Below are 68,268 nucleotides of genomic sequence, written 5' to 3' on the forward strand. Positions count from 1 at the left end.
ATATTAGCGATAGCATTGAAAAAACGTATAAAGCGAAAGAAATGGGCGAAACATTGGTTTCAAGATAGAGAAAAATATACACATCTGAATTTATTAAATCAAATTCGGGAATACCAAGAAATGGACGACTATGAAAATTATTTTCGCATGCCCGATGCTCGCTTTGAACATCTGCTGGAATTGATTAAAAAAATATACTAATGAGAAAGGCTATTACTGTGAGGGAAAAGCTAGCTCTTACTTTACATTATCTATCAACAGGGAGATATTTTAAAAATATGAGATTTGCAGGAATAATGTCATCTGAATCTGTGAGTCAAGCAATCATAAGTACTTGTGAAGCACTTACATATGTCCTACGGGAATATATAAAGGTAAGAAAAAACTACATGATACAATTTTAATGTTTATAATTATTTATTGGAACGAATCACAAAAACTAAAAAAAAATACCTATAACTAATTTTGAACTTATTCACCTTGGTAAGAAGAGAATAGCGTCCCTAAATTATACTCGAAATCTGAAGTGCTTGATGTATTCGGAATATGTAACGTATAACTTGTCTCACTGTGTCTACGTACATTGTTCGTATTTGTAAGGATCAAATTAGAAGGCACGCCAGCGATTACATTGCTATGAGTAAAACTTGGAACATCATTTGTTTGGGGCGTGGCTGCAACACAATTTTCCGGAGATGTAACAGATTGTAGTGATTGTACAGATACAGAATTCGAGTAAATCGGTGACGGCGTCGGATGAGGTACACTATTCGGTGATGGTGATGGCGATGGATGACTATTCGAAGTCTGAGATACAAAGCGGTTAAATACTTGAGGGCTAGTGTTAATTTGTACTGAGTCCCTGTTTAGTGTCCCAAGTTCAGCTTCGAAAAGAATTTCGTTGATTGCCTTTTCGGCGAGCAGTCTTTGAGTTGGCATCAATTTATTTAGCTTCTGAGCCCAATAAACAGCAGTAGGATCTATATTTGGGAATGATACACTTGGAAACTCCATGTAGGATAATTATCACGGCCCGCCAAACGATCAATTTGAGCAAAGCTATGCGACCGGGGGTCCGCCATTGTAAGCTGAAAAATTAATATGACGACGCGACGTATCACGCAATCAATTTGCATCAACCTGATGCCTTTCACTTTATTAATCCTACTTCCCTACTTCTATCCGGGCGTCTGTTCCCATAACCTGTTACAAACTATTTTTGAGTTGGAATTTAGAAATAAAATAAAACTGCGTTGAGATAGTTCTCGTTCCGATATGGTGAAAACCGCGCGATTGTCAGATCGTGCGGTTTGAAACGCAAAAATGTCGAATGTTCAAACATTGGCGGTTAGTTAGCGATCAGTTTCAAGATGGAAGTCGAAGAGGAACTAGCGTGTCTGTGGTTGATACAGAAAAGAAAAGGCAGTATTGGATGCATCCAATATTAAGGGATCGACTGACACATGGCCAATTTGTAACACTATGTTTGAGAGAATTTTTTTGACTATTTGAGAATGTCAATAAAATCTTTTGATGAACTCATTGAACTAATTGTGGTATTATTATGTACTGATGGAGGGTAATTTGAAAATAAATCAGTGTTAAACCAACTAGCGTGTGTTTCACTAATAACTGAACGTATCGCAATTCTTAACATTAATCTTAATTTAGAAAAAGAAGAAGATTGGTCCATTATCCAGGCGTATTCACCAACGGAATCTAGCAAAAAGGAAGGGCTAAGAGATGGGAGGATGACGTTAAGAAAATAGCGGGTTTAACATGGACTCGCACTGCAAAAATGAGAAAAGACTGGAGAGCTTTAGAGGAGGCCTTTGTCGGAAGACAAGTTGTAACCGAACTACCGTTTGCCGATAATCAATAGATATTAAAATTTTTAGTATATTAGTTAAACTCTAGTTAATAGTCGAAATGTGTTTTTTAGATAGTAGTCACAAGTAAATTAATTTTAGGCACACGAAACTACTTTGTGTAAAACTTGTTAACAACAATAAAGGCTTTTTATTTTATTTATATTGATGCAAACAGGGGGCCTACCATGAACTTTTTTAAAACAATCCAGTTGAGATGCAGTGGAGTTTAGGTACCTAAAGTCAATAGCATTTTTTAGTACCATGACCGCCTATAAGCTGAAACGTATGAGCATCGCAAGACTTTCGATAGAGACCGTGTCAAAAGCCTTAGCTAGGTCCAGGAATATAGCTATACACTTCATGCCCCTTCCTAGGTTCCTAATAACGTAGTCGGTGAGGGCATGAACCGCATCCCCGGTGGATCTCCCAGAGCGAAAACCGTACTGGGAAGTAGATAGAAGGTTATTCATCTCTAGGAATTTCATTATTTTTTCCAAAACCTTAAAAATAGCAGGTAGGATGGATATCGGTCTATAACTGTTAACACGTTCCCTAGCCAGACCTCCTTTATGAACTGGTTAAGGCTTCTTTAAAAGCAGATGGAAAAGTACCATTGCTGAGAGCCAAATTACATATATATGTGAGAGGGAGCACAATAATTGATTTATACGACCTTAGGATCTTAGCGCCAATACCGACACGTCCTGTAGCATCGCTCTTGAGGGCTATAACGTGTTTTTCCACCTCACACTCATCAGTGGCTAACAATACTAGAGAATTATGACTAGTATTACCTCCAAAACTGCATTCAATAACAGTAGAACAGTTCTTTTGTATTATATTTTCCGCCAGATTCTTGCCAACTCCCACGAAAAATTGATTGATACCATTGACCGCTGCCAAATTATTAATATTTAGCAACTCATTTGGAGTTTCTTGCGATTTTTGTCTATTTGTTATGGTGTCAATTGTTTTCCAAAGTAATTTTGGATTGTGTTTACCTGCATTAAGTTGATTACTTTCATAGTTCCGTTTTAGTTTTTTTAATAAATTGTTGCAGAAATTACGGTAACGTTTATATGTGGTAATTATAATCTCATTATCGGGATATTTTTTTGCCTTTTTGTACAAGTTATCCCTGTTGCGCATGCACTTCAAAAGACCGGGGGTAATCCAGGGCTTAATAATCATTCTTCTTTTCGAGGGACTAATCTGCCTCGAGTTCGGCTTGATGGCTTCAGTAATAGATGCCATCAAAAAGCTCGCAGCAAAATTGACATCACACTAATTGAAGAGAGGACTTAGATCCATATTATAAAGGCTAAATGCGAGGCCATCGTGGTCTATTTTAGTTAACGCTCTATTCACAATACAATCATGGTTTAATTTAGACTTAAGAAATAGTACAACGGTTTTATGATCAGTCAGTGATGTTTGGGCAACCAATGTGTGTGTTTGGACCTTAGTTTTCAAAAGGACATGTTCGAGGCAGTTATCTACTCGTGTTGCAAATGTGTGGGTGGGGAGCAACCCGTGATAGGCTGCTAGGTTTAAATAGTCTCTGACATCATATTTTACTATTTCTCTATTAATTATAATATTTATATAACCTGTTAATATTATTGTTTTATAGCTCGTGTAGCTTGTCAGTAAAATATTTAGTGATGATATAAAATTTGATTTATTGATATATGATGGAGAACGGTATATGCCAATGATAATTATATTTGAGCCAATTTTAGCTACCAAGCAATTAGCTTATTCCTCTATATGGGTAGGGATATAGTCCTTGATATACATTACCACGCCATCGTTTTGTAGTAAGTTTAATGTAGTATGGAAACAGTTATAGCCGTGTAGTGTTGGTAAGTTATTGTTGTCCCTAATCCGACATTCAGTCAGTATAATGACATCCCAAGTTGTGCGTGACCTATCAAAGTTTGCTGATATTAGTTGTGAATTAAACTATGAAAGTCCTCAATATTACATTCGTAAGAGTCAGAATTAGAAAAAGAATCAATACTGATTTGTAATTGCAAACTATCGAATTTTAATTAAAGTTTTAGGGCGCGGTGCAATGTCTTTTGTTTTTTTTTATTTGACAAAAATATTTGATACTTATAGACTTAAATAGGCATAGAACTAGTAACATTACGGTATTTATCATGTAAAAACAAAAACCATTTAGAACAATGAATGAGTAACTGTGTATGTGCGTATGTAAGTTTGCATGACGAAGTAAATTGAAATCACGATAAGTGCCAGGGCTAGATATATATTGTGAATGCGTGAAACCCATACAGGGTTGTAGGATAAATATTTGTGCTAAGTAACTAAATTTTTGATTAGATATAAAAAGTAAAAGATATTATAACTTTCAGTTAGTCACGCCTCCTGTTCTTCCTTCTTCAGGCTGAGGAGATCTAGAACAAAAGTTTTTGAGTTTTCTTGGAGAAGACTTTGGTTCTGGGTTACTCCGAATTAGAGTTGAACCATTTATAGCAGTAAGTTTATATGTATACGTAAAATTTAAATAATAACTAACAACTAACAGTGGAACTTCACCCTGACTGCCCTTGGGGCTTCAGCATCTCTGTCTCTCTTACATCTGTTTCTTTGATAATTTTTAACAATTTAAAAACCCAAAGAGGGATTTAACATTATAGATACACCTTCACCTTACATGCAAATGTTAAGAATGAATAGAAAAGTAAATAACAATAATATGTATCAATATCAGATGTTTACATTTATTTTAAATATTTTTTTCCAACTTGCAGACACAAAGCCTGCCTGACACAAATACAGACTTTACAGATAGTATTTTAGGTGTGTCTGACTGGGTGATTTCACATACCAACTGTATAGAACCTCAGTCTTCAGAGATAACTAACCATCCACCACCATCAACGTCCACACTACTACCAGAACCATCAACGTCCACACTACTACAACAACCATCAACGTCCACACTACTACCACAACCATCAATGTCCACACTACTACCACAACCATCAACGTCCACACTACTACCACAACCTGTCAGCTCATACCAATGGCAACAGTCAACAACCAATATAGGATCCCAAAGACCACCTCGCGCTGAAAACAGCCATCGTCGTCGAGCTACACGAGATAGGCAGATATCGGCTCAAGCGGCTCGTCAAGCTCTAATTGAAGAAGCTCGAAAACAAACTAAGCTAAAAGAAGAAAAAATAGAGCTGTGGAGATGGCTTGTTAAAGATATTAATGGAATTAAAGACATACTAAAAGCAGGTTATTTTAAATTGAAAATGTAAATAAACAAAAAACCATTGTTTAATCAGAAATATATATTTATTTTCTCACAACAATGAACACAAAATAATATAACCAGTTTAAAAGTCCTTATATTACTTTGAAAAGCTTAATTAAAATAAAAAAATATTTTTTGCTCCTTGCTTATTATTAAATGAAAATTTTAAAATAATTTCTTTCGTTTGAATGTATCTATCTATTTTTATTATATTAATTTTACAATTGATTTTCAGGTGATTGCCACAATCGCTGAACGAGGTTGTTCCTTGTAAGCATACCGCGCGGTTCCCGTGTGATTTTCAAACCGCGTGGTTCCCGCCGTGTCTGAACTAGGCCCTAGGCAAATGATGCGAACCGATTCCGAGCACAGACATGAGACAGGGACGATATATACATAACATGACAGATTACGCTGACAAATGACAATCTGTATAATCATAGATACTAGACTACGTAGGTAGGTTAAGGGTATGTTCCGATATACACTGCGACCACTGTACAGAGTACCGTCAATTTAGTATACTGTGAAACCGTTTCTCTATAGCCAGCTATACTGGTTACAATTTAAAACGGAACGCGGTCCAGTATACTAGTCAGCTTCGTTTTTCGACACAGTTTTCAAATGAATGCATCAAAGTTTTTCAATTCAACAAGAAAAACTATTATTGGAGTATTATCGCATTAAAAAAATCTATATTAATATTAACTGTCAATTGAATTAATACTACAAAGAAAGTAAGTTAGAATTTTAAATGTTTGTTATTAAACTGTAAGTTATATCAGCCGTTAGGCATTCAAGTGGTTTTGATTGATCACGTGATCAAAGCACTGCGAGTACCTTACCTCGAAAACGCCAGTGCTCGCAGTAGAAGTATAGCGGGGATTTGTGACGTCATATATTTCCCTAGGACGCTGCGGCTGTATACTGGCAGTCCATAGCGGAACGAATTTTTGAACAGTGGGAGCACTATACAGTACTCTCAGTGTATATCGGAACATACCAAGTGTTTGTGTTCAGTTTAATAATGACTTAGCCATAAATGTGGACCAACCATTGTCGTTTTAATGGGTTTATATATCAATGTTGCCCTTACTGGTGGCGCCTGGCGTAAATCACCAAATAAAATTACGTCAATGCCGCCAAAACAACATTATGATTTGCAGTAAGTAATTTGTTTTAAGCGCAAATAAATTTTGGCTAACAGTTCTGCACTGATCAAGCTGATTTCATCAATACTTTGACGCATCTAAAATGAGATCTGTAAAATATAACCTTTCAGATGATAATGGCAATAGTTTAGAAAGATAAATTTTAAAAGCAGTATGAACCGTAGTACCAATTGCCACAGCAGCTTTACTTATTCGATCAAATACTCAATGAAAAGAATTTAAGCCTATTTTCGCCTAAGAAAGACCAATGCGATTTGATTTGTTCTTATAATGTAGGAAACATCAGCGAAGCCAAATATCGTGAACATATATTAAAGAAGGATAGAGCTAGACAGGAAAAAACTCAAGATAAATTAAGAGCTACCAATAAAGAAGTGCAAGTCTTTACACATGACTTAAATTCGAACAGCTGTGTCCTAAACTTGAAGCCAGTGCAATATATTATAAGACAAAACTATGTATTCACAACTTCTGTCTCAATCTTGAAAACAAAGACGTGCACTGTTATTGGTTTGATGAGTGTTCGACAGGGCTGGTGGCTTCTGTGTATACTTCCTGCATAATAGACTGTTTGAAAAAAACGTTGTCTAAGAAGCTGTCTATAATTCTATATTCCGATGGTTGCACAGCACAAAATAGCAATGCCGTTTTATCCAATGCGTTGCTGGAGTTAGCAATGGACTATAACATCCAGATTGAACAGAATATTCTAGAAAAAGGTCATACCCAGATGGAGGTAGATTCCTGTCACAGTGCAATAGAGTGTCAAATTTAACACAGACATCTACTTGCCTTCGCAGTACGCGTCAATATCGAAGGAAGCCTGTCTTAAGCAGCCTTACAATGTAGGGGAAGGTGGGGACCCTTCGTACGGTTTTCACATTTTATTTTTTTATTTTTTTCTTTTTCCATGAATCAATCACCTGATAGCTTAAATTTATAGTCTTACTATCTGAGATTCAAATAAAAAAATGACAAATGATTTCATCCGATGTTTCAACCACAATTATGATTTAAACTAAATCTGGAATACGTACGAATCTGCCCCATCAACGGGGCACCTTCGTACAGTGTTGGGGGTACCTTCTTACGCTGTGGGGTAGTTCAAAATTCATTTATTAGCAATGAAATTAAACACAAAAATAAAGATTTAACTTCTATTGAACAAAAATAAAATAGTAACTTAAATTTAGAATCACATTTTTTACTCTTTGGTGTGGATTAGCACTTCTTATTTTCGGGTTTGGCAGTATAAATTCGTGGTTTTCCTGGCCGTCATCGTCATTTTGTTTGTTTTATTACTTCTTACAAAATGCGGACAGGGTCGAAATGCCTCTGGTGTAAAAACTGACTTCGAAGGAACTACTATTTGATGGATTGGTAAATTATTCACAGCATCTGGTTCACAAGCATCAAAATCAACCTTAGTCAAGATGCCTTAACTGTAGTGTGATATGTAGAAAGTCGAAAACTTAATTTGTATGAAAATGACAGTTCGCATCGACAAATTTTTATACAAATTTAGTTGTACAATTCGTTTAAATGTGCCCCATCTAGTGCTGTCCGAATGTACCCCACTAACTGAATAACAACAAAATATAACTTATTTTAATATTAATAGGAAAACGTCATAAATTAAGTGTATTGGAGACGTATCTTAAGTATATTTTGCTAGTTACTGATAGAATACTCTACACGAAAACTCATTTTATCTACGGTAACAAGAGATAAAAACATAGATCAAAAAATTACTTTCCGAGCGCGAAAACACGTCCATGCCTGGAACTTCACTCTCATCGATGCGAATTTCACGAAACTTCGTTGATGTATAGTTTGTACCTCGACTCATGCACACATACAAAAGCAAGACTGTACTTTGTTTCGTTCAAGTTTTATTTTGACTGTATGAAAATGCCCCGCGTACGAAGGGTAACGATCTTCCCCTATATTTTCTAAATTATGACTTTTTGTACGACTTTTCAAAATCCCTCAATTCGATTCGACCAGGTAGAGTAGCAAATGACCCAGTAGTTACTGATATCAGAGCATTACTTTATGAACCTGAAGGGCTTATATAATATAAACTAAGCTATGATGACGACAACGTATTATTACCCAAAAGACCCAAACCAAGAAGCACTCTGCCAAAACCAAAGTTGTACCAAAGCAGAATACCAATTTCTCGTTTATGTCTCCTTTTACTTGACAACTGGTGGAAGTAAAATCGAAGACGAAAACATTCGCCGAGACATTTAATACTACATAATTTACTGCACAAAATAAGCTCATTAAGTGCTCCATGTTAATAATAAATCTTAACTTGTAATGTAAACTTACTTTTTATTGTACTTAATAACAACCAAAGCAGTGTTTTAACATTTTGTTCTTGCACTGTTATTTAGCTGCAAACCTTCACACATTCCAGGTCACTAACTTAAAGGAAAATGATGACCCGCAGAGCTACTATCAAGGAGATGGAAACTAAACTGAGAGCTACTTTGAGGGAGCTTGAAGTTTCTAAAGCTTTATGCGAACAGTTGCTCCAGGAGAGGGACGACAGTGAGGTGGAAGTGAAAAATGTTGTTGACAAGAACACCTTCCTCAAAAATGAGTTAGCTAAGCTACCACATTGAGCACATGGACTTAGTTGACCAACACAATCAACTGAAAATCAAAGTGTCTACAATTCAAGAGTGCAGTGACACTCATGAAATGGCTTTGAACCGTATTTAAGAACTTGAACAAGAATTGTGTGATGCCCATAGGGCCCTTTCTCTCTTAGAATCTGTCAAGGTCAGCAAGCAGGTTTCTAAAACCAATAGCCTATTTCATGATTTGGTAGTCAGTACGTCAAAACCAGTGTGAGCCGGCTGTAACAATAATTTGACTGGTGATGACACCTTACCATTGTGTCCTATAGTTATGAGTCACAACAAATTAAAAAATATATTTAAATTAAAAAAACTATTAAACGGTCACAGAGAACAATGAAACAACATAATCTCTTAAAATTAAATCTTTCCCTTAGAAAAGACCGGGTAGTTCTATCAAATAAATTAAATACTTGTATTGTCCAGCTACATGAATGTAGGGAAAAGTATATATATGTATACAAGGACTACTTGCTGAAGAATATTTATGAGAAATATCACAACAACAACTGAGTGAGCGAGTGCTTGAAGCTGGGGAGCTGCTGGACTTGGTGAAATGCAATGCTCAGATGTATGAGTCTCTGACCAACAATCTCTCAAGCACCAGTGCGAGCCATCCACCACCTCCTCAGCTCAATCTTGACTTATATCCTCCGGTGTTGGCTCTTACATGGCTCTTACAGCAAAGGCCGGTGTTGATACACAGAAAAATAAAACCATTTTCTTTTGTGATGAAATAGGTTCAGGCTTTGGAAAAATCCTACATAATTACCTTAGCCATAGTTTTACCAATCATAGTTACCATAACATAAGTTTTAAACAAATAATTAAACAAATAAAAAATTCAAACCTGGTCAATTATTCTGCTTTAGTTTTATTACTAGGTAACAGCATTGGTATTACCAAAAAGGACATAGTGGATGGTGTCAGCACCTTATTAAAATTAAACATAGGAAAGCTGATGTGAAGAACCAGGATCGTGGACGTCGCAACCAAAGGTGGAGTGTTACGAAGACCATCGTCGAGGATCGTGATCTTGGTGCCTGCGAAGTCGCCGTGCAGTAATGACGGTGCTACGCACGAGGGGGAGAATGTTGGCGACTCATAGATATAAATAGTATTAAGTATATAGTATATATGTAAAGAGAACGATCTCTTTAATTTGAATATTCGCGCGCACTGCTAGTTCGTGAGTGAGCCGCGTCGTGTCACGTCAAGCTAGCTGCCATTGTCAAAGATGTAAAGGACAAATATGCTGAGATTGTTGAATTGTATTTTAATCTTATTTGTTAATTAATTTTATACTTAGTTAAGCTATATGCATCGAGAGGTGATAACAATAAACTTTTATTGTCGTTTCTTTACTTACAGGTGAGATTGTGTTAGTCTTGTAAGGATTGTATCAGTGTGTAACCTACTCGATAAATAAAATTGCATTCTTTACTTACAGGGAAACAAATAGAAGTTTTATTTAGCCTCTTGAAATTGAAATACAAACTATTGTCTTATATATATATATAGTATTAAGCTCGTCTCACTTCGTGCCGGCTATGAGATGGATGCGCTTTTTGTTGCGCAGTAACTTACACAGAGATATCTCAAACTCAGTAATGCATGCCTTTGAAGACCATACACATTGTAAAGACACACACACATTGTACACAACTGGAGGCTGTACAAAAGAAATTCTTACGTATTCTAAATTATCGTATGAATGGTGTAGGGCTAGTTATAAGGAACTTTTAAAAAAATATAAATTACTTTCTTTGAGTACCAGGCGTAATTTGACAGACTGTGTCACTATTAGAAAAATATGTGTAAATGAAATAACTTGTTCCCATCTTCTCGAACTGATACCATTTAATGTTCCTGCCAGATCTCTGCGCTCGCACAGAACTTTTAACCTTCCGACTCCCAGAACCAACATTGGGTTCCGTGAGCCTCTTCACAGGATGTGTTCCACCTTGGATTCCATCACTAACATCGACCCTTTTTCGCACTCCTCTACTGCTTCATTTAAGAATAAGTTAAAACTCTTCGTCGTCCTTGTTTTTTTTTTTGTAGCTGCTAGTTTAGTGTCAAATTTTGCTGTCATGTTTTGTCTTGTCTTACTTTGTATTGTATTTTTTATTAGTGAAACTTTTTTCGAGGATATGTCCAATATGTCTATTTATTTTGTGTTTACATTTATTTTTATTTTTTCTGTATAGTGATGTATCTGTTTAGTTTCCAATAAATAAATAAGAGTATTTTTGTGACAAAATTTGCAAAATACAGAGATCAGGCGCTGAACCAATAAAAAACACGCCAATGTGGTTCCCAATTAAAGTCATACTGGGATATTTAGCTTCCAATTCACAAAGCCTTATTGAAGGCTATGTTAGACTACAAATACTGTTGAAAGTTACAGCAGTTTGCTGGCAAAACTAGTTGGTGGGAAGCGAATAAACTTTTCACAGCGGCGTTCGTATCAAAGCAGATGTGCAGCAGCTGTAGTATCATACAACACTGGAAAACCTATCACCACACTGCATAAAAAAATTATGGGATTTAGTCCCAGGTCTCATTATATAAAGCGATTAGAAACTAATCGCGACAAATTAAGAAAAATAAGAAGTCTGTTTCCCAGAAAAAAAAACCGAAGAGCCCACAATATTGGAAGGTTCCAAAACGACTACGGTAAGAATGCCTGTGCGCCAAAGAAAATTTTATATAAAACTTGGAATCTCTTGTGGCAGACAGTTAAGCTGTAGAAAAAATACAGTTCTCCGACGCGATAGCAGTGATTGGCTAGAATTGAGAAAAAATTTACTGACTGCTTCGAATTGTGGTAGAGTGGTTAAAAGAAAAAAAAGACCAGAGAATTTACTAAAAGATGTTTTATACAAAGACAACATATCACATAACGTCTATAGCACACGGGATAATCAATCAGAAAATTGCATTTAAAGCGACTGTATAATAATATTTTCATAGAACCCTGTATGTATTTGTGGATAACAAGTATCCTTTTCTTGGAGGTAGTCCCGATGGACTTGTTGGGACCGATGCAATAGTGGAAGTCAAGTGTCCAGTAGCTCCGGGTAAAGTTGGCATGGACGAAGCCATCAAAACAAAGAATTAAAAATATAATATAAATAATGAAAAATATTTGTATTAAATATATAAACACTATAAAAAAACGAATCAAACTGTAATAAATAAAAACAGCAATTATTATAGTATTTTCGGCATTTGGGGAGTGAGAAGGAACCAATGAGGGTAATCTAAATATTGAAAAGTTAAGTAGAAAAGCTGGAAAATAAAATAGAGCTTCTAGAAAGAGATAAGAAAAGCAATAATATAATAATCCACGGTTTGGCGGAAAGAGAGCAGTCAACGTTGGATTTAATCAAGTGCATAAAAAAATGTCTTTTGGAGGAACTAGGTTATACCTTAGAAAATTATGATATAAATAAAATCTACCGTATTGGCATAAAAATAATAATATAAAACCTAGGCCTACGCTCCTTTCTTTAGTTAGTGGATTAAAAAGATGAGAAATTATCAGGAACAAAAAGAAATTAAAGGAGTTATATATAACAGAAGATTATACTAAGGAAGTGCTGGAGAAAAGGAAAACACTGCAGCCACAACTTAAAGAGGAGAGAAAGAAAGGAAATATCGCATACTTAAAATTCGATAAAATAATAATAAAAGGAAAAAGCAATACAAGCAATGAAAAACGGAAAAGAGAAACATCAACATCGCCAGGAAATAACCAACCAAGGAAACAACAAACCTTCATGCCATCGAACGTCAACAGACTAAATGCTTTTGATTTAATGCGAATTCTCAATCGCAATTCTCTCTCCTCCAACCCAATAGATAATAAGCAATAACAATTAAATATCGGTAAACGAAAAACACAACATACCTATAACATAAAAAACACAAGCACAAAACACCACGCTCCCCCAAGCCGACTGGTCATCGTGGGGTAAAATGACCACGTCCCTCTAAAGGTAAAAAAATAACGTCAACGTCAATTCTCACACTAAAAAGAAAACGAATGATATTCAAATAGCAACAATAGAATAGGCTTCCGGAAAGTGTGATCAGTGCATCATCTGTGAACACCTTTAAAAATAGACTGGATAAGTTTCTCCAAATCCCATAATACACGCGTATCAGCTTATATAAAGCTGCCAGTGTGTTAAGTAAACAAAGTAAATGATTGCCATCGACAAAGTGTGTCAATGGATCATAAATGGTAAAAATCACCCTTCCCAAATCACCATTCACTCTGTCAGTAAGTCCGCACTCCTCGAACTCTCCAATCCTTATAGCCATAATAAAATATCCGTCAGCATATTCCGCTCCCTACACCTTGCTAAGACCCAAAACGTAAATATCCAATTTATGTGGGTCAAAGCCCACATTGGCATCCCTGGGAACGAGTTGGCAGACGTCGCCGCCAAAGCCGCTGCCACTCTGCGTAAACAACCCGACTTCTCATTCACCCCTATGTCCTTCATCAAACTCCACCATAAAAAACTACTCAGCGCTTCATGCCACAACTATTACGACAACACTCCCGGTTCCACCTACACCAAGCTACTCCTTCCCACCTACAATGACATTACTAACTTCTTAGAAGCCACCAAACTTACTTTCCCTATTACACAATTTCTTACTAACCATGCCTTCCACAAATCATACTTACATCGCTTTCACATTACCCCAGACGACCACTGCCCTTGTAACAACGTCGAACCCCAAACTTTCACCCACCTTATTCATCACTGTCCCCGTTTCCAGTCCGCTCGTCTGGACTACTACATAGTATGCTCCAACTACGGGCTTGACCCTGTCGACCCCCTCATCCTCACCAAAATTATCAATTTCCCTGAGGCACTTGAACAACTAAATAAATTAGTTAGCTATATCATTAAACAACTCAAGGGCTTTAATTCAACCTAGCCTACTCTATGCAAGTTGTATACCCGCTTTAACTGTAATTATGGTCAAATTTTATTTAAGTTTACCTTAAAATAATCCATGTTTTTTCTTTTTTATTATTATGTAACCACAAGATAATGATGTTTTCTTAAGTTTATTCAATAAATAGATCAATAAAAAGCCATGAGAGAAGGCGTATTCCGAAAGCGCCACTCTCATGGCTTTCCCTGAATAACTTATTTTAAAAAAAAAATGGAACGAAAGTTGGTAGAGTTTTATATGAATCAAATACTAAGGCCGTGGCCCCATGTCTACGGCACGGCACCGGCTACCGTGCAACGGCACGGCGCCGTCGCCGTGACACGGTACGACGCCGTGCCGCACCGCGGCACCGTGGTGCGCGGGGGGCCAATTCTCAGTCGATATTTCGCAGGTGGCGTGCGTGCATGTGTTTAAGGGTCCGTTCACACAGACCGGCTCGGAGAGGAGAGCAGATTTTTATCACGTTGGAAACAGTGTTTTGAGTGATTGTAGTAAAGTTTATTTTTGCATTTGCACCTTTTTTGTCATTAAGAGCTATTACGCACTGTCGACTTGTCGCCGGCGACTCGGTCACCTCGGCGACCAAAACATAGGCAACTAGGCAGGAGACCAAGCCAAGCGACAGTATTCCAAGTACATTCGTATATATACGTCCGGTCGTTACGACAGTTGCTCGCAGTGTGAATGCTTCCATTTGAAGCCGTGCTCCTATTGGTCGCCAGCGACCGGCAGTCGCTTGTGTGTCGCCACGACGCGGCGAGTCGCCCAGTCGCTTGGGCGACCGACGACCAAGTGCGTAGACATCTATTTAAACTGTAGAAACTCACAGTCGCCAGCGACCGAGTCGCCGGCGACAAGTCGACAGTGCGTAATAGCTCTAAGAGCTAGTTCAGACATGGCGGAATCCGTGCGGATGCAAATCGCGCGGTTAGACCGCGCGGATCTTATTTACATTAGCGCCTATAAGGCCGGGTTCCCACTACGCCGGACCGGCAGATCTGCCGCGCCGGTAAATCTGCCGGAAGAGCTAGTGGCTGTACAATTTATATGAAGCTATTCACATTATCCCGGGTCCGGCATTTTTGCCGAGCCCGGCATTTCTACCGAACGTTTTGTCACTACGAATTGCCGGTAGAACGACCGGGCCCGGAGTAATGTGAACGAGTTTGTGCCGGTATCTGTCCCCCGCTCGCCCTGCTCGTGCTCCCCTCGCCCCGCCCGTGTTCCACTCACGTCATTCGGCTCGCATGTTCTGGTAAAAGTAGACGTTTAGCATGGATATTCAAGCAGAAACTTTAATTACGCTTGTCCAAGAGAGACCTGTTCTGTGGGATAAGACCGAAGACGTTTATAAAGACAAAAACTTAAAGTTAGCAGCATGGCGTGAAGTATGTTTAATACTGAAACCAAACTTCGATGAACTGGATGAAAAAGAAAGAAAACAGTACGGTGAGTTTTTAATGTTTTATTGATAAAATGTAAATGCATTGATAAATTTTATTTTATAGCTGCTGCCTGCCACGGAACGGAACCAATATCTGAAACAAAATAATTAGTAAATGATGTCCGTATAGCGTTGGCATTAGGGCCACCTCGACTCGACACATTTCGATTCATGGGTGTAGTTTCTTGTTCTTGTCTATGTTCTATATTTTGGTAACTTTCAAAATTTATACCATCTTTTTCTCTTACAAAATTATGTAAGACTGCACAAGCTTTAATTACTTGAATTGCTGTGTCTACGTTGAGATCTATAGCTCGATGGATTATTCGCCACTTATTTGCCAGAATACCAAAAGCGCACTCAACATACCTTCTTGCTCGACTTAGTCTATAGTTAAAAATCTTTTTATCAGTATTCAAATGTGTACCTCCATATGGACGTAGGAGATTAGGTGTTAAAGCAAAGCCTTCATCGCCAACAAGTATAAACGGTAATTCTTCGTGCAAGTTTTCATGAAGCGGTCTAGGCTTTGGTACATTTAAAGTACCATCATTGATCTTTTGCCAAAATGTACTATCCTTTAATATACTAGAATCGCATTCCTTGCCAAATGAGCCCACACTAATAAAAATAAATCGGTACTCTGAATCGACAACTGCCATTAATACAAAAGAATAATACTCCTTGTAATTAAAGAACATAGAACCACTCTTGGCTGGTTTCAAAATTCTGATATGTTTGCCATCTACTGCTCCAAGACAGTGAGGAAAGTTGGCTTTTCTTTCGAATCCTGAAGCGATGTCCTCCCATTCTCTCTCAGTATCAGGCAGCTTAAGGAAATCTGTCTTTAGGTTTTCCCAAATGACGTGGGTCATTTCTTTTATTAGTTTACTTATTGTCGAAACGCCTACTCTGTATGAGTAATGTATTTCTTTGAATGAACATCCTGAAGCTAAATATCTGAAAAAAAAGTATTTTTTGTTAATACATTATTACTTTATACGTCACCAAGAAACAAATTGTATTGTTTTATGATATTTTTTTATTGATTTCAGGAAAACAGGTTTCAACTAAATGGAATAATATACGAGATTCGTGGCTTAAGACAGTAAAGAAACAAAAAGATGAGTCTAAATCTGGATCTTCGACCAAAAAGACACGAAATTATTTATATCACGAGCAATTAATGTTTTTGAAAAAAGTCTCCGAACCTCGACCACCACATGAGTCAGTTTCAAAAAAAGCAAGAACCGAGACTGAAGTAGGCATGGAATCAGATTTTCGTTCACCTTTAATTAAAGATAAAAAAAAAATTGATAATAAAGAGGTAAATGACAGGATGGTAAAGTTTTTGGACTCCAGAATAAACCCAGAAAAGGAAAACCATCATCTATCTTTCTTCAAAGGCATTATACCAATCTTGAACACTTTAACTATCGAAGAGACTTTAGAATTTCAAGCTAGCGTCATGACAATGTTGCAAAAAATTAAAAGTAGGAATTATGAGAGACCAAATTACGGACATTGGCGTGATTCATATAATCAGATAACCGGACCAGATCAGTATTCTGGATACTACACACATAATAGCGTCAATCAACAGCCAATACCTACGCAAGATCAACACTACCCTGGATACTCTACGCAATATAATAGTAGCAATCAACAGGCAACAACATCTATACCATCAACTTCATCTCAGACATCGAATCCGATTCCAGCTTCGCCATCAGCATCTAGTAATCGTTCCATACATTCCCAAGACTCAGATTACTTAGATTTTGAAGGGATTTAAGTTTGAGTACAAATAAATACTTAAATAATTGTTTGCATTTTTAATTCATAATGATTATCAAATACATACACCCTCCCACACACACACATTATATATATTCACATTCATGAAACAAACATACATAGCAAACATTCATTCATTCATACAGTCTTAAGTAGGTACCTACGTCAAAACTATTATTACGCAATCTAGTGCATAAAATAATCTTACCTTAGACATATGGCTAATCTTTGTTCTGGGCAAATACATTCTCTGAAACTTGTATCTCGTACTCTTATGTCTAGTCGTCCCAGTAAATCGTCAAAAGTGGTTGCTGTCATTCGAAAATAATTGAAGAACTTTGATTCGTCTCTTCTAAGTTCACCCATTAATGTTTCAAATGTTCCAAGTGAAAATCTTTCCCGTAAAATAGGGTGTACCCAATGTTTTCTTTTATTTTGCCTTCTATTAAGATACCACCACAACACAACAATTTCGTCGTCCATTGTGCGCGCAGGTCCAAATTCAACTGAGGACTGTCTGAATTTCTTCCGGGATCCGATGTAATGTGAACACTCTGTCCGGTGTCCGGTTTTCGGCAGATCTGCCGGTCCGGCGTAGTGGGAACCCGGCCTAAATTCGTTCATACCTGTCCGCGCGGATTGACAAACCGCGCGGCTACCGCCACTCAACCGCTAGAAAATGAATTCGCGCGGTTGCCGCTCGGATCTATTTACTTGACGTACCTAGAGCGCGTTCAGTTGCTCTGCGGAAGCCGCGCGTATCGGACGGTGACAATGGATCGCTTCGACACCGAGCTATTCATCGATGAGGTGGAAAAGAGACCTGCTTTGTGGGACATCCAATGTGCAGAATATTCCAATAAAATTATTAGAAACGGAGCTTGGCAGGAGCTGGTGGATATTTTTGGAGAAAATGAGGATTCTTTGGAAAAAAAGGTTCTTTTTGGTCAGTATGTATTTAATTTTACATTTATCAGGGTAGTTTACATATTTTGTAATTGACAGTCCACCCCAAATAACTAAACTATATAAAAATGTTGTTATTGTGATTGGAGATAAGTATCGGGCGCGGGAAAAATCTCACGATTCTCACGCACGCAAACACCACGCCTCGCTACTCGCCTCTAGTACTCGCCTCCAGTGAGGTCAACTTCGTTCTATCCGGGTGTCCCTTGACACCTCTCAAGTTTTTATATTTTTGTGTCTTGCCATTCTACACGACCCTCATTTACAAAGTAATTAGCATATTTGTCTCTAATATTTAATGATGACGGTGTACCCCTTCCTGCATGTAATGTATTAAGATTACTCATTGGCCCAGTATATAAAGTATCTTCAAACTGTATACCATCTCTAGTTCTAACAAAATTGTGTAGCACACAACAGGCCTTTATTATGTCTTCGGCAAAGTCTATATTAACGTTTATAGGCCTATGAAAAATGCGCCACTTGTTTGCCAGAATTCCAAAAGTGCATTCAATATAACGTCGAGCTCTTGATAACCTGTAATTAAATATATTTTTTTCGTATGATAGCCCTCTACCTGCATAGGGTCGCATTACAGTTTCGGATAAACCAAACGCTTCATCGCCAACTATGACGTATGGCAATGGCGTAGGATCTGTGTTAGATATTGGTTTAGGTTTTGGTATGTGTAATGACTTTTCTATTAATCTTTTATAAAATACCGAATTTTTAAAAATTGCAGAATCACTACTTTTTCCATATGATCCAATATCTATGAAAGAAAAACAATAGTTACTATCACAAAGTGCCAACAGCACTATGGAAAAAAAAGTTTTGTAATTATAATACAAAGATCCAGAATCATTGGGTTTTGTAATCCTTATATGCTTGCCATCTATGGCGCCAATGCAATTGGGGAAATTTGCATATTTTTCAAAATCTGTAGCTATTTTCTTCCATATATCTTCGCTGGGTTCAGGCATGACATTTTTTGCGACTTTTTCCCACAGAGCTTCACATACTTCACGGACAATTCCTGTAATTGTAGATTTGCCAAGACGAAAGTTGTAATGCAGTTCTCCAAAGGAACAACCAGTACCCAGATATCTGAAACAATATAATCTTGATCTGTATCGTTTTGTTAACAAAGTTGCAAACTTTTCATTTATTAATTATAAGTCGCGGGCACCAGCTAGTTTAAAATAATGAGTGTCAATTATTTTATTTTAAATTTTTCAAATTTTTGAGTGTCTTCAAATATTTGACCGCTCCTGTATTTATAAGTCTACAATTTTGTTAAAAATACTGATTTCTGTTCCAGGTGTAACTTTACAAAAAAAGTGGAAGAATATACGGGATGCTTATAATAAGGAATTCAAGAAAGGCAAATCAATTCCTTCTGGTTCTGGTGCATGTAAAGGTTCAAAATACATGTATTTTGACCGGCTTTCTTTTCTTCAGAAGACAGTAGAAAACAAAGAAACGACATCAAACATACATGAAGCCAAAAATGAAGGAATTCAAAACATTGACCAAAACCAAGATAATTTTGTTAATGCACGTGAAATACAACCAGTACCCAATAAAAGGAAGAAGACTAAAATTACTTCAGAAGAGCGATTGGCTGACATATTAGAAAATAGCATTGAATCAAGGGATAAAATACAGAGACAATTACAAGAAAGTATGTCAAAGCAAGATGATGATGATAAGCTTTTTTGTATGTCATTGTATAAAGAGTTAAAAAAAATTCCAGAAAATAAGCGTTTGGCTACTAAAATTGAATTACTCCAGGTAATACAGAAAGGGCAGAAATTACCAGCGCCTATTCATATCACGAGCCAGCAGAACACGCCTAATGAAGTATTTTGGCAAAACCAACAATATTCAAACCCACAAGGATATTTTACAGGATATTCTACAATCGTACCAGGAGAGTCTCCATCGCCTTTATCATGCAATAGCACTGACGACTCACAGTCTTCTATAGTACAAAACATATATTCTGATGTATAAAATAAATATCTTACCTTAATGTAATCACGAGTTTTTCTTCTGGGGCCACGCTTGACCTCATATGGGTATCATTAGATGCAATTTGTTCACTGATCATTTCTAATAATTCATCAAATGAATTTATCGACATTCTCAAATAATTAAAGAATTTTGGTTCAAAACTTCTTAATTTTGGATATAAAGTCAGAAACTGACCATGGGTGAGCCGATCACGTAATATTGGATGCACCCAATACTGCCGTTTCTTCTTTCTTTCTTTTTTACGGAGCAACAAGTACACACATATTGCTTCTTCGACTTCCATGATTGGACTAGAACGCTGTCACTCTATGCGGATTACGGCACTCCGCATTTACATCCGCGTCTGTCTGAACACTTGCGTTTAGAACCGCGCGATTTGCATCCGCACGGATTCCGCCATGTCTGAACTAGCTCTAAATTCGTTCATACCTGTCCGCGCGGATTGACAAACCGCGCGGCTACCGCCACTCAACCGCTAGAAAATGAATTCGCGCGGTTGCCGCTCGGATCTATTTACTTGACGTACCTAGAGCGCGTTCAGTTGCTCTGCGGAAGCCGCGCGTATCGGACGGTGACAATGGATCGCTTCGACACCGAGCTATTCATCGATGAGGTGGAAAAGAGACCTGCTTTGTGGGACATCCAATGTGCAGAATATTCCAATAAAATTATTAGAAACGGAGCTTGGCAGGAGCTGGTGGATATTTTTGGAGAAAATGAGGATTCTTTGGAAAAAAAGGTTCTTTTTGGTCAGTATGTATTTAATTTTACATTTATCAGGGTAGTTTACATATTTTGTAATTGACAGTCCACCCCAAATAACTAAACTATATAAAAATGTTGTTATTGTGATTGGAGGTAAGTATCGGGCGCGGGAAAAATCTCACGATTCTCACGCACGCAAACACCACGCCTCGCTACTCGCCTCTAGTACTCGCCTCCAGTGAGGTCAACTTCGTTCTATCCGGGTGTCCCTTGACACCTCTCAAGTTTTTATATTTTTGTGTCTTGCCATTCTACACGACCCTCATTTACAAAGTAATTAGCATATTTGTCTCTAATATTTAATGATGACGGTGTACCCCTTCCTGCATGTAATGTATTAAGATTACTCATTGGCCCAGTATATAAAGTATCTTCAAACTGTATACCATCTCTAGTTCTAACAAAATTGTGTAGCACACAACAGGCCTTTATTATGTCTTCGGCAAAGTCTATATTAACGTTTATAGGCCTATGAAAAATGCGCCACTTGTTTGCCAGAATTCCAAAAGTGCATTCAATATAACGTCGAGCTCTTGATAACCTGTAATTAAATATATTTTTTTCGTATGATAGCCCTCTACCTGCATAGGGTCGCATTACAGTTTCGGATAAACCAAACGCTTCATCGCCAACTATGACGTATGGCAATGGCGTAGGATCTGTGTTAGATATTGGTTTAGGTTTTGGTATGTGTAATGACTTTTCTATTAATCTTTTATAAAATACCGAATTTTTAAAAATTGCAGAATCACTACTTTTTCCATATGATCCAATATCTATGAAAGAAAAACAATAGTTACTATCACAAAGTGCCAACAGCACTATGGAAAAAAAAGTTTTGTAATTATAATACAAAGATCCAGAATCATTGGGTTTTGTAATCCTTATATGCTTGCCATCTATGGCGCCAATGCAATTGGGGAAATTTGCATATTTTTCAAAATCTGTAGCTATTTTCTTCCATATATCTTCGCTGGGTTCAGGCATGACATTTTTTGCGACTTTTTCCCACAGAGCTTCACATACTTCACGGACAATTCCTGTAATTGTAGATTTGCCAAGACGAAAGTTGTAATGCAGTTCTCCAAAGGAACAACCAGTACCCAGATATCTGAAACAATATAATCTTGATCTGTATCGTTTTGTTAACAAAGTTGCAAACTTTTCATTTATTAATTATAAGTCGCGGGCACCAGCTAGTTTAAAATAATGAGTGTCAATTATTTTATTTTAAATTTTTCAAATTTTTGAGTGTCTTCAAATATTTGACCGCTCCTGTATTTATAAGTCTACAATTTTGTTAAAAATACTGATTTCTGTTCCAGGTGTAACTTTACAAAAAAAGTGGAAGAATATACGGGATGCTTATAATAAGGAATTCAAGAAAGGCAAATCAATTCCTTCTGGTTCTGGTGCATGTAAAGGTTCAAAATACATGTATTTTGACCGGCTTTCTTTTCTTCAGAAGACAGTAGAAAACAAAGAAACGACATCAAACATACATGAAGCCAAAAATGAAGGAATTCAAAACATTGACCAAAACCAAGATAATTTTGTTAATGCACGTGAAATACAACCAGTACCCAATAAAAGGAAGAAGACTAAAATTACTTCAGAAGAGCGATTGGCTGACATATTAGAAAATAGCATTGAATCAAGGGATAAAATACAGAGACAATTACAAGAAAGTATGTCAAAGCAAGATGATGATGATAAGCTTTTTTGTATGTCATTGTATAAAGAGTTAAAAAAAATTCCAGAAAATAAGCGTTTGGCTACTAAAATTGAATTACTCCAGGTAATACAGAAAGGGCAGAAATTACCAGCGCCTATTCATATCACGAGCCAGCAGAACACGCCTAATGAAGTATTTTGGCAAAACCAACAATATTCAAACCCACAAGGATATTTTACAGGATATTCTACAATCGTACCAGGAGAGTCTCCATCGCCTTTATCATGCAATAGCACTGACGACTCACAGTCTTCTATAGTACAAAACATATATTCTGATGTATAAAATAAATATCTTACCTTAATGTAATCACGAGTTTTTCTTCTGGGGCCACGCTTGACCTCATATGGGTATCATTAGATGCAATTTGTTCACTGATCATTTCTAATAATTCATCAAATGAATTTATCGACATTCTCAAATAATTAAAGAATTTTGGTTCAAAACTTCTTAATTTTGGATATAAAGTCAGAAACTGACCATGGGTGAGCCGATCACGTAATATTGGATGCACCCAATACTGCCGTTTCTTCTTTCTTTCTTTTTTACGGAGCAACAAGTACACACATATTGCTTCTTCGACTTCCATGATTGGACTAGAACGCTGTCACTCTATGCGGATTACGGCACTCCGCATTTACATCCGCGTCTGTCTGAACACTTGCGTTTAGAACCGCGCGATTTGCATCCGCACGGATTCCGCCATGTCTGAACTAGCTCTAAATTCGTTCATACCTGTCCGCGCGGATTGACAAACCGCGCGGCTACCGCCACTCAACCGCTAGAAAATGAATTCGCGCGGTTGCCGCTCGGATCTATTTACTTGACGTACCTAGAGCGCGTTCAGTTGCTCTGCGGAAGCCGCGCGTATCGGACGGTGACAATGGATCGCTTCGACACCGAGCTATTCATCGATGAGGTGGAAAAGAGACCTGCTTTGTGGGACATCCAATGTGCAGAATATTCCAATAAAATTATTAGAAACGGAGCTTGGCAGGAGCTGGTGGATATTTTTGGAGAAAATGAGGATTCTTTGGAAAAAAAGGTTCTTTTTGGTCAGTATGTATTTAATTTTACATTTATCAGGGTAGTTTACATATTTTGTAATTGACAGTCCACCCCAAATAACTAAACTATATAAAAATGTTGTTATTGTGATTGGAGGTAAGTATCGGGCGCGGGAAAAATCTCACGATTCTCACGCACGCAAACACCACGCCTCGCTACTCGCCTCTAGTACTCGCCTCCAGTGAGGTCAACTTCGTTCTATCCGGGTGTCCCTTGACACCTCTCAAGTTTTTATATTTTTGTGTCTTGCCATTCTACACGACCCTCATTTACAAAGTAATTAGCATATTTGTCTCTAATATTTAATGATGACGGTGTACCCCTTCCTGCATGTAATGTATTAAGATTACTCATTGGCCCAGTATATAAAGTATCTTCAAACTGTATACCATCTCTAGTTCTAACAAAATTGTGTAGCACACAACAGGCCTTTATTATGTCTTCGGCAAAGTCTATATTAACGTTTATAGGCCTATGAAAAATGCGCCACTTGTTTGCCAGAATTCCAAAAGTGCATTCAATATAACGTCGAGCTCTTGATAACCTGTAATTAAATATATTTTTTTCGTATGATAGCCCTCTACCTGCATAGGGTCGCATTACAGTTTCGGATAAACCAAACGCTTCATCGCCAACTATGACGTATGGCAATGGCGTAGGATCTGTGTTAGATATTGGTTTAGGTTTTGGTATGTGTAATGACTTTTCTATTAATCTTTTATAAAATACCGAATTTTTAAAAATTGCAGAATCACTACTTTTTCCATATGATCCAATATCTATGAAAGAAAAACAATAGTTACTATCACAAAGTGCCAACAGCACTATGGAAAAAAAAGTTTTGTAATTATAATACAAAGATCCAGAATCATTGGGTTTTGTAATCCTTATATGCTTGCCATCTATGGCGCCAATGCAATTGGGGAAATTTGCATATTTTTCAAAATCTGTAGCTATTTTCTTCCATATATCTTCGCTGGGTTCAGGCATGACATTTTTTGCGACTTTTTCCCACAGAGCTTCACATACTTCACGGACAATTCCTGTAATTGTAGATTTGCCAAGACGAAAGTTGTAATGCAGTTCTCCAAAGGAACAACCAGTACCCAGATATCTGAAACAATATAATCTTGATCTGTATCGTTTTGTTAACAAAGTTGCAAACTTTTCATTTATTAATTATAAGTCGCGGGCACCAGCTAGTTTAAAATAATGAGTGTCAATTATTTTATTTTAAATTTTTCAAATTTTTGAGTGTCTTCAAATATTTGACCGCTCCTGTATTTATAAGTCTACAATTTTGTTAAAAATACTGATTTCTGTTCCAGGTGTAACTTTACAAAAAAAGTGGAAGAATATACGGGATGCTTATAATAAGGAATTCAAGAAAGGCAAATCAATTCCTTCTGGTTCTGGTGCATGTAAAGGTTCAAAATACATGTATTTTGACCGGCTTTCTTTTCTTCAGAAGACAGTAGAAAACAAAGAAACGACATCAAACATACATGAAGCCAAAAATGAAGGAATTCAAAACATTGACCAAAACCAAGATAATTTTGTTAATGCACGTGAAATACAACCAGTACCCAATAAAAGGAAGAAGACTAAAATTACTTCAGAAGAGCGATTGGCTGACATATTAGAAAATAGCATTGAATCAAGGGATAAAATACAGAGACAATTACAAGAAAGTATGTCAAAGCAAGATGATGATGATAAGCTTTTTTGTATGTCATTGTATAAAGAGTTAAAAAAAATTCCAGAAAATAAGCGTTTGGCTACTAAAATTGAATTACTCCAGGTAATACAGAAAGGGCAGAAATTACCAGCGCCTATTCATATCACGAGCCAGCAGAACACGCCTAATGAAGTATTTTGGCAAAACCAACAATATTCAAACCCACAAGGATATTTTACAGGATATTCTACAATCGTACCAGGAGAGTCTCCATCGCCTTTATCATGCAATAGCACTGACGACTCACAGTCTTCTATAGTACAAAACATATATTCTGATGTATAAAATAAATATCTTACCTTAATGTAATCACGAGTTTTTCTTCTGGGGCCACGCTTGACCTCATATGGGTATCATTAGATGCAATTTGTTCACTGATCATTTCTAATAATTCATCAAATGAATTTATCGACATTCTCAAATAATTAAAGAATTTTGGTTCAAAACTTCTTAATTTTGGATATAAAGTCAGAAACTGACCATGGGTGAGCCGATCACGTAATATTGGATGCACCCAATACTGCCGTTTCTTCTTTCTTTCTTTTTTACGGAGCAACAAGTACACACATATTGCTTCTTCGACTTCCATGATTGGACTAGAACGCTGTCACTCTATGCGGATTACGGCACTCCGCATTTACATCCGCGTCTGTCTGAACACTTGCGTTTAGAACCGCGCGATTTGCATCCGCACGGATTCCGCCATGTCTGAACTAGCTCTAAAAATGCCTGAACGCGCTTCGTGTGAAGTAATAAAAGGAGCCGACCGGCTCCGCTTGCGTGCTCTTTCTCGCTCGCGCAGCCGATCGGCTCTGATTGCGTTTCAGATCTCTTCCAGCCGGTCGATGTGAAATAGTTGGCGGCTCCGCTCCGGCCAATTCCAAGCGTATACGACCCGGTCTGTGTGAAAAGAAAAAAGCAGGCCGATGCTCTCCGAGCCGGTCTGTGTGAACGGACCCTAATGTGTTTAAAACAAAATGGTGGAAAATATCGATGTAGATTTCTTTATTTCGGGCCGAAACACATAAGCGCGTTGCGGCGCCGCGCCGCTGAAATCGGCAGTGCGCTATAGCGGTGCGGCGCCGCAACGCACGACGTGAATTCCAGCGTTATGACGTCATACTTGTTGACAAGGATGCAGTTTGTTTCTAAGGCCAGCCGTACACGGACTGCTTCAAGCAGTTATGACCGACTGCTTGAAGCCGCGACCGCGCGGTGAACTATAGCCATTCATTCGCTGCCGTACACACGACTGCTCGAGCAGTCGCGACCGCTTCAAGCCGTCAACTACATGATGAAATTCCATCGTGCTGTCGACTGCTCGCGAGCAGTCGCGAGGCATACACTGACTGCTCGAGCCGTCGGCGGCTCTAGAGCAGTCGACAGCTCTACGACCTCCCCCTCCCTTCTCTTCTGGCCTCGCGGCGTTTAGTGTCTCTCTGTCTGAATCCATGACTAGACTGCGGTAGAAATTCAACTGCTCGAGCGGTTGGTAGAGACAGCTCGAGCAGTCAACAACCGACTGCTCAAGCAGTCAACGCCGACCGCTCGAGCGGTCCGTGTACGTCGGTCAGCCGTTAACTGCTCGAGCAGTCCGTGTACGCCCGCTCTAACACTCTTGCAAACAACACGTGTCAACCGAGAAGCAGTTTTAAAATTAAAATGTCTGACGTTGACGTCGATCTGTTTATATCTTCGGTTCAGGAACACCGTTGTTTGTGGGATACTAGTGACGAAACCTATAAAGACAAATTTATAAAACAAGAAGCATGGAAAAGCATTTGTGAGATCGTTTATGTTGATTACAAGGAAAAAAACTCAACCGAAAAATCAAAACTGGGTAAGTAGTAACATATAGTCTTAGGCAATGATATTTTAAACTAAAGATAAGTTATGTTCATAGTAATTTACGTTTTAAATCTGTTCCTGTGTTTAAATCATTACCTCCCAGCAATCCAAAACACACACACATTTGCAAGTTTTACTGATAAGCAAACCAAAAGATATGAAATAAAACGCAATTGAAAGAGATAGCTATAATTTTAATGGTATTATTTGTATTTTGAACTGAGTAGGTATACGAACATTCATATTTTGTTTAATTGCCAACTTAGGGCGCCAACATCACTGGAAAAGTAATTACAAAAATCATTCCGTATTAGATGTGGGCTTAAATTATTTTCATTTGCTGTGGGCAAATGCAACATTTGCAGATCAGAATCATCAAAGATAATGTCATCGGTCGCTTGTACTCCATCTCGATTCAAAACAAAGTTGTGCATTACACAACATGCCTTGATAATGTCTGTCGCAAATTCGTATTGCACATTCATAGATCGATGAAATATGCGCCATTTATTGGCTAGGATGCCAAAAGCGCACTCGACATATCTTCGGGCACGACTCAGTCGATAATTGTAAACTCTTTGTTGTACCGACAAATGTTTTCCTGAGTAAGGGCGCATGACGTTATTCGAAATTGAGAATGCTTCATCTCCTACAAAAACAAATGGAGTTTCATTTTGAGAACCTGGTAAAGGCTTTGGTACAGGAATAGGTAATTTGCGTGTCATAATCAAATCATAAAGTTTAGAGTTCTGGAAAACGGTGGAGTCACTTTCCTTGCCATACGCTCCTATATCGACAAAAATGAATCTATATCTAGAATCTACAAGAGCTAATAAAACTATTGAATTATAGCCCTTATAATTGTAAAACAGTGATCCACTGTGCGCAGGACATGTAATACGGACATGTTTACCATCAAGAGCTCCTATGCAGTTAGGAAAATTTGCTTTCTTGTCAAACTCAATAGCGACATCTTCTAGAACCTGTTTTGTTATAGGAGGTATATTTTGACTTGATAGATGTTTCCATATGGCGCGACAAACTGTCCTTACAATTTTTGCTATTGTACTTGCTCCTCGGAAGTAATTCGTATGCATGGTTTTAAAGTCACTGCCGGTTGCTAGAAATCTAAAATGAAATAATAATTAGTAGGCAAATAATAAAATAATACAAATGTAGGTATAATCAAACTCAAACCGCGCAGGTAATAGTGTTGCTAAAGGAATAGATTTTCAAAGATAGACAGGTAGTTTTTCAAAGAAGTACTCAATAAATATTTTACATTATGGTTGTTCTAGGCAAAGTCAATCAGTTTTTAACTTGCCTAAGTCAAGAAAAAGCAGAAAATTATTCTTTTTCGGCGGCCAGCCATTTATATGAAATTGGATGGACCGAAAGTACTTATGAAAGTTATATCAAATTTTATATGTAGTATAAATGGAATCTAGGGAATTTTAGTCTTTATTACTATTTTTCACTTGTGAAGTTTTTTGTTGCAGGTAATGATTTAGTCAAGAAGTGGAAGGCCATAAAAGATAATTTTGCTAAATATAAAAAAAAACTAAAAGATGCCAATCGATCAGGAGCTGGAGCTGCAAAAATTAAAGAATATCACTTGAATAAACAATTACAGTTTTTGAAAAAGGTTTCACAAAATGCAACTGATTCCAGTTTATGCGTAGCGGAAGGAGATATTGAGAATGAAATAACGGCATTGCCTCGTTATAAAAGTCAACCACGAAAACGAAAGGCAGATGATAAGGATGATATTGAAGAAGATTTATTGGCAATATTAAAAACACCGGAGAATAGACATTTGCATTTTTTCAAGGGGATTTTACCATCTCTACAATCGTTAAATGAGAATCAAACATTGATATTTCAAAGTCGGGTGCTTCAAATATTAACCGACATTCTTCAACCTTCAATTCATCAAAATACACATCACGGCTATAATCAAGAATATCAGCATCAGGGTTACAATCAAGGATATTCAACTATGAGATACGATAATACGGTTCAGAGTGGCTACCACACTTCTACTCCTGGAAGTTCGATTACTGAACAGAGGACTACCTCATCATCAAACCAACAACGTCCAATAAATTCACCATTTTTACTGGACGAAACGTCAGCTACTTCCTATGTTTCACAAGATGAGGAGTTTGATTTTTCTTAAATTGATCATTACATTTTTTAAGGCCTATTAAAGTATTCTTAAAGTAAGAAAATTGTATAATGCAAAAAGCTTAATTTGATTCTGTCTTGTTTCATTTGAACCTGGCTTTGTACCACTAGGTACCCCCAAACCATGAACACTAGTGATGCAAAATTTTTATCGACACCCCGCTAGTACCACAGGTGTATAAAGCCAGGGGTACAAATAAAACTAAACATTTGATTCCGAGTGCCATAAACATCAATAAAAAAAAATAAGAAACCTATTTGTTTTACCTTAAAGTTAAGCCCAGCATTTCCAAAGCAGTAACTGGTTTTCTTCCTTTATTTTTTTTCTTCTGTATATATTTTGATAACTCGCTTAATAGCTCTTCAAATGATGATATACTCATTCTAAAGTAGGCAACAAATTTTTTTTCGTCTATCTTTAATGCTTCGTATTTTTTAGAAAAGAACTCGCCATTTGGATTCATACCCTTACTTAATGGATGTATCCAGTATCTTCTTTGCCGTATTTTTAAGATAGAATAATGTCTTCTTAATAACAAATAAGCAATAAGTTTATTACGATCCATCGCAGAGAGACGTCTATCCACACTCAAAAATCACGAGAAAATGGTTGCCCTACCATAATGCCCTGTTTCGCGACGCCGCAACGCGGCAACGCAACTGCCGATTTTGGCGTTGCGGCGCCGCAAAAATAAGCAGTTTGCGTTATGTGTTTCGGCCCTTCGTTAGTGGAGGCACGTACAGTGCTCTGGGACAAGACAAATGACAATTATAAGGACAAACATTTAAAAACAGAAGCGTGGAAAGATGTTTGCCGAAACATTTTTGAATCATTTGATGACAAGGACATTATGCCCCGTATTCATGGGAAACATTTGTTGAGCAACAAAGTTGAATCAACGTGTTGCGGAGTTGCTGTCAACATGTTGCTGGCAACACTGCGTGTTGCAGAGTTGACAGCATCATGTTGACAAGCTCTCGCCCGACAAGCGTAAACATCAGTTTAGCGACAATTGTTGACGTGTGTGGACGAGTTTGCAACAGTTTATAAACATGGCAGTAGTGTGGAGCAATGATAAAATAATGCAATTAATAGAATTATTTCAATCAAAACCATTATTATGGGATTGTTCTATAAAACAATACAAAGATAGAAACAAAAAGAACGATGCATTCGAAGAAATTTCTCAAGTCCTAAATATACCCAAAAAAGACGTAGAAACTAAAATACATGTACTGCGTACTCATTTTACTAGAGAGAAAAAAAAGATGTCGGCAAAAAAAACTACAGGCAGCGGCGCAATAGAAAAATGTAAATGGATTTATTACGAGCCATTGGAATTTTTGTTATGTGGTGCAACTACTTCTGGTGAAACGGATACTATGAATAAAACAGTAAGTTGTTTTTGTATATAATTGTTTTATACTATTGTCTGTAAAATTATTACAATTACGCTACATTATTTTGCCATGGAACTCTTCCCTCTGGAGTTATAAAGTAATCGGCAAACTGTTCTCTAATACAAAGAGCTGATTGTGATGCAGGCCTGCCCCGTCTTTGCAAATCAATCATAGGAAACGAACTTAGTTCCCTTCGCCAAGAACCTTCTAATAGGTTACCTTCAGAGTCTTCAAAATCAAAAGTTTGTGGAGGTGTATATATGGATCTGGAAACTGAGTTACGTCTTAAGAAGTTATGTAAATATACACAAGCAATTACCACGAGTTCACAATTGGCTGGTTTTAACGGAATAGGTTTAGTGAATACACGGAACACCACACATAAAATGCCAAAAACATTTTCTATAATCCTCCTAGCTCTTGATAGTCTGTAATTGAATATACGCTTTTTGTTCCCACGTTCATGAATGCCAGGATATGGTTTCATGATGTTCTCCGTTAGCGCGAAAGCACTGTCACCTACAATTACATACCAAATAATGTTCAGGAAACTGAAATAAGGGAAATTGAGAGACACGAAACAAATAGACTAGATGCATTACGAGACGAAACAGAAGATTCGGCTATACTAAACTTAGTTAACTATCTCAGTGATGAATCAACGCAATAGCATACACTGTTTTTTTTTTGTGTTTTTTAATTAATAAAATACTTGATTACACAAATAGTGTTCTTGTACCTTGACATATCCTGCTAGTGAGTTAATTAGTTCTTGACATACATCTGGTATAATTTTGCTAATCAATTGTTTTGATACTCTGAATGTGTATGAAAGAGAACTGTATGAATCTCCAGTTGCAAGATACCGTAATGTAATAGCCAGCCTCGTTTGAGGTGAAACTGGCTGACGAATATTTGTTTCCCTTTTGGCTATTGATGGACCAATCATTTCTAGAAGATGTTCGAAATCACTTTTCGACATTCTCGTAAAGTTACAAAATGATCCATCTGTCATTCTGAGGTCACTCATCAAATTTTCTCTTTGCAAAAGACAATTTCGAATCCACCATCTTTTTCTCTTTTTTTTATTAGAGATTCTATACATCTGATACAGAGAACACAACAACACTACCTCCTCGGGCAACATTTTAACGCAGACTGGCGTGTGGACAACCTGTATTGATTTAAACATAGTTGCTAGCAACATTCTCGCCGCTCACCAACAATGTTTAGCAACTGTTGCTAAACAAATGTTTACCATGAATACGGGGCATTAAAGAAAAAACAAAACTGGGTGAGTACTAACATTTATTTGTTTTTAATGTTTTTATGATAATGGAGTAGGTACAGTCGTGGTCTCATCGAGATATATTTTTATGCAGAAATAGAACTTGCGCTGCTGTAATAAGATCTATAATAATGGTTGTACACCATACAGTTCCTGTGTACTTTGAGATGACGTCTCTTCCACATAGGAATTCAGTCTTGATAATAGAAGGCAGGTAGGAATTTCTTTTTTTTTCGTGACTGGTTTTGAGTTATATTTTGGTTAATTGCCAACTAAGCGCGCCAACATCGCTATTCAAATATTTAGAAAACTCGTCTCTTATATTTACTGGATTTGATAAAGAAACGTCATCTATAGTTTGTCGCAAGTCCAAAAGGAAGTCATCGATATACAGTTCTTCGGACATTTTACTTCCATCTCGAGATACAACAAAGTTGTGCAATACACAGCATGCTTTGATAATGTCTGTTGCAAAATCATATTTGACGTTTAAAGGCCTGTGAAATATACGCCATTTATTTGCAAGTATGCCAAAAGCACACTCGACATTTCGTCTGGCCCGACTCAAACGGTAATTAAAAATTCTTTGATCAATACTTAAATGTTTCCCTGAGTATGGACGCATTAGATTACTCATTAACGGTAGGCCTTCATCTGCAATAAAGACATACGGAACTGGTTTTTGAAGGCCTGGCAAAGGCTTTGAAACTGGTATGGGGAGTCGATGTTGAATTAATAATTCATATAGTTTTGTGTTCTGAAAAATTGTCGAATCACATTCTTTTCCATACGCTCCAATATCGACATACACAAATCTGTATTTAGAATCGACTAGTCCCAGCAACACGATAGAATTATAGTTTTTATAGTTGAAAAAAAGAGATCCACTGTGGGCGGGACTGTTAATGCGAATGTGCTTCCCGTCTAAGGCCCCCATGCAATTTGGGAAATTTGTTTTTTTGTCAAAGTCTTCCGCTATTTGTTCCATAAGCTCTTCGGTTATTGTCGGTATACATTCAGATAAAAGAATGTCCCAAATAGCACGACATACTTCTTGCACTATTCTGCTGATTGTACTTTTTCCTCGATAATCTGTGAATTCCATATCTCTAAATGAATTCCCTGTTGCCAAAAACCTGAAAAGAGAAAATATATTTACTAGTTTCTTAGAACAGTGTTACCACAAACTGTTTAAGCAGCTCAATTTTCGAATTGCTTTTTTGAATTTATACTTTGGCTAACACTTTGTATACCCTATGATAAATACATGTAGTCATGAAAATATTAACCTAATGTTTTATTGTTGCAGGACATGACATAATTAAAAAATGGACAAACATCAAAGACAACTACATGAAATACATGAAAAAGAAAGAGCTTGCGAACAAATCTGGAGCTGGTGCAAAGAACTTGAAAGAATATCATTTGCACCAACAACTGATGTTTTTAAAAAAAAACGCACCAAATTTAACAGACTGTAGTATATTGGAAGAAGAGTCTGAAGGTCCAAAGACAAATGAAAATACTAGGTCACGATACCGACCTTATGCTACACCTACGCGTAAAAGAAAATACGTTGAAGATGATTTTGAGAACAAAATTATCGAAACTTTAGAAATTGCACAGAACAGACATGTGTCTTTTTTTAAATCAATTTTACAATTTCTGGAAAAACTAGACGACCACCAAACATTGATCTATCAAAGTCGTGTAATGCAAATATTGACAGATTTTAATCAACCCACATATCAATACAATCAACAGTCATACAGCGGCTACCAGACAGCATATCAAAGTAGCTACCAAAGATCACAAGAAGCTACAGTGACTTATCAAACAACTCACAATCCATCATCTACAAGCGTCCGTGACCAAACTTCGCCAAATTCAACCATAGAAAACATATCTAATAATTTAAGCGATATCTTATCAAACACACAGGAGTCCGAATACGATTTTTCTTAAATCTAGTAAGATAATTTAAGAACATCGCAGGGGACCACGACTCTAGAGCGAAAAAAATCACATTGAAACTCCTGTGATACAAATAATAAACATATTTTGATTTACTATAAGTTCGTTTTATTCTTACCTGACAGTTAAACCAAGCTTCTCAATAGGATCAACAGGTTTTCTGAACACGTATTGTTTTTGTAAACGAGGTGCTAATTTGGTAAATAGTTGTTCAAAACTTGTTATGGTCATTCTAAAATATTCAAAAAATTTCTCATTCCCACATATTTTTAGGGCTTCATATTTCCTTTTGAAATGACCTCCATCTTGGTTCATTGTAAGAATATATGGATTTACCCAAAATTTCCTCTGTTTCTGTTTTTTTTTCATTCGTCGTCTTAGTAACATCAGGAGAATAATTTCGTGATCCATATCCAGATAACCACGTCCGAGTACAACAACTGCGAAATATCGACTGAGAATTGCCCCCCGCGCACATCGCCCGCGGCACCGTGGTGCGGCACGGCGTCGTACCGTGTCACGGCGACGGCGCCGTGCCGTTGCACGGTAGCCGGTGCCGTGCCGTAGACATGGGGCCACGGCCTTACACTTAATTTTTTTTTTATAATTTTTTTTATGTTGCATAAGATCTAATAAACTAAATAATGTAACTTTTTTCAAAATTTTCAGAAAATTTTAGTTTCAGGCTTATCTGGGCTAAACTTGAGCCAAATTCTATAGTAGTTATGGATAATGCCAGCTACCAGCTCAAGACGTCAGGAGTTAACCCCCGTAACAAGCTGGAAAAAATATGACATTCAACAGTGGCTATCTTCAAAGGACATTTCTTTTGAGGACAATGACTCAAAAGCTCAATTATTAGAAAAAAATGTTAAAACTCAATATCAGTCCTACGTGATTGACGAAATGGCGAAGGCAGCTGGTGTGGAGGTATTAAGATTACCTCCTTACTGCGAGTTAAATCCTATAGAGTTGGTTTGGGCAGATGTCAAAGGGTATGTAGCAAGAAACAATACTACATTTATGATGGTCGACGTGAAAAAATCACTTCAAGAAGGATTAAAATTTAGAGGACTGAATAGTCAAACAGATAAAACACAAATGCAAATAATTTCACAGAAAAAATAATTGCAAAATACCTATAACAAAAAAAGATATGAATTTTTGAGACCTCGCTGGCAAAAAACATTCAAAACACAAAAAAAGAATTACAGTAGGGCCTCGGTAATCCGGACTCCCGCTTGTTCGGTGATCGCTGTAATCCGGCCGGGCAATGGGATTCGCGGGGGAGGCATGAGCCGATGCGACGCCGTCAGTCTTTTGTTTATCGCCTTTCGTGTAATACGTAGTGTCAATTAAGCGCGCTCGCTAACATCATGGCACCACGTAAACATTCTACAGCTTTTAAGCGTTTTCTATCACGCCGTGGTCCCGTGGCTCGCGTGTACTCAGATAACGGCACTAATTACGTAGGCGCAAAGCGCACGCTTTCGGAGTTACACGACTTCTTAGTTTCAAAACACTTTAACTCTGAGTTTGGTCACGTATTAGCTGAAACTCGCATTGATTGGTCATTAAAGACTCCAGCTGCTAGTCATTTTGGTGGCAATTGGGAGACCAATATTAAGAGCCTTAAAGCTCATTTATACCGGGTGATAGGTGATCAAATTCTAACTTTCGAGGAGTTCAGTACTGTACTTGCACAGATCGAGGCAGTGATGAACTCGCGGCCACTGTGTCGCACGCTATCCAATGATCCATCGGAACCTCTGGCGTTAACACCCGCTCACTTTTTAAACTTAACACCGCTAAAGTATCTACCAGCTAGAGAAATCGAAGAAGATAGATTACATTTGCTTTCGCGTCATGAGTTAGTTGACAAGCTAGTGCAGTCCTTCTGGAAGCGCTGGAAGTCTGATTACCTTCATACATTGCAAATGCGGAACAAGTGGAACACGCCAGCTAAGCCAATTTCTCACGGCGATGTTGTAATAGTTATTGTTGACAATGCACCGCCGCTCCACTGGCCGTTAGGAATAGTGGAGGAAGTTTTCCCTGGTTCAAACGGCGTCAGGTACCTATCTACGTCCTGTAGTACGTCTCTGTCCCCTACCTAGCGAATAGTTACATTTGTATAGGTCATTAGTTAGGTTAGTTAGTTTACATTTGTATAAGTCGTTAGTTAAGTTAGTTACTTTAATAAACTTTTCTTTAGATCCCTTTTCATATCGCTATTCATTTACTTTCTAGTTTTTCTTGAAGGCAACCCTTCAAACCCGGGGGAATGGTTGCGCCGGATTCTTATTTTATAATAATTTGATTTTTAAATAATGGTTGCTCAATATACCCATCCTAATAGTTCCTAGACGCATATCTCATCACCCACCTATTTTATGTCCCAATCCTATGAAGGTACTAGTTCCGGAACGGGCTATAGGTGGCGCGCACGATGATGAGTCTCCAACAAGAATTAATTATTAGTGACAATTTTGTTGACCCGCGATATGGTTGTTTATTCACCGCACGCTCGCACCGCTTCCTTTTAAACATTTAATTTTTTATTATAAACTTTAACTATATTTAAATTCATTAAACTTTAACTTGATTCTAATTTGTGAAAGTGATGGTTCATTGATGTACAATAAAGGAATTTAGCCACGAGAAGAAGCCACAAGAAGAAGCCACGAGGTTGAAGGTACTGTGCCGACATCCTTTCTTTCTTTTTCCCATTGTCCATTATTGAGCAATCATATTAGGTATCAATAAGAAAAAATACAGTCCACTATATAACCAATTCAAATATGTACTTAGTTTATAGGTATAAAGTTTTATATAGTAACAACCCGCGCCGCCAACAATAAAAGACAAATTGCGGATTATAGAAATGTTAGATAAGGGTGACAGATACCCTGTCATTGCTCGGAAGTTTGGGATTGGCAGGTCAACAGTAGGCGACATAAAGAAAAACAAAGACAAACTCTTGAAGTTTGTTAGCCTAACAGAACGTGGTCCCGGTGTACGAAAAACACTGAAGCAATCGTAAAATCCTGTTTTAGAAGATGCTTTGTTTACGTGGTTTTTGCAACAAAGGCGATTGCATGTTTCTGTAAGTGGTGATATGATTTGTAAGAAAGCTCGAATTTTTCATCGCCAGATTACAAACTCCAATATCGGATTAAATGCAAGCCGGGGCTGGTTAGACAAGTTTAAAAAACGCCACGGAATAAGATGTTTAAATGATGAAGCCGCTATCGGACCATTCCAACTAGAGTTACAGAAAGTTATTCGAGAAAAAAATTTAACAGCGGAACAGGTTTACAATGCTGACGAATCTGGTTTGTACTGGCGATTATTTGCCAGATCATACATTAGCCTCTGGCAATGAGTCGTCGGCTTCCGGAAGGAAAATGATGAAGATGAGAGTGACATTCATGCCTTGTGCAAATGCGGCTGGAACTCATAAACTTCAATTGCTTGTTGTCGGAAAATCAAAAATACCACGGGCATTTAAATCAACACGTCTTCCTGTTTGTTATCGTGCACAAAAAAATGCTTGGGTTAGTAGAACATTTGAGACGAAGTCCACTTGCGTCGGAAAGACTTAAAACTATGCAAAAACAATTAGAGGAAAAAGAGTTGAAGCTTAAGCAAGACGTGGTAACCCGCTGGAACTCAACTCTAGATATGTTTTCTCGCGTGCTCGTAACAAAAAAGTATTATGTCTGTAATTACATTAGAATACTCCGAGATAAATAATGATGATATAGAAATTATGTCATTATCAAACCAGATTTTATATTTTTTTAAGGACGTCACGGAAGAAGTGAGTTCTGAAAAAAATTCAACAATTTCTATAGTGTATTTCTCAGCCTAGCGGAAAAGCGATCATTGACACGAAGTACTATGTTACCGTAAAAATATATTGATTCGTGTCGCACTCCGTCACTCTCCTTACATTTCTGTATCGTTTGGATATCGAAGCGTGTTTATAGGTAGGGGGTGTTTTGAGAGCTCCGGTCAGTCAGAGATAAAAAACCTGTTTCAACGTGCTACGGACGAGCGAGGTGCTTGCGAGGAAGGGAGAGGCATGCATTCGATCGACGGCGCTTGCGGCTTGTTTAGTATAGATAATATTGGTTATAAAGTATAGTTATTTGTTCTATTGTTAAGTTTGTGTTTTGTTACTTTTGTTTTCGTGTGTGACTTGTGTTACGGAGTTTTACAACATTTGATGCGACATGGAGCCAGGTCCGTCGACATAAAAACAGTTTAAAGAATTTACGTCACACAACATAAGAAGCGCAAGGTGTCACATATTCCAGAAAACGAAAAAAATATGATTGTGAATGTTTTCAAATATGTACAAGAAACATGGCCTGCTGATAAAATATAAATCAAAAATGGACATGAAAAAGAAGACTGCCGATATTTTAGGCATTGGCAAGCTACCAAGCTACCATTCTAGGCGCCAAAAACGTGTGTCGGTCACCAGTTGGAAAAAGCAAGCCATCCAAGATTGGCTATCTTCAAAAGAAATAACATTTGAAGTTAAGGAGACGAAATCAGAATTACTAGAAAAAGTTAAAAATGTGAAGGAAAGATACCAATCCTACGTGACCGACGAAATGGCTAAACAGTCTGGGATTGAAGTTTTACGCTTACCACCCTACCACTGCGAGCTCAATCCGATTGAGCTAGTCTGGGCTGATGTAAAAGGCCATGTGGCAAGAAATAATCCAACTTTTAAAATGGCTGATGTGAAAAGGTTGCTTGAAGAAGGACTTAATAAGATAAATCAGTTAAAATGGAAGAACTGTGTTGAACACGTAATAAAAGAGGAACAAAGATTTAATAGACTGGACGACAGTATAGATAAAACTGTAGACAGTTTTATAATAAATGTGAATATTACAGAATCACAACGCAAAAAAATTTTTGAATGCTTTTGGGGCATGCGAGATCTGCAAAGGTAACAAGATTTTATTTCACGCCATCTTTCCGTCATTGAACCACGATATTCATACAAGATGCATAACAGTAACCGGGGGAAAAACAATGCTTTTTATTTGACCGTTTATAATGAGAGAATTCGAGTGTGTAAAGTATTTTTAAAGCTACCCTAGATATAACTGATGCCTCTATCCGAACTGTTCTTCAAAAGAAGAAGAATTCATGTGGCATGTTAGATTTGGATAATCGTGGTAAACACAGCCAACATGTTCATTTAGATCCGGCTATTAAAGAAGGTATTATTGGACACATCAACTCAAAGATTAATAGTCACTACTGCCGTGCAGACACAAAAAGGCTTTATATTGATGGCGGCAAAACTGTAGCAGACTTACATAGGGATTACGAACTCGACTGTCAGTCAAAAAATTTATCTAATATATAAATCTCGATTTTATTAATTCCATAACCCACAAATACCTAATAAAAGGGCACACTCAAAATGAGGGTGATAATGTCCACTCCCTCATTGAAAGAGGAGTTGGTAAAGCTCTGAAGTCTGGACCCATATATACACCTGACCAGTATGTGCACATTACAAGAAATGTTAAAATAACTGGCAAAGCCTATCAAGTAAATGAATTGGGACACGAAGATTTTTTTGATATAAAAGCGTTGGCTTCATCGATAGGCAAAATTTTTTCTAAGAATATGGACAAAGAAACGTTATAAAACGTCGTACACACAGTTTAAAACAGGCATTATAGACAAAATTGGTAAGACAAGAAACACTGCCAATAATATCACTGTTAAAAAAGCATACAGAGAAAAAATTCCTATATGTGAGAAGAAGAAGAAAGGTTTGCTTGACCTTATTAGGAAAAATATTGTACCAAGGTTTTATAAACCGTTTTTTGAGAATCTCTAATTTTTATTATGTACCTGAAGAAGACTGATTCTGCGGTAGATGCCAAATAGTTTTAAGAAGAAGCCTAATAGAGTATGAGTTTGTTAGATATTTTTATGTTCATGGTTTCTAATGAACCTAATTATTTTGAAAAAAACAAAAATTTTTTAGATGTTGTATGTTTAAGTATGGTTCATAATGTTCCTAATTAGTTTTAGTTTGTTGATATTTCTGTATGTTTATGATTCATAATGTTCCTAAATATTTCTAAATAGCAAATCTTTGTTATATATTTGTTATACTTTATAGTTCATAATGTTATTTTTCCTAATTACTTTTAAGAAGTATAATAGATATTGTCTGTTAGATTTGTTTTATGTTTGTGGTTCCTATTATGTTTGTTTCCCTTTATACGGCTCTGGCCATATATTTGACACATACGTTCCGTTCCAAATTTTTGAAAATATGCAACAAATGAAACGAATTTTCGTGTCTGTCGTCTGAGGATTTAATACTGAACGAAAATTAGAAGAAAAAAAAGTAAGATGGCGTCATTTCTGTCAGGTGAATGTCATGTGTCAGAATCAGGTGCGTGTTTTTCTGTTGCTGATGTGAATCTAAAAAAATCTTCGGAAATGGCCAATCAAAAGGTAAATTTTAAATAAGATTTTGTCTTAAATATCTTTAACTCCATATTTATGTATTTATTTTGTGATGCACAATTCGATTTTGTGGAAAAATCTAGTCAAATCCTGGTGTCCATATATTGGACAGAGCCCTTCTGGAGAAAAAATAATTTATTTTCGGAGAGATGATTTCAATGATATTTTTGTTGTAGGTGATACCTTTGGATAAATTAGAAGGCTACTTAGATGAATATTTTGGTTTATCGGATTGCGAAAATTCGGAAGACGGATGTGAGAGTGACGAGAACGAAAATGAAGCAGTTTTTGTGGAGCCAACTCAGCAAGAGCTAATAGATGTTCTCGAAGGCAACCCTGCAAACTGTGCAGCTAATGTACCTGATCTGGACCACGTCATTAATCAGAATTTGCCTAGCCCTATGAGCCCTATTGCGCCTGAAGAAGAAAGTGAATTGGATTCAGATCCAGAGTGCAATATATCACTACATGCCCTGCGAAACAGATGGCGAGGTTTCCACGATGATATGTCAGACACAGAAGATGAAAATGATGAGAATTGGAAAAAAGTATTTTATCCTCATACTCCTCCAATAGAAAGTTTTGATGGCAGACCACTCAGACCATCACAAGTTTACCCAATTAGGTCAAGTCCTTTAGCATATTTTAGCTCCTCTTTTTCACAAGAGGTAATAAATCATATTCTTGAGCAAACAAATTTGTATGCATCTCAAAACAGGCAAAAAGACTGGGAGGATGTTACCATAGCTGAGATGAAAGCTTTTTTGGGAATGTTAGTTCTAATGGGGGTTCATCCACTTCCCAATGTTGATTTATATTGGTCTTCAGACCCCTTATTTAGAGTGGGTGAAATTGCAAACATCATGACATGCAAAAGATTTAAAAAAATATTGAAAAACCTTCATCTTAATAATAACACAAACATGCCTAAACGAGGAGAAGCAGGCTTTGATAAGCTCTACAAAATAAGACCCATGATAAGCCTCATGAATACAGCATTTAAAAATAGTGCCAATAATACAGCATCACAAAGTATTGATGAATGTATGATTAAGTTTAAGGGGCGTAGCACACTCAAACAGTACATGCCAAAAAAAACAGTGAAGAGAGGGTTCAAAGTATGGGCTCGTTGCGATAGTCAGACCGGATATTTATTTGAGTTTGAGATATATACAGGCAAGAAAGAAAATGAATCTGAAACTGGATTAGGTGCAGCAGTGGTGAAAAATCTTTGTAAAGAATTGATTGATGAAAACTTAGAAAATGTGCATGTTGCTTTTGATAATTTTTTTGCATCAACTGAACTCCTACAAGATTTATATCAACAAAAAATATATGCAACAGCAACAGTGCGACCGAATAGAACAAATTTACCGCAGAGAATAAAACTACAAAAAGCCAAAAAAGGGCAGCCTAAGAAACCTATCCTGAAACTTAAGAAAGGACAGTTCAAGTGGAGAGTAAATGGTAATGTTGGAGCGTTTGTGTGGATGGACACTAAGCCAGTCTATGTATTGAGCACAGCATTTTTCCCCAAAGACAAAGCTACTTGCAATAGGACTCAAAAGGATGGCAGTAAAGAAGCAGTGGTATGCCCAATGGGCATTTTGGAATACACAAAGCGAATGGGCGGCGTAGATAGATTTGATCAGAAACGGGGAACCTATCCTGTTGCAAGACGAAGCCGTAGATGGTGGATGCGCATTTTCTACTTTTTCATAGATGCTGCTATTACCAACGCATACATTCTCTATACGCAGAATTCAAGAGTTCGTTATCCTGTTACTAATTTACAGTTCCGAACTATGCTAGGGAGAAACTTGGTAGACAATTACACAAGCAGGAAGAGGACGATCAACGCTATTGCAGCAGCAAAGGCAACAGCAAAAAATCTAAAATAGAGTGTGTCAGATGCAGAGTTGCTCTGTGTGCAGTACCATGTTTTGCTGATTTTCATCAAACCTAGGAAGGTGCTGTCCATATAATGGACACCATAATTTTTTTTGACTTTTCAAATTTTTTTTTGTAAAATATTAAAACTCTGATACTAACATTTCCATATCGCAAACTTTTATTTTATCATGTCCTGTCGTTTCTTCTGCCTTATAAAGGGTTTAATGTGAAGTTACTGTGAAGTTCTTGCAAGACCTATCCACCACAGAAGAGATTGACAGTTTAGCCCTGTTATTAGCTGAACCAAACGTAGCAGTCGCAGTCCGCGAAGGGGACAAAAGAATGCTAGCACGCGTCTTCGGAGTTTCTACGGTCACATACGAGCAGATCCTCCGTGACCGAGGATGCACGTACCGCAACACGCGGTCGAAGTTCGAGGTGCTGGTCAACCGTAAGGTTGTTCTGGAGGTCCCGGATGACGCCTACGGCACAGTCGGATGTGCTATTGTTAGTCGTCTCATCGCGCGCGATGGTACCAATCTGCCGTCGTCGTACCTGCGCGGTGGTCGTGCCATCAGTGAGTTTGAGGAGCTCATTGGTGTTACGGACACCGCAGGAGTGCAACTGGCCGCTAGAGTCCTGCCGGGATCGCTACCGGCGTTGACCAAAGCAGCCAAACAAGTGCTGGTTGCACACGATAAATTGGCCACTAACGGCCATGACGACCGGGTAAAAATAGAAACCGCAGCAAATTAGAAGCCGCAGCAAATTAACATGGCCCTACGGTTTCTTCAGAGCAACCTTAACTACTGTACCAGAGTCTGGCGCAGTGGAATATCAACATTGGTATAATTTCCGAGCCCTACTCAATACCCGAAAAAACGAACTGGGTTGGCGACCTCGACGGTCTGGCCGCAATTATCGTTACACCGGCAGACGGTGTTTTAAAAGTTTTGTTTTTAACAATGTCAACAACCAAAAAAGCGACAAGTAGTTGATCGATCAAATAAAACGAATTTATCAGGTATTTCCATCATACGCTTATTTGCTGACGGATGTGGCGGGCAAAACAAAAATAGTATAATTCTAAGTATGCTATCTAAATGGCTATTGGAAAATGTCTCTGTCAAAAGTATTGAAATAAACTCAAAATTTAAGTGTAATAAAGGTGCAAAAAACTTGACTAGAGCTTGAAGATATTGCATCATCATCACCCACTATGTCTAGTGTTGGAAAAAAACCTAAGGAACAATCGCCAGAACCGGCTTTGACTTCTTCAATTCATTCAGCATCAGTTGTATCAGTGATACAATGGTAGTGACCTCCTCGAGTACCACCAGCTTCTGCAGTTGTTGGAGAATTACAACTAAAAAAACATCTGATCCATTTAAAAATCACCTGATGCTGCCAGAAATCTCTAACAAAGCAAGAAAAGATAATCAAAGAACTCCAGCAGCCATATCGTCTGCTGCATGGAGAAAGTATTATGAAAATAAAGAGCAGATCAAAAATTAAAAGCAGGAAGCAATACGAAAAAGAAAGTTAGAACGACTAGAAAAACAAAAACAGAAAAAAACTTTAAAACATTCTCAAACGGTTCGTAAAACTGCACCGAAACGAAAAAAGGAAATACATCCTCTTCAAGAAGTCACTAAGAAGACGGTAAATGTGGAAATTGAGAAAGAAAATTTACCAGCCGTGGAACGAGTGAAATGTCCTGAATGTGATGATGTACTAATTTCAGATGTAGAAGACGACGACGAGAAAAACATTGGCTGTGACAAGTGTCTTAGATGGTATCATCTGAAATGCACGCGATTTGTAGGATTAAGCTATTTAGAGGCCAAAGATAAGTCTTTTGAATGTGAATTGGGTCATTAATTAAAATTCTAGGGCTTTTATAATCATACCTTGTTTCATGATTATTAAGATTTAACATTTCTTTTAGTAGTAGGATTAGACCAAATGATTGTATTGTTTTGTTGCTACAATTGATTTTTTGTATATTCAGGCATCATGCCAATAGAAAACCGTGATTTGACCCAAAGGAAGGCTAGTGAAAAATATGGGATTCCACGCAGAACAATGATTAATCAATTAAAACTTTTACAATCTCGAACACCATCGAGGCCACCCGGCGCTCCTATCACATTTACTGTAGAAGAAGAAAGAACATTCGTATCTTGTATCGAAAATCTAAGTGAATATGGTTTTCCTTTGACTACAATGGACCTTAGAATAGTAATAAAATCATATTTGGATAAAATTGGCCGTAAAGTGAACAAGTTCAAAGATAATTATCCAGGAATAGAATGGGTGTCCAGTTTTTTGAAAAGAAATCAGTCCTTATCACAAAGATTTGCTGCAAATATTAAACGGAGTAGAGCTGCGGTTGATCAGGATACCCTCAAAGAATACATTCAGAATTTGAAAGAGGTGGTCAACGATGTACCACCCGAAAGGCAGGTAGATGGCATCCTCCTGGAAGGCACTGTATGAAAATAGGCTGCCGATTCCTAAGGCAAAAAAAGATGACTTGATGTGCAAGTCTCAAATTATACCTAGTACTCATCATGATTTTTTCCAAAGTTTACCAGAAAGTGGCAATGACCATAATTTGGATTCTGATTCAGATTGATTTTTTTAATTTAAGTTCTTATTATATATTTCTTATTGTTGTACTTATTTTGTAATTTTAAAGACTGAACAATTATGATTATTATTCTTACGATGAAGTAAAGAAAGTTTATTTTAGTTTTTCAAAAAGATTTTTGTTTAGTTGGTTTTAATGATATATTTTATTGCAAAATTGTGCCCGTAAGGAAGTTTTTATTTTCATTTTTAGTTCCCTCAATATATTATATACGTCGCTCGCGATACTATACAATGACCACCTTCTTGTGCTAAGAGCATTCACTGTGGGATTCACATTTACTTATGTGAAAATTATATGCAAGACCGCAATGAAGATTCAGTACGAAATTAAATTGAAAATATACATAAATAGCAGACATACAAGAATGCTCAATGTGCTGTAGGCAGTGGAATGGAAGCTCACTGCAAAAATGTGGCAGAAGTGATGTTCGCTGTTGAACAAATGTACAGAGAAAGTTTGTTCTCTTAAATATTATTTGTACAAAGGTTGCAAACATTTAATGTACCAAAAAAGACATTTACTGCCTCTCCACTTAAAGCTGAGAGGTAACCCTCAAAAAAAGGCTATCTAATATTATATTTCACCCCTACAATATGGAGAACATTTGTGAGGAGGCATACAATGCAAAAGTAAGAAATGTATAAATTTCTGCGACAACCAGCATCATGCCACTCAAGCAAAAGAAAAGATTTTGCAAATAGAAGAAATGACGAGAGGACAAAGAAATAATAAATGGTGGCTTGAAATAAGGAAAAACCGCATTACAGCCAGTAATTTCCATACCATATGCCATCTTTCTGCTAGAAGGCAAAAATCATTTGCAGAGCAATTGCTACTACCCAAGTCCTTATAATCCCGGCCAACGAACCATGGCATAATTAATGAGCCAGTTGCTATTAAAGCTTATATGGATCACTATGGTGGAATAGAAGTTAACAACTGTGGATTATTCATAACTGAAGATTACCTATTTTTGGGAGCATCACCAGATCGGATATTATGAAACCATAGTTGAGGTGAAGTGTCTTTATGCTTGTAGGAATAATTTTATAATTGAATTGACTGTGCCTTTATTATTTGTAAATAGCACACATGGAGAATTGGAATTAAAAAACACTTGTGTCTATTATTACCAAAATTCTTAGGGTAGGATTCGAAGGGAGTTTATGGGACCTATTATTACCTATTTCTTCACATTCAAAAGACACACACCGACCCATTTAATAATAAAACGTAAAAAAATCGCAAAGTTTTATGATTTAATATGAAGTTTGACAGTAATCTTCCCTATTTAAAGTTTCAGAGAGAAAGAGGCGGAAAGATTGTAAGTACATTTTGCGACAAGTAATTTTTTTATTAGTTTGACTTCTCACAAATTGGCTTGTTTAGTTATCATTCAGTTACTGTTACTCTTTCGTTGGTATACAGATTAAATGTTTGTTTTAGTTCTTAACTCTAGAAAGTATAAATGTTTGACAATTGCTGAAATGAAGTTAATCAATAAAGTAGAGGAAGGTGGGAAGAAAAGTGATGTTGCAAAAGAATTTAAATCTCAACCATAATAAAGCACCAGCAGTAAATTAATGCTGCTCAAACTGCTGGAGTACGGAAAAGGTGAATTTCCTCATCTGGAAGAAAGCCTGGTCATTTGCCTAAGACAGTGTAGAGGACAAAAAGTGTCTATTAGCGGAAACTTGTTGAAGGAAAAAGCAAAAGTTAAATTTCCGCCAAGTACAACTTCCAAATTGCAACCATTGGACCAAGGTATCACCCATAATTTTAAGATGTTCTATCGCAATGAATGGTACCTCTAATAGAATAGGTAAGGACTGATAAACTCAGCAGATAAAAATATGGGCTCTGTTGGGTGCTTCTCAGGTGATGGGAAACATGAAAAAAATAGCCTGGCAACAAAACAAGTGAGGTTGACATTGTGTTAGTAAAGCACACATAGAAAACTTTACTAATCTCACTATTTGTGTCTTCAAATCTTCAAAACAAAATTTACAGTTAATACAAAAACTGCTTCATTGAATAGAAAATAACAATCAGAACCACTTACTAAATAATCTTACCATCAAACATTATGCAAAAATATACATAATAATATATGACCAGATGCGCCATATGAACAGAACAAGCCTCTGATAATGAAGAAAAGAACTTGGAGTCAAGATATACTATACACCTCATCAGAAAACAGCAACGCAACAAAAGTGAAGTAACAGGCAAATGAACCTTTATTTACTATGTGTTCCTTTGATCTTCAGAGTGTGCCTCAGGTACCTAATTCAAGTGAGTCTCTATTTTATTACTCAAGGAAAATGTAAGTCTACAATCTTACAAATTATGTTGAACAAGGTCAAGCACAGGGAATAGAAATATAGAAAATGGCTGTGTTCTATTTTTTTTAATATCTACATCCTGATGTCTAAGAAACATCATCCATCTTTTGATACATTTGAGGGACAAAATCAACAAGCTGTATTCCTGCTCTATGCTGAACAAACTTTAACTACTCCAACAAGGCCACTCTCATATGGGATGTGATTATATACACACAACTATTGACATTCCAAAAAATACAAATATGCTTTCACTATGAATATTAGACTATTTGATGGCGGTAAAAGGACTAAAGTAACAAATTATCATATACTAAAGGTTTCCACTGGAAAATGGAAAAAATCAAATGGAAACAGTTGGAGGAGGCCTTTGTGCCACAAAGGCAAGCTATACAAGAGGACAGCTGTGCTTGTTAAACTTTTTTTCTTTTTTATATACATTTATATTTTGTTCTCTTGTATTAGTTAAAAATAAAGGCTTTGAATTGAATTGAATTGAAAGGTTTCCACTCCACAACTGTGTTGAATACAGACATTTGAAGATACAAGTAGACGAAATATTGTTGTAATGAGTAATTATACGTATATAATATAACGACTAATTTGATAAAAATTTCGAGGGAAATAGGATTCAAAGAAATCACAGAAAATCCGACAGTCCAAACACTGCTAAGCCAATGCCCAATGGCAAAAATGAATTATGAAAAATCAAGAAACTATTCTATTAACTATACAAATTACAAAACACACGCTGCAATCGCACACAGATTACTTTTCTAATTTTCTTTTTACTCACACAGATTATATACTTGTTAGTTACCATAGAGTACGCTATAAATAGAATGATAGTAACATAGATGTTGTATACTTTATAAAACTAATATGTACTCTGTTGTTGTCTACTCTCCATCCGTCGTCAGTCTGACCAAATCATTAATAATAAAGCTTTAGACGTTTCGCAAACTTAAACCTTGATATTATATTGACTTAAAAGTCCAATTCCATATGCGTCAATGTATCTGAGGAGAGAGAAAAATTAACTAAACCCGTAACTATATAGCACGAAAATCCTTTAAAAAAACATCCGTCTTACAAATTTGCCCTGACGCAAGTTTAACATTTTTTACCCATTCCAAAAAAATGTACAACGCCGTTAAAGAAGTTTTTACTTCAAAAAAAAATATTTTTGGTCTTCATAATTTGTGTAAGTAGAGGAAGCTAAACGAAAATTGAAGGGGATAAACAAAATAAACAAATACGAAATATCACTCCCGAATGTCAAAAAACAATACGTTTTTAACATATGGCAATCATACTGTTGTTATAATTATTATTTGTTTTTAATTTGTAATTAATAACATAAAGATAGAAAAGTGGGCATTGTGTTTTATCGTTATTATTCCTTGACGAATGCTACTGACTGAATATAAATGTGTATAGTAGTTTTTAGAATGAAAGTATGTACGTTTGCTAAGCTGGCTCCTGACTTAGCAACAAAATAATATTGGCGAGTTGAGGCTGTACGAGTGGTAGCCATCCATGATCCAGACCAGTTTATTTAGTTCGGAGTTCATCTACTACAAGATGGACGTGATTGGAGTGACTGCGTTAATTACTTTATATTGTGCCTACCAATATTATGATGTTTTGCGTTTATACCACAAATAATGTATTGCGTTTATATTAAACTAACATATCATGCCGGTAAAAATATATATTAAATTAAAAGTTTTACTTTCTTAGGTGTCCCTAAAGGTGGCCATTAATTATAATTTTTAGTTTTGACACCCCAAAAACCGGCAAAACAGAAGGGACACGAGGAGAACGTGCGCAGTGCGCGAGAATAATTTAAATTTAGGGTTTACTTTTTCAATCCATATTTGTGCTGCAGAAGCGGGCTGTTCGGGGTATTTGTTGTGTTTCTCCGAGGGAGTCGGTACGGAATAAGTTTAAGGAATTAAATATTATGACACTATCTGGTCAATATATTCTTGAAGCCTTGTTGTATGTCCAAAAAAATATAAACGATTTTAAAACAAATGGTGACTTTCACCAGTATAATACGCGAAATAGAACTAATTTGAGTGTACGACCAACCAGGCTCCAAAAGATAAATCACTCCTTATATGGAAATTGTATTCGTTTTTACAACAAACTCCCAAGCGCAATTAGAGAATTATCACTAAATAAATTCAAAGTCCTCGTTAAACGAAAATTAATCAACAAAGCTTTTTATAAATTTGAGGACTACTTAAATGATCCTAATCCTTGGGATTGAATTGCTCCAGTTCAAACAATTTGTATGACAATACTTGGCGATTAAAAAGAGTGGCGGAAAGTTTCTTGCCAGTTCTTCTTACCCGCTCTACGCCCTTGACTTGCGAACTGGTAGTAAATGTAAATTTACGATTAATTTAACTTGACTATTCAAAAGTGTACTTAGTTACCTACTTGAATAAAGATATTTTGAGTTTGAGTTTGAGTTTGAGTAACTCTGCAGTGATAAAAATTGATATATTAATTTTAAGTTTGGTGAGATAAATCAAAATCACGCATCAGACGATCACTTTTGCTTTGTTAATTATCTATGGTGATTGTAGTTAATGCTATGACGTAGTTAAAACATATTAATAATATTTTGATACTTAATTTAAATTGAAAATAGCTGTTTTATATATTGTAAAAAGAGATTTAAAAAATTCAATATTTCTACATACTATATTTTATAAATTTTGTATATAATATGTAATCAATGTATAACCATAAAAGTTGTCATAGACGGTAGACCACAGAAGGGAAAGTTGACAGTTGTGAGTTGTGAGTTGTGACTTGGGCGTTTTGCCTCAAGAAGAAGACAATAGAAAATGAACAAAATGGCTGAACTACAAAGACGTGTTTTAACAAATTTACAAGTACTAAGTAGTGGAAACTATGCAGAATATAATATCAATAACGTAATATGAAAAGTTTACTGTTATTCGTAATATTGTGATAATTAATTCCGTCAATTGCGTGTTAAGTCTGCAGATAATGTTTTTACAGAAAGTTGTTACTTCTCACTGCTCCAATAATCATTTCCTAGTGAAAATACCCTTTCAACAGCAGCATTCATGCCTGGACAACATAAGGAAATATATATTCAAACTAAATTATTCAAATGAGTACTTTCAGAGTACAAGATTTGAACTCAAAACTCAGTAAATGAGTATAGTTGGTCACCTTAAACTTTAATTTAATAGGTTTTATGTGTGGCACTGGCTCACAGTTTCAGGACTCGATAGAAAAATGCAAGGTCTGGGGTTGATTCTTTTAAAACATTCTCTTAGTTTATTGTGAATACATACTCTGTTGGTGCAACAACCTTAAGTAAGTCTCCCTTCGAAACAAGAGAATGCCATCTTCGATGATATTGGGTTACTGATTGCCAAGTGTCAGCTTGGAGCTTGCATAAGTCCCTCTTCAGCAATATCAGATACCCAAATATGCTTTCTTGACAACTACATTCTCCCATACTCACTTGGTGGCGAGTCCAGCAGAGTCTGTTAGCTTTGCTCAGTGATTGCTACTCCCATAATAGTTTTTATTAGGTTACCATCTGCTCAAGCTGTTCATTTTGAACCCTAGAAAGATAACCATGTATAATTTGTATATCATATGCTTATGAATGTGATTGTAAGCCTTAAAAATATGCAATTAACTTAATGATAAATAAAAAAACCATAAGACTATACATATATTTTAATTATCAAAATTTTTAATAATCTAAACACAGCTCTTAACCCTAAAAAACTTAAAACATGATGGTCTCTTCAGCCTTATCATTTAAGAAATCAACTTTTTAAACTGATTATAAAATGAATCACCTTAACTAATTTTTTTTTATTGATGCACTGAGGACAGGCACTCATGCTCTCTACAAATGGGATTTTTGCAGTTGTCGCACATTGACTTGTCATTCTTCTTATTTTTGTGGGGCAAAAAGCACAACTTTCTTTTCTGAAATTTGAACCATGCTACTTTGTTGTATGATGAAAGCACATTTTTTTCCTTCAACTATTTCAGTATCTCATAAACTGTAGAGATATTTGGAAACTAGATAAAATGAGCTATCATAACAATTAATTAAAAACCTTACTTCTTGTGAACAGTTGAAAAATATTATTATATTTAAAAAAATGAACAAAAAACACAGTTATTGGACAAAAATTATAATTATTGGACGGTCGGAAACAATTATTGGACAGTCAATTATAATAATAATAATAATAAAGCCTTTATTTCGTTCCATACCTAGACTGGACAGTCAATTAATATAGTGAAATTATAGTTAAACACGTAATAAAACACTATAAGAACATTATGTATAATATTATTAGAACAAAAATAGCTTTTTTTATTCAAAAAATATATAAACACCTCTGAAAACTAAGTCATATGTAAATTATTCATTACTAAACTCTTAATCAGTCTCAAACGTTAGAGATCATAAATACCTATTTAAAGAAATAAAATCTGAAAAATAAAGTTAATGAAAAACTTAAGAAGAGTAACAACTTAAAATTATTATTTGGAACTTATTGGTCACAAAATAAATTAATAAAATAGGGAAATTGCAAGAAAAATTACAAGTTCAGAACTTCTTGTTTTGGTACATATCGAATAGGATTTTTGCCTCTAAGTCTTTGTTGGTATTATTAGCTTCATCGTTAGAATGTTCTTCCAAGCTTATCTCATCCTCATCATCATTATTGTTCACTGTACTATAGCAAACATGGCACACAAAAAGATCTATTGTTATGTCTTCTGGTACATGTTCTTGGTGTTTGTGAGGAACACATTTTACGTGAAATAATATCGAAGAGCACATATCACAATGCAAACAATTGCTGATTTTTGTTGGTTTTAAACATATTTTGCAGGTGTTTGTACTTTCCTTTATTTTCTTTTTTCCTGACTTTACATTATTGTTTTTTTTTCATTTTGTTTTTTTATTTTGTTTTCTTCTCTTACTCTCTTTCTTTCTACTTTTATTTTCAATGCTGATACTTTTTTCTCTTTTTGTTCTTTAAACATACTTCTGTACTTGTCTGATGTTATTGCGTATGGAAACCTCACTGTATTTCTTTTACCTTTTCTTTCTGGTGTTTTAGGCATTGTCAAAAATGGTGCAAATTGACTGTTAGATATAATTTTAAACGCAGGACTTTTTCCAACTAAACTCACATCATCAGATAAATTTTCTTTTTCTTGTTCTTGCAACACAGGAGTATTTGTAGCATTTTCCTTGACTGGTGTACTAACCATTGGTATACTTGGTTGAAAATCTTGTGAAAGTTGTTCTTAAATAAAATTTGGGTGCTCTGGATTATCAAATCTCATTTCCTGACATTCATAGTTCTCGGTAGCCATAGTTAGTTCTGAAGGAATATCTTGAAAGTCCTTGTTAGTATTAGCATTGGATTCTATGGGAGATAAGTTTAAATCAAGTAGATCTGAAATTTGTATCAAATCGTGTTGTGGTATTCGCTCTTGGACCTCTGAAACAGTTTCAAGCGCTTGGTGAGTAGTATCCTGTGCTATAATTGAAGTTTCAGGTATTGGTGAACGACGTCTTTCTGAATTTGAAGATGATGATTTAAATGCATCGTAAATACTATGTAAAATTTGGAAATCTTCATTAGTACTGTCTAAGTTTTTGTAAGTTTCCAACTGCGCCAGTTTCGTTGATCCAACTATTTGGCTGAATTGAGAAAACGATAAAACACGGGTTCTGAGTCTGATTATGTTTATTGCTGCCCAAACATTTCTCGTAATCAATCGCATCTAGATTAAAAGGCACCAATCCACAAGCTTTGAATCCGTTGATCAAAGGATACCAGCGAAATTAACTTTTGTTATTGACTCACCTGGATTATTCATAAGCCATGTCCTTACTGTATCTTTCCATGCCGCCTTATCCGGCCGAAAAACAGCTACGTCAGCCGACTGTAGAATGCGTGTTGTATTTGGGTACAACGCTATAAGCTCAATGCCCAATTCTTTACATAATTTACTTACACTGTAGGTGAGATGGGTTTTGTGTCCATCTAGAAAATATATGACTGGCAGTGCTACGCCTTTTTGTAGTAAATATGGGTAGAAAACGTTTCCTATATATTCAAAAAACAGTTCTGAAGTCATCCACCCATTATCACTTCGTCCTACACCCCAGTCTTTTGGAATCCCATCAGAATTTTTTTGTGGAATTCGCTGGTAGTTGTAGACAACCATGGGTGGAGCTTCTCCAGAAGCAGAGAACGTAAACATGACCGTAATTGACTCTTTGGAATTATTAGTGTCTATGCTGTATACATTTTTATTTCCTTTGACAGCTAGTACTTTCCCTGTTTTTGGGCACAACTGAAAACCACTTTCATCCCCATTGAATACTCGAGTAGGGTCATCCAACAATTGCAAAAGACCAATGTCTTCTAAATACTGGTGTATCTCAGCAAACCATTTCCGAATATCTTGTTCTGAGACATTTGCACTAGACTGAGTAACTCCTTCAATAGTCCGTTGGACAATGTTAGGGTGTCTTTTTAAAAATGCTTTTACCCGCCCATCCCCAGGATAATTATCCTTAAAAGGATTTGGCCGTGGATTTTCCTCAAGAAATTTGGATACACTACGTTTCAAATTTTCAACTTTTAAAGGAAAACCCTTCTTCATTAACCTTATAATCCAAAGTTCTAAGATAGACTCTTCATCATTTGTTAAAACTGGTTGCGGTCCGAAGGAAGTCCTATGATCAGGATTTTTTAATTTAAAATGCAGTGTGGACTTTGGAATGTCATATTTTCGGGCGATTTCTCTTATCTTTGGGTTTTCCGTTTCCTGTAATTCCCTGAGTGCTAAAAGCATATTATTAGAGTCATAATTTTTATTTTTTCCCTTAGGCATTTTTGAGACTTCAACCTGCAAGCAAACAATTATAAGTGACAATTATTGGACAGTGTCCAATAACTTGACAGAATAGTCTGTGATACTTGAAATTGAAAGTACGTCATAAGGAATTTAAATGTTTAAAATGAACGCAAAAAACATCATAGAAACTCAAAGCTCTGAAAAAAAAATAGTTATTGGACACTGTCCAATAATACCATACAATTACTGGACAGGTGAAAATAACCTCAAAATATAACATTTATGAGATATTGTATTGATGAGATAAAAGTCCATTTATCATGTAAATTGTATGATATCTTACCAATCTCCGAGGTGCCAAAACAATATCAATCACCACTATGCCAAAATCGTAACAAAACTCTAGACTCAACCTTATAAAAATAATTATTTTTCAAGACAATTATACGTTTCCGTTTTTTTTGACAGTTTACTACTGCCATCTGTTACAAAATATATGAACTATAACAATGTTAGGAACTTATAGATTTAAGTAATAGATATAGATGTCGCTTTTTATTTGTTGTTATCTTATTTTTAGCAAATCAAAAGGGACTGTCCAATAATTATTCAGTGTCCAATGACAATGACAAACAGACAGTTCTGCTGTTTACCTACACCATTTTGTTAGGCTTCGGTTTGAACAACACTAATGTCAATGGCCAATCATAACAAAACATTCATGTTCCTACAGGCCTAGAATGCGTTATTTTCAGGTTTTCAGGGAATTCCCGTTTATTAGATCTTATTTTACCTCTCAGTTAGGTTGTATGGGTGCTTTAGTAAATTTCTTGCTAAAGGAACTGACACGAACCAGTTATCGCAGGATACATGTCTAATGCTTCCGTGGATTGACTTTGTTAGTTCCTTCACGTAAAATTCGCCAAGTGGCAATCCATTGGTCTGAGTGCATTTACCCAAATATGGCATAGCATCAATCATGGAACGAATGGCACTGTCGCATGTCTTTACGATTTTCAAACCGTACTTATTGGGTTTGTTCGGGATGTACCTACAAACGGAAGGGGCACCGACACCGAAAACCTAGAAGTTCTTCGTTCTGGCCGCAAACTTTTAGTATCCATCCACAAGCACCATATCAGAAAATCAAATCTATCTCTACTCATAGCAGCAACATATCTGTTTTCTGAATACCAACAATTAAGTAGCTCATCCGTAGTCAAATGATTGTCAATATACCTAAAAGAGCTCTAATCTTATCGCTGTATGTTGGTTTAAACGCTGCTTTTGCATCAGGATTTTATATTTTCAGCTGGATTTCAACATTAGTCCAATTAGTTATCTCTTCCACAATATCGTCGGTTATAAATACTGAAACATTCGAAAGGTTCGTAAAGGCCTTTGTACATTCGACTAGGTCCCCTAGATGTCAGTCCCCACTGGTTCTTCCTTTGGTAGCTGTCCAACGATGATTGTTTTTAAAAGCCTCGTGAGGTTTTGACGCATAACAATTTAAAAATACCTCAGTCATTTTCTTGATTGGCTGTGGCATTACGTGGGATAAAAATCTCCGACATTCTCTCTTTAAGGCGTTGGATATTAACATCACGATAAAGTGTATTTCTCAGCCTAGTGGAAAAGCGATCGTTAACCTTTGAGCGGATCAAAGAAATAAACAAAATTTTTTATGCCAAAGGGTTTTTTGTATTTTGGACAAGTTTACTACGAACTGGCACATTAATGAGCGATGAGGTTTAGTAATTATTAAACAATTATTAAGGTGAAACGACACCAAAGTGGCGGAAAAAAACAGGTTGGTATGAGTATACATTAAGTATATTAAACAGGGATGTCACGTTCATCAGTGTTAGTATCCCAATCGTTTTCTGATGATGAGGATGTGCACGAGTCTGTCACATTTATTATAAAACTGTCTACAGTTTTATCTATACTGTCGTCCAGTCTATTTAATTTTTGTTCCTCTTTTATTACGTGTTCAACACAGTTCTTCCATTTTAACTAATTTATATTATTAAGTCCTTCTTCAAGCAACCTTTTCACATCAGCCATTTTAAAAGTTGTATTATTTCTTGCCACATGGCCTTTTACATCAGCCCAGACTAGCTCAATCGGATTGAGCTCGCAGTGGTAGGGGATAAGCGTAAAACTTTAATCCCAGACTGTTTAGCCATTTCGTCGGTCACGTAGGATTGGTATCTTTCCTTTACATTTTTAACTTTTTCTAGTAATTCTGATTTCGTCTCCTTAACTTCAAATGTTATTTCTTTTGAAGATCCTGAATCCAGAATCCTGGATGGCTTGCTTTTTCCAACTGGTGACCGGCACACGTTCTTGGCGCCTAGAATGGTAGCTTGGTAGCTTGCCAATACCTAAAATATCGGCAGTCTTCTTTTTCATGTCCATTCTTGATTTATATTTTATCAGCAGGCCATGTTTCTTGTACATATTTGAAAACATTCACAATCATATTTTTTTCGTTTTCTGAAATATGTGACACCTTGCGCTTCTTATGTTGTGTGACGTAAAGTCTTTAAACGGTTTTGATGTCGACGGACCTGGCTCCATGTCGCATCAAATGTTGTAAAACTCCGTAACACAAGTCACACACGAAAACAAAAGTAACAAAACACAAACTTAACAATAGAACAAATAACTATACTTTATAACCAATATTATCCACCCACACTCGACAAACTCGCAAAGCGGAATGCGCCGAACAAGCGCCGCCGACCGAATGCATGCCTCTCCCTTCCTCGCAAGCACCTCGCTCGTCCGTAGCACGTTGAAACAGTTTTCTTATCTCTGACTGACCGGAACTCTCAACCCACCCCCTACCCCCACCTATAAATACGCTTCGATATCCAAACGCACACGCACAGAAGTAAAGAGAGTGACGGAGTGCGACACGAATCGATATATTTTTACGGTAACATAGTACTTCGTGTCAATGATCGCTTTCCCGCTAGGCTGAGAAATACACTATAGAAATTGTTTAATTTTGCAGAACTCATTTCTTCCGTGACGTCCTTAAAAAAATATAAAATCTGGTTCGATAATGACATAATTTCTATAATATCATCATTATTTATGTTTGCTATCTCGGGGTATTCTAATGTAATTACAGACATAATACTTTTTTTGTTACGAGCACTCGAGAAAACATATCTAGAGTTGAGTTCCAGCGGGTTACCACGTCTTGCTTAAGCTTCAACTCTTTTTTCCTCTAATTGTTTTTGCATAGTTTTAAATCTTTCCGACGCAAGTGGACTTCGTCTAAAATGTTCTACTATGCTTTTAATTTTAATCTGCGTGGATTTAATTTCTTTTAAAGCCAACTGTACCATTATATTTAAAATATGAGCAAAACATAGAATCTGCTTCCACTTAAGTACCTAGTCTTACGGCTGCTTTTATATTATTAGCATTATCCGTTGTTACAGCTACAATCAGATTTGTGATATTCCAGTCCTTACAGATTCTCATTATTTCCGTGAATTGATAACATTCTATTACTTTTGATTCTAGTTCAGTTTTATCATTAAGGAAATGAGCTGTAAGTGATATGTAGTGTTCATTTGGCTTTGAAGTCCATCCATCTGTTGTTAAAGATATGAATTACAATCTAGCCTATGCAATAATTATGGCTAATACCGGACGGACTCTTTTCTCATCCACGGCAGACATCTATTGGACAAATCTGTTACATGGTCCACTAGAACTTGTTCAAAATCCAGTGAAAATGTCTTCGTGAATCTACCCATCTTTGGTTGTTCTTTCACCCGAACAATGTGTACGCATTTCTGACCTAGTTCAGTTTTTAAATCATTAGGATAAATTTTTTCGAGAAAGAGGAAACTATTGCTAGACCTATCTAGGTTCGCTTGTGTATCTGTTAATTTGTGTAATGACATATTATTATATGTAGTTTACCTTGGCTTGCACGCGGGCACGCATGGCACGCACTTTGGGGCTCTTGTCACTGTCGGCGCGGTGGTTAGTTGGGGATAATAAATGATTTTTGAATTTGAATTTGGAGCTTCCTTCGAATCGGGCGTTATGTTTATGGCATTTGACACAACGGGGGGTTTCGGTGTTCGGGGCGCAGCACTCAGATGTAGTGTGCTGTGTGTTTGCGCATTTTGCGCATGTAGGGGCCGTGGCGAGACACCTTGACTGTGAGTATCCGAAGCCTTGGCACTTCCTGCATTGCATGAAGCGCCCAAAGTCCTCTACGTGCACCCGTTGGTAAGCCACGTTAACGCGGCCCAAGTCGATAAAAGCTCTCCACGCGGTGGGTGAAGTGTCCAGTACAATGTTGTATAATTTATCGTTTCTATTTTTCCTAATGAATTTTGTATTGAATTCCTGTGAGCGGAGTGAGGGATTTTGATCTTTAAGGGTTTGTATAAAATTGGTTTCGGGAATCTCCTTGGAGATGCCCTTGACCGCTATAAGTGGGTTGTACCTCCGCTCCTCGTGTGCTTTGATTGTATTTGAAGTTTTAATGCGAGAGAATGTGCTTTATTGTCTTCGTTCGCGAAGACTATTTCTAAGTTTTTGTTGGACAGCGGGACTATGCGTAGTGGCGCATAGCCGCCGCGTCTGAAGTCAATGGTCTTTCTTATTTGTTCAAGTAATTTTTGGTTGTTACTAATATGTTTTCTCTTTTCCTTCCCAACTAACAACACGTGCGTCCCAGGACCTGCCAGCGGCAAACTGATTTTTGTGACGTCACCGGCACGCAACGCATTATTTGCATTAAAATGCTGGCGCGCGGTGCGTGCGGTGCGGGTGGCGCGGATAGTGGACGCAGTCTCATACAAATTCATACAAAGCAAACTCAAATCCGTTGCGTGCGGCGCGGCCGGCGCCGGCCAATGTACGCGTACCTTAAATATATTAAACAGGGATGTCACGTTCATCAGTGTCAGTTTCCCAATCGTTTTCTGATGATGAGGATGTGCACGAGTCTGTCACATTTATTATAAAACTGTCTACAGTTTTATCTATACTGTCGTCCAGTCTATTTAATTTTTGTTCCTCTTTTATTACGTGTTCAAAACAGTTCTTCCATTTTAACTGATTTATATTATTAAGTCCTTCTTCAAGCAACCTTTTCACATCAGCCATTTTAAAAGTTGTATTATCTCTTGCCACATGGCCTTTTACATCAGCCCAGACTAGCTCAATCGGATTGAGCTCGCAGTGGTAGGGGATAAGCGTAAAACTTTAATCCCAGACTGTTTAGCCATTTCGTCGGTCACGTAGGATTGGTATCTTTCCTTTACATTTTTAACTTTTTCTAGTAATTCTGATTTCGTCTCCTTAACTTCAAATGTTATTTCTTTTGAAGATCCTGAATCCAGAATCCTGGATGGCTTGCTTTTTCCAACTGGTGACCGGCACACGTTCTTGGCGCCTAGAATGGTAGCTTGCCAATGCCTAAAATATCGGCAGTCTTCTTTTTTATGTCCATTTTTGATTTATATTTTATCAGCAGGCCATGTTTCTTGTACATATTTGAAAACATTCACAATCATATTTTTTTCGTTTTCTGAAATATGTGACACCTTGTGCTTCTTATGTTGTGTGACGTAAAGTCTTTAAACGGTTTTGATGTCGACGGACCTGGCTCCATGTCGCATCAAATGTTGTAAAACTCCGTAACACAAGTCACACACGAAAACAAAAGTAACAAAACACAAACTTAACAATAGAACAAATAACTATACTTTATAACCAATATTATCCACCCACACTCGACGAACTCGCAAAGCGGAATGCGCCGAACAAGCGCCGCCGACCGAATGCATGCCTCTCCCTTCCTCGCAAGCACATCGCTCGTCCGTAGCACGTTGAAACAGTTTTCTTATCTCTGACTGACCGGAGCTCTCAAACCCACACCCTACCCCCACCTATAAACACGCTTCGATATCCAAACGATACAGAAGTAAGGAGAGTGACGGAGTGCGACACGAATCGATATATTTTTACGGTAACATAGTACTTCGTGTCAATGATCGCTTTCCCGCTAGGCTGAGAAATACACTATAGAAATTGTTTAATTTTGCAGAACTCATTTCTTCCGTGACGTCCTTAAAAAAATATAAAATCTGGTTCGATAATGACATAATTTCTATAATATCATCATTATTTATGTTTGCTATCTCGGGGTATTCTAATGTAATTACAGACATAATACTTTTTTTGTTACGAGCACTCGAGAAAACATATCTAGAGTTGAGTTCCAGCGGGTTACCACGTCTTGCTTAAGCTTCAACTCTTTTTTCCTCTAATTGTTTTTGCATAGTTTTAAATCTTTCCGACGCAAGTGGACTTCGTCTAAAATGTTCTACTATGCTTTTAATTTTAATCTGCGTGGATTTAATTTCTTTTAAAGCCAACTGTACCATTATATTTAAAATATGAGCAAAACATAGAATCTGCTTCCACTTAAGTACCTAGTCTTACGGCTGCTTTTATATTATTAGCATTATCCGTTGTTACAGCTACAATCAGATTTGTGATATTCCAGTCCTTACAGATTCTCATTATTTCCGAAAATTGATAACATTCTAACACTTTTGATTCTAGTTCAGTTTTATCATTAAGGAAATGAGCTGTAAGTGATATGTAGTGTTAATTTGGCTTTGAAGTCCATCCATCTGTTGTTAAAGATATGAATTACAATCTAGCCTATACAATAATTATGGCTAATAAGTAATAATATTATGTTGACTTAATTTTCTACAATACTAGTGAATAGATTAAACTAAAGTAATGTTCATTAAGAGTGTTAGGGCTTATACGCACTAGCGATTGACCGCCTAGGCGGTTCGTTTGAGCGGTCCAACCGCTTAACGCGGTTTCATCGCGGCTGACCGCTATGGCGGCCAATCGCGAAAAAACCGCGATGATAACGCGTTAAGCGGTTGGACCAGAGCGGCCCGCGTACCTCATAAACAAAATGGACGCCGTCGAGATAGCTTGTGTTATTTATTATTACTCCCGAAAACAACGAAAGAAAAATAAAAAAAGATACTGGATTCATCCTTTACTAGAAACACGTAATGAATTTGGCCAGTTCGCAAGTTGTTTTCAAGAACTGAAGAAGCACCAAGATAAATTCTTTGGCTATGTTAGAATGAGTGTTTCGTCATTTGAAGAATTACTAACAGTTTTATATGTCACCATCAAAGGACAAGATACTAAATTTCGTGACTGTATCCAACCCGAAGAGAAATTAGTTATAACGTTAAGGTATGTATTTTAAATAAAAAATGTTTTTGCTAGCTATTATGTTTTAATTTGAATCGCAATGTGTATTCATAACCACAAAGAACAATAAAAGTAGGAAACTATAACTATTACTGAGAATTATTATCATTAAAAAGATCTAAATAATCAGATTCTTGAGACATATGTGTATTCTGTGAATATGTTGATTCAGGAGAAGTTACAGATTCTCCTTCATTCCATGTTCCACGATGTGTAGGTGGAACTGAGGGCGGTGGTGGTGGTGGTGGGTTATTATTTCTAGCAAATGATGGTGTCTGATATCCTTGATGTGGCCCTTGGTTGTAGTTAAATGGTCGCACGTAATCCCAAGTAGAGTTACAGTAGTTGTATCCAGACGTTTGGGCTTCAGTAATGACTTGCATTATTTTAGCTTTTGTACGTAGGCGTATATGTTCAGGCACTTTTTTTATTTCACTAACCAACGACAAAAAGAACAGTCTATCTTCATCTTCTTCGGCCTTTCTGAACTCGACATTCTTATTTAAGACGTTAATCAATTCAACTCCTATATCATCTTCTTTTTTTTTCTTTTTATTTCGTTTTGGCGGTGGTGGTATGACTGGGTCAGTGACATTTTCTGTTTCATTTCCATCATTTTCTTGCCTTGGCATATTTGAATCAGTTTCATTGATGGATACTGTTGTCATCTCATCTTTTCCAAAAATGTCTACTAATTCTTCCCATTGTTTCCGTTTTAAATCTCTATTCCTATATATTGCTCCTTGACAATTCCAAATTGATTCTCGTTGTTGAATTTCAACAATGAATTTCTCTGTGTCGAAGTTCATGACTGCGACTCACGTACTAACTCATCGGCGGCTCGCCGCAAACTGAAATCGCAAGTGCGTACAAGCAAGATGGCGGCCAGCCGCGGAGCGGGCCGCAGCTCTCCATTCAACCGCCGCGGTTGAAACTTTGCGGCGGTCAAGTGCGTACAATCACAGGCGGTTGCATATTAAAGAGCTAGTTCAGACATGGCGGAATCCGTGCGGATGCAAATCGCGCGGTTCTAAACGCAAGTGTTCAGACAGACGCGGATGTAAATGCGGAGTGCCGTAATCCGCATAGAGTGACAGCGTTCTAGTCCAATCATGGAAGTCGAAGAAGCAATATGTGTGTACTTGTTGCTCCGTAAAAAAGAAAGAAAGAAGAAACGGCAGTATTGGGTGCATCCAATATTACGTGATCGGCTCACCCATGGTCAGTTTCTGACTTTATATCCAAAATTAAGAAGTTTTGAACCAAAATTCTTTAATTATTTGAGAATGTCGATAAATTCATTTGATGAATTATTAGAAATGATCAGTGAACAAATTGCATCTAATGATACCCATATGAGGTCAAGCGTGGCCCCAGAAGAAAAACTCGTGATTACATTAAGGTAAGATATTTATTTTATACATCAGAATATATGTTTTGTACTATAGAAGACTGTGAGTCGTCAGTGCTATTGCATGATAAAGGCGATGGAGACTCTCCTGGTACGATTGTAGAATATCCTGTAAAATATCCTTGTGGGTTTGAATATTGTTGGTTTTGCCAAAATACTTCATTAGGCGTGTTCTGCTGGCTCGTGATATGAATAGGCGCTGGTAATTTCTGCCCTTTCTGTATTACCTGGAGTAATTCAATTTTAGTAGCCAAACGCTTATTTTCTGGAATTTTTTTTAACTCTTTATACAATGACATACAAAAAAGCTTATCATCATCATCTTGCTTTGACATACTTTCTTGTAATTGTCTCTGTATTTTATCCCTTGATTCAATGCTATTTTCTAATATGTCAGCCAATCGCTCTTCTGAAGTAATTTTAGTCTTCTTCCTTTTATTGGGTACTGGTTGTATTTCACGTGCATTAACAAAATTATCTTGGTTTTGGTCAATGTTTTGAATTCCTTCATTTTTGGCTTCATGTATGTTTGATGTCGTTTCTTTGTTTTCTACTGTCTTCTGAAGAAAAGAAAGCCGGTCAAAATACATGTATTTTGAACCTTTACATGCACCAGAACCAGAAGGAATTGATTTGCCTTTCTTGAATTCCTTATTATAAGCATCCCGTATATTCTTCCACTTTTTTTGTAAAGTTACACCTGGAACAGAAATCAGTATTTTTAACAAAATTGTAGACTTATAAATACAGGAGCGGTCAAATATTTGAAGACACTCAAAAATTTGAAAAATTTAAAATAAAATAATTGACACTCATTATTTTAAACTAGCTGGTGCCCGCGACTTATAATTAATAAATGAAAAGTTTGCAACTTTGTTAACAAAACGATACAGATCAAGATTATATTGTTTCAGATATCTGGGTACTGGTTGTTCCTTTGGAGAACTGCATTACAACTTTCGTCTTGGCAAATCTACAATTACAGGAATTGTCCGTGAAGTATGTGAAGCTCTGTGGGAAAAAGTCGCAAAAAATGTCATGCCTGAACCCAGCGAAGATATATGGAAGAAAATAGCTACAGATTTTGAAAAATATGCAAATTTCCCCAATTGCATTGGCGCCATAGATGGCAAGCATATAAGGATTACAAAACCCAATGATTCTGGATCTTTGTATTATAATTACAAAACTTTTTTTTCCATAGTGCTGTTGGCACTTTGTGATAGTAACTATTGTTTTTCTTTCATAGATATTGGATCATATGGAAAAAGTAGTGATTCTGCAATTTTTAAAAATTCGGTATTTTATAAAAGATTAATAGAAAAGTCATTACACATACCAAAACCTAAACCAATATCTAACACAGATCCTACGCCATTGCCATACGTCATAGTTGGCGATGAAGCGTTTGGTTTATCCGAAACTGTAATGCGACCCTATGCAGGTAGAGGGCTATCATACGAAAAAAATATATTTAATTACAGGTTATCAAGAGCTCGACGTTATATTGAATGCACTTTTGGAATTCTGGCAAACAAGTGGCGCATTTTTCATAGGCCTATAAACGTTAATATAGACTTTGCCGAAGACATAATAAAGGCCTGTTGTGTGCTACACAATTTTGTTAGAACTAGAGATGGTATACAGTTTGAAGATACTTTATATACTGGGCCAATGAGTAATCTTAATACATTACATGCAGGAAGGGGTACACCGTCATCATTAAATATTAGAGACAAATATGCTAATTACTTTGTAAATGAGGGTCGTGTAGAATGGCAAGACACAAAAATATAAAAACTTGAGAGGTGTCAAGGGACACCCGGATAGAACGAAGTTGACCTCACTGGAGGCGAGTACTAGAGGCGAGTAGCGAGGCGTGGTGTTTGCGTGCGTGAGAATCGTGAGATTTTTCCCGCGCCCGATACTTACCTCCAATCACAATAACAACATTTTTATATAGTTTAGTTATTTGGGGTGGACTGTCAATTACAAAATATGTAAACTACCCTGATAAATGTAAAATTAAATACATACTGACCAAAAAGAACCTTTTTTTCCAAAGAATCCTCATTTTCTCCAAAAATATCCACCAGCTCCTGCCAAGCTCCGTTTCTAATAATTTTATTGGAATATTCTGCACATTGGATGTCCCACAAAGCAGGTCTCTTTTCCACCTCATCGATGAATAGCTCGGTGTCGAAGCGATCCATTGTCACCGTCCGATACGCGCGGCTTCCGCAGAGCAACTGAACGCGCTCTAGGTACGTCAAGTAAATAGATCCGAGCGGCAACCGCGCGAATTCATTTTCTAGCGGTTGAGTGGCGGTAGCCGCGCGGTTTGTCAATCCGCGCGGACAGGTATGAACGAATTTATAGGCGCTAATGTAAATAAGATCCGCGCGGTCTAACCGCGCGATTTGCATCCGCACGGATTCCGCCATGTCTGAACTAGCTCAAACTGGGAAAGCGGCAGACCGCGCGGTTAGCCGCCCCCGCGGTTGACCGCTAGTGCGCAAGGGGCCTTAGTGTTCTATAATGTTTAGACACTATTTTCGTGTGTCCGAGATACCGCACTTGCACTTATATTCACTACACTTTTTAACTCAAAAGGTTTACTTCTCTTTATGCGTTTTATTCCTGTTGTATCAAGAAGTTTATTGCCTCAGCATTTTTATGGTTATGTAGCCTGTTTAACCTTCAAGCGGGCGCGCGGTCATTTGTAACGGGAGAGGGCGCGCGTAACCGAAAAGACCTATGGGATGAATAAGAGAAAGAAAGCACTAATTACTCAATATTTATTTATTTATTTGTACTCAGATATATTATCATTGTTTTTAAAGTCTGATTTGTCAAAAAAAGTAATTAAAAGTATGAAAAAGAAACAAATATTTCAAGTACTATTGGAAAGGTCATTTTCCTCGAAAGCCAAACATCATCTCATCAATTACAACGTTCTCTCCCACTGAATATGGCAATAAACAGTTTTGTGGAAACATATCTAAAATTTCTCATATTGGCGCAGCTTTGTCGAGAGTACGACGAGCTTGTCGCGTAGTAGCATCATCAAACCGCAATAAATACAGTAGAAATTATATTCCTTTCATTGACATAGTAGTAGGAAAAATAGGCAAAAATATAAAATCTTCTAAATTGACGTGTGTAAATGTTTACCCATACCATTCCATACCACCATACTACCATACCACCCCCATACCATTCCTACGATGGCCCGCATCTTCTGCGAGAATATTTTGAACTTGACGCCTCACTCTGTTATTGTTAGATTTTTGCTACTTCGTTACTTTATCGCGCCTAGTAAAACAGCTACTAATTTCTGTAATTGGCAAATAATCTCTTCTGAGTCCGAGTGGTTTGATTCCTCAGCAGATCAAGGTTCCTCTGCAACGATGTGGTCTGAAGTTTCAGAGCCCTGGTCGCTGAGCTCTGATTCACTTTCTACTTCGTTTTCTCTTAGTAATTCCTCGAGTATAGAACTTTGTGGTAACCGTCTGAATCATTTTATATAAAAAAATCCAAGCTTAATTCGATATTATTGAATGATGGCCAAAAAACTACTACGAGCGTGAACGAGGGTATGTGTCGTTGAGCGTCGCGCGTAACCTTTTCGACGACAGGCGCGTGTAGTCTTTTCGACGACTGCACTGGGACGAAAACAATTGCGATCTATGGAGTAGGGGGAGCGCCCCGAGCAACGGTTTATTATTTATTTTACTCCCAATGACATAGCAACAGGCTACTATAAATGAGAAATAAATGTGATGGGTAATAATAATAATATGAACGAAAATGTACTAAGCGCGGTCGATTCGACTACGCGCGCCCGCTTGAAGGTTAAGTGAGCTAAGGCAAACTGATTCGCCGTTTTTAGAATTGTATCCATATTAAGATCCTCGTGGATACTTTCATTTTTAATATACCATGGTGCATTGACAATGCCGTGCATTGACAATTAGCTCTTGTTGGTGTTTAAGAAGGCCACTTGCGTTTCAGGCCATAACTTTTAGAATGTTGGTAATTTTTGGGCATTAAATGTAGTATTTTTACTGCTTGTATTATTTTGTTCTTAAAGACATTATTTTGTGGAAAGCTTCTAAGAAGTTAAGTATTCTGTCCAGTTTAAAATAAATAAAATTACGGAATGCGTTACTTGTGACAATATTTAGAGGCAAATAAGTTTTACAATAAGGTCTACTAAATTCTTGTAAGGCTGTTCAGATTTTTGGCATACGTTGGTTTAAACAAAAGGTTTTTTTTTTTTAATATATCACTTTTCTACTCCCCTGCCATTGTGTCCAGGGACCTTTGCACATCACACGTCTCGCAAAAGACGCCCCGGCTACATCTGTAATATTTTTGTTTACAATATTCATGGGCGATCCGGGACGCAATTCCTCGCGAGACCCGTCCTTGGGGTTTTGTTTGCCGCCTTTATATATTCCACAATTTTGTCGCAGAACCGTTCCAGACACGATCTGTGCTTTATTAACATGTCCTGTAGGCCGTTACGGTCTACAGTCATCTGCATTTGTTGCTCCAGGTCGTGCCTGGACGATGCGAATATAGGGCAATGTAGGAGCACATGTTCTACTGTTTGTTCTTCATTGCTGCAGGCACATGTTGGGCTTGTCCTAATTTTAAACCTATGAAGGTAATGTGCAAAGGCTCCGTGCCCTGTAAAAACCTGCCCTGGATAAATGTTCTCCAAATTCTGATAAGCGTACGCATTTCTGAACTAGTTCAGTTTCAGGCCATAAGATCCAATAGGTCTCCTGTGGGATTGTTCTATTGAAACGGCGGCCTCCCCAGCATGAGTGCCATGCGTCGAAATCCCCGCATACCAAGGTATGTGTGTTTTTGTGGTGTAAAAGGAAATGCTCCAGCGCATGCATAGTGTCGTGGGCATTGTTGTCTGGCTCAATATATACTGAGGTGACGTAAAGTTTAATTGTGGGTGTTGGTATTACAATAATTATTAAATTATTTGTGCAGTATTGT

The 68,268-nt window shown here is 37.0% G+C and overlaps 14 protein-coding genes and 2 long non-coding RNA genes across 17 annotated transcripts in view; 8 read left to right on the forward strand and 8 right to left on the reverse strand.

Annotated features, from left to right (window-relative positions):
- LOC125058789 overlaps positions 1 to 1,422 on the forward strand; it is a 3,015-nt gene extending 1,593 nt beyond the window's left edge. The window contains exon 2 of the long non-coding RNA XR_007118511.1: positions 292 to 1,422. This is a non-coding gene — a long non-coding RNA (uncharacterized LOC125058789). The remainder of the gene's footprint in view (positions 1 to 291) is intronic.
- Positions 1,423 to 14,930: 13,508 nt separating this feature from the next.
- Positions 14,931 to 17,240, forward strand: LOC125058504. Its single transcript, XM_047662587.1, has 2 exons — positions 14,931 to 15,421; positions 16,472 to 17,240. The coding sequence occupies exons 1-2, from the start codon at positions 15,247 to 15,249 to the stop codon at positions 17,209 to 17,211; spliced, it is 915 nt and encodes a 304-aa protein (XP_047518543.1). The 5' UTR covers positions 14,931 to 15,246; the 3' UTR covers positions 17,212 to 17,240.
- LOC125058499 (protein ALP1-like) lies at positions 15,423 to 17,837 on the reverse strand. Of its 2 annotated transcripts, XM_047662582.1 has the most exons (3): positions 17,422 to 17,837; positions 15,844 to 16,376; positions 15,423 to 15,510 (listed from the first exon to the last, which is right to left on the reverse strand). In XM_047662582.1, exons 1-3 carry the CDS (start codon positions 17,835 to 17,837, stop codon positions 15,470 to 15,472), a joined length of 990 nt encoding a protein of 329 aa, XP_047518538.1. In that variant the 3' UTR covers positions 15,423 to 15,469. The 2 variants fall into 2 exon arrangements, with proteins under 2 accessions (XP_047518538.1, XP_047518536.1); XM_047662580.1 differs by having other exon boundaries at positions 15,423 to 16,376.
- A 150-nt stretch (positions 17,838 to 17,987) lies between these two features.
- On the forward strand, positions 17,988 to 20,219 carry LOC125058505. The gene is made up of 2 exons (XM_047662588.1): positions 17,988 to 18,159; positions 19,501 to 20,219. Exons 1-2 carry the CDS (start codon positions 17,988 to 17,990, stop codon positions 20,193 to 20,195), a joined length of 867 nt encoding a protein of 288 aa, XP_047518544.1. The 3' UTR covers positions 20,196 to 20,219.
- Positions 18,394 to 20,637, reverse strand: LOC125058502 (protein ALP1-like). The gene is made up of 2 exons (XM_047662585.1): positions 20,210 to 20,637; positions 18,394 to 19,286 (listed from the first exon to the last, which is right to left on the reverse strand). Exons 1-2 carry the CDS (start codon positions 20,497 to 20,499, stop codon positions 18,404 to 18,406), a joined length of 1,173 nt encoding a protein of 390 aa, XP_047518541.1. The 5' UTR covers positions 20,500 to 20,637; the 3' UTR covers positions 18,394 to 18,403.
- Positions 20,638 to 20,793: 156 nt separating this feature from the next.
- On the forward strand, positions 20,794 to 23,025 carry LOC125058507. Its single transcript, XM_047662589.1, has 2 exons — positions 20,794 to 20,965; positions 22,307 to 23,025. Exons 1-2 carry the CDS (start codon positions 20,794 to 20,796, stop codon positions 22,999 to 23,001), a joined length of 867 nt encoding a protein of 288 aa, XP_047518545.1. The 3' UTR covers positions 23,002 to 23,025.
- On the reverse strand, positions 21,200 to 23,443 carry LOC125058501 (protein ALP1-like). Its single transcript, XM_047662584.1, has 2 exons — positions 23,016 to 23,443; positions 21,200 to 22,092 (listed from the first exon to the last, which is right to left on the reverse strand). The coding sequence occupies exons 1-2, from the start codon at positions 23,303 to 23,305 to the stop codon at positions 21,210 to 21,212; spliced, it is 1,173 nt and encodes a 390-aa protein (XP_047518540.1). The 5' UTR covers positions 23,306 to 23,443; the 3' UTR covers positions 21,200 to 21,209.
- Positions 23,444 to 23,599: 156 nt separating this feature from the next.
- Positions 23,600 to 25,831, forward strand: LOC125058508. Its single transcript, XM_047662590.1, has 2 exons — positions 23,600 to 23,771; positions 25,113 to 25,831. The coding sequence occupies exons 1-2, from the start codon at positions 23,600 to 23,602 to the stop codon at positions 25,805 to 25,807; spliced, it is 867 nt and encodes a 288-aa protein (XP_047518546.1). The 3' UTR covers positions 25,808 to 25,831.
- On the reverse strand, positions 24,006 to 26,270 carry LOC125058503 (protein ALP1-like). The gene is made up of 2 exons (XM_047662586.1): positions 25,822 to 26,270; positions 24,006 to 24,898 (listed from the first exon to the last, which is right to left on the reverse strand). The coding sequence occupies exons 1-2, from the start codon at positions 26,109 to 26,111 to the stop codon at positions 24,016 to 24,018; spliced, it is 1,173 nt and encodes a 390-aa protein (XP_047518542.1). The 5' UTR covers positions 26,112 to 26,270; the 3' UTR covers positions 24,006 to 24,015.
- Positions 26,271 to 27,135: 865 nt separating this feature from the next.
- Positions 27,136 to 30,409, forward strand: LOC125058509. The gene is made up of 2 exons (XM_047662591.1): positions 27,136 to 27,362; positions 28,870 to 30,409. The coding sequence occupies exons 1-2, from the start codon at positions 27,185 to 27,187 to the stop codon at positions 29,547 to 29,549; spliced, it is 858 nt and encodes a 285-aa protein (XP_047518547.1). The 5' UTR covers positions 27,136 to 27,184; the 3' UTR covers positions 29,550 to 30,409.
- Positions 27,544 to 30,123, reverse strand: LOC125058500 (protein ALP1-like). The gene is made up of 2 exons (XM_047662583.1): positions 29,825 to 30,123; positions 27,544 to 28,498 (listed from the first exon to the last, which is right to left on the reverse strand). The coding sequence occupies exons 1-2, from the start codon at positions 30,121 to 30,123 to the stop codon at positions 27,610 to 27,612; spliced, it is 1,188 nt and encodes a 395-aa protein (XP_047518539.1). The 3' UTR covers positions 27,544 to 27,609.
- A 1,840-nt stretch (positions 30,410 to 32,249) lies between the features above and the next one.
- LOC125058498 (protein ALP1-like) lies at positions 32,250 to 34,772 on the reverse strand. The gene is made up of 2 exons (XM_047662579.1): positions 34,339 to 34,772; positions 32,250 to 33,382 (listed from the first exon to the last, which is right to left on the reverse strand). Exons 1-2 carry the CDS (start codon positions 34,629 to 34,631, stop codon positions 32,497 to 32,499), a joined length of 1,179 nt encoding a protein of 392 aa, XP_047518535.1. The 5' UTR covers positions 34,632 to 34,772; the 3' UTR covers positions 32,250 to 32,496.
- Positions 34,773 to 47,417: 12,645 nt separating this feature from the next.
- Positions 47,418 to 48,312, forward strand: LOC125058828. The gene is made up of 2 exons (XR_007118538.1): positions 47,418 to 47,952; positions 48,136 to 48,312. It is a non-coding gene; the product is annotated as an uncharacterized LOC125058828 (long non-coding RNA).
- A 12,544-nt stretch (positions 48,313 to 60,856) lies between these two features.
- Positions 60,857 to 62,813, reverse strand: LOC125058535. The gene has a single exon (XM_047662624.1). It carries the CDS (start codon positions 62,645 to 62,647, stop codon positions 61,928 to 61,930), a length of 720 nt encoding a protein of 239 aa, XP_047518580.1. The 5' UTR covers positions 62,648 to 62,813; the 3' UTR covers positions 60,857 to 61,927.
- Positions 62,811 to 65,056, forward strand: LOC125058533 (protein ALP1-like). Its single transcript, XM_047662622.1, has 2 exons — positions 62,811 to 63,240; positions 64,164 to 65,056. The coding sequence occupies exons 1-2, from the start codon at positions 62,951 to 62,953 to the stop codon at positions 65,044 to 65,046; spliced, it is 1,173 nt and encodes a 390-aa protein (XP_047518578.1). The 5' UTR covers positions 62,811 to 62,950; the 3' UTR covers positions 65,047 to 65,056.
- On the reverse strand, positions 63,231 to 65,701 carry LOC125058534. The gene is made up of 2 exons (XM_047662623.1): positions 65,291 to 65,701; positions 63,231 to 63,949 (listed from the first exon to the last, which is right to left on the reverse strand). The coding sequence occupies exons 1-2, from the start codon at positions 65,691 to 65,693 to the stop codon at positions 63,255 to 63,257; spliced, it is 1,098 nt and encodes a 365-aa protein (XP_047518579.1). The 5' UTR covers positions 65,694 to 65,701; the 3' UTR covers positions 63,231 to 63,254.
- Positions 65,702 to 68,268: the final 2,567 nt, after the last annotated feature.

Source organism: Pieris napi, chromosome 18 (genome assembly GCF_905475465.1).
Source record: "Pieris napi chromosome 18, ilPieNapi1.2, whole genome shotgun sequence".
Taxonomy (NCBI): domain Eukaryota; kingdom Metazoa; phylum Arthropoda; class Insecta; order Lepidoptera; family Pieridae; genus Pieris; species Pieris napi.

What these genes read in the sequence shown, in the direction of transcription:
- LOC125058501 (XM_047662584.1), bottom strand. Translation starts at nt 23,305, where the DNA reads ATGGAAGTCGAAGAAGCAATATGTGTGTACTTGTTGCTCCGTAAAAAA. An exon ending in AAACTCGTGATTACATTAAG is followed by an intron (nt 22,093 to 23,015) that starts GTAAGATATTTA and finishes ATATTGTTTCAG; the next exon opens with ATATCTGGGTACTGGTTGTT.
- LOC125058508 (XM_047662590.1), top strand. Translation starts at nt 23,600, where the DNA reads ATGGATCGCTTCGACACCGAGCTATTCATCGATGAGGTGGAAAAGAGA. An exon ending in GGAAAAAAAGGTTCTTTTTG is followed by an intron (nt 23,772 to 25,112) that starts GTCAGTATGTAT and finishes TTTCTGTTCCAG; the next exon opens with GTGTAACTTTACAAAAAAAG.
- LOC125058504 (XM_047662587.1), top strand. Translation starts at nt 15,247, where the DNA reads ATGGATATTCAAGCAGAAACTTTAATTACGCTTGTCCAAGAGAGACCT. An exon ending in AAAAGAAAGAAAACAGTACG is followed by an intron (nt 15,422 to 16,471) that starts GTGAGTTTTTAA and finishes TATTGATTTCAG; the next exon opens with GAAAACAGGTTTCAACTAAA.
- LOC125058507 (XM_047662589.1), top strand. Translation starts at nt 20,794, where the DNA reads ATGGATCGCTTCGACACCGAGCTATTCATCGATGAGGTGGAAAAGAGA. An exon ending in GGAAAAAAAGGTTCTTTTTG is followed by an intron (nt 20,966 to 22,306) that starts GTCAGTATGTAT and finishes TTTCTGTTCCAG; the next exon opens with GTGTAACTTTACAAAAAAAG.
- LOC125058503 (XM_047662586.1), bottom strand. Translation starts at nt 26,111, where the DNA reads ATGGAAGTCGAAGAAGCAATATGTGTGTACTTGTTGCTCCGTAAAAAA. An exon ending in AAACTCGTGATTACATTAAG is followed by an intron (nt 24,899 to 25,821) that starts GTAAGATATTTA and finishes ATATTGTTTCAG; the next exon opens with ATATCTGGGTACTGGTTGTT.
- LOC125058498 (XM_047662579.1), bottom strand. Translation starts at nt 34,631, where the DNA reads ATGGATCACGAAATTATTCTCCTGATGTTACTAAGACGACGAATGAAA. An exon ending in AAGCTTGGTTTAACTGTCAG is followed by an intron (nt 33,383 to 34,338) that starts GTAAGAATAAAA and finishes TTCTCTTTTCAG; the next exon opens with GTTTTTGGCAACAGGGAATT.
- LOC125058534 (XM_047662623.1), bottom strand. Translation starts at nt 65,693, where the DNA reads ATGGCGGAATCCGTGCGGATGCAAATCGCGCGGTTAGACCGCGCGGAT. An exon ending in GGAAAAAAAGGTTCTTTTTG is followed by an intron (nt 63,950 to 65,290) that starts GTCAGTATGTAT and finishes TTTCTGTTCCAG; the next exon opens with GTGTAACTTTACAAAAAAAG.
- LOC125058533 (XM_047662622.1), top strand. Translation starts at nt 62,951, where the DNA reads ATGGAAGTCGAAGAAGCAATATGTGTGTACTTGTTGCTCCGTAAAAAA. An exon ending in AAACTCGTGATTACATTAAG is followed by an intron (nt 63,241 to 64,163) that starts GTAAGATATTTA and finishes ATATTGTTTCAG; the next exon opens with ATATCTGGGTACTGGTTGTT.
- LOC125058499 (XM_047662580.1), bottom strand. Translation starts at nt 17,837, where the DNA reads ATGAACGAATTTAGGCCGGGTTCCCACTACGCCGGACCGGCAGATCTG. An exon ending in AGATTAGCCATATGTCTAAG is followed by an intron (nt 16,377 to 17,421) that starts GTAAGATTATTT and finishes CTTTTTTTTCAG; the next exon opens with ATATTTAGCTTCAGGATGTT.
- LOC125058535 (XM_047662624.1), bottom strand. Translation starts at nt 62,647, where the DNA reads ATGAACTTCGACACAGAGAAATTCATTGTTGAAATTCAACAACGAGAA.
- LOC125058502 (XM_047662585.1), bottom strand. Translation starts at nt 20,499, where the DNA reads ATGGAAGTCGAAGAAGCAATATGTGTGTACTTGTTGCTCCGTAAAAAA. An exon ending in AAACTCGTGATTACATTAAG is followed by an intron (nt 19,287 to 20,209) that starts GTAAGATATTTA and finishes ATATTGTTTCAG; the next exon opens with ATATCTGGGTACTGGTTGTT.
- LOC125058500 (XM_047662583.1), bottom strand. Translation starts at nt 30,123, where the DNA reads ATGGATCGTAATAAACTTATTGCTTATTTGTTATTAAGAAGACATTAT. An exon ending in ATGCTGGGCTTAACTTTAAG is followed by an intron (nt 28,499 to 29,824) that starts GTAAAACAAATA and finishes ATTTCATTTTAG; the next exon opens with ATTTCTAGCAACCGGCAGTG.
- LOC125058509 (XM_047662591.1), top strand. Translation starts at nt 27,185, where the DNA reads ATGTCTGACGTTGACGTCGATCTGTTTATATCTTCGGTTCAGGAACAC. An exon ending in AACCGAAAAATCAAAACTGG is followed by an intron (nt 27,363 to 28,869) that starts GTAAGTAGTAAC and finishes TTTTTGTTGCAG; the next exon opens with GTAATGATTTAGTCAAGAAG.
- LOC125058505 (XM_047662588.1), top strand. Translation starts at nt 17,988, where the DNA reads ATGGATCGCTTCGACACCGAGCTATTCATCGATGAGGTGGAAAAGAGA. An exon ending in GGAAAAAAAGGTTCTTTTTG is followed by an intron (nt 18,160 to 19,500) that starts GTCAGTATGTAT and finishes TTTCTGTTCCAG; the next exon opens with GTGTAACTTTACAAAAAAAG.